This window comes from Botrytis sinoallii, assembly GCF_014898435.1.
Source record: "Botrytis sinoallii strain Bc 23 chromosome Unknown BSIN_001, whole genome shotgun sequence".
NCBI lineage: Eukaryota > Fungi > Ascomycota > Leotiomycetes > Helotiales > Sclerotiniaceae > Botrytis > Botrytis sinoallii.
The window spans coordinates 1,354,565-1,415,512 of record NW_024066028.1 but is presented as its reverse complement, the minus strand read 5'-3'; the positions used below and the strand labels follow the sequence as shown (position 1 = coordinate 1,415,512).

Here is a 60,948-nt window from a genome sequence, read left to right as displayed (position 1 = left end):
CTTATGAGGGTTTATAGTACTATTCTCTATAAATTTATAGATGAGTCGATAGGGCAATAATATGAGAGAAACATAAAATCAGATCAAAGGAAGCTAGCTCTTGGAAAAAAACGATTTGCAGTCTAGCGCACTTTTCGATGGGGTAGAGTAGAGCTGTGAGAGTACACTTTATAAGAGCCATGGACGGCTAATTTTGAGCAGAGAAGTTATGAGGACGTTAGCGGAATACCTGAAGTGTTGTGATTCCACGTCATGTTTGTAGCACTTGCTAATTTGTTTGTAGGGGGCCGATGAGTGAGGATTAGCTGATAATTTTGATTCTATACAATTTAAAATATCTCATCATCGTTAAGGAGTTGGAAATTAGTATATCCTGATATAAGAAAGAAGCCGCTTCATAACTTCTAACGCCAAGCTGTAGACATCCAAGCAGAATAAACAACGGTGAACCTGTACAAATTTCTTCAACTAAACGCACGCCGGGTATCCGCTTTTGTTCCCAATTCAATTCTCCACTTCTAATTCATCCACCCCAAGCCTCCAACCCATTTCCTTTCATTTCCGTTACTCCCTGCACAACCCAAACATTTCCTTTCCACTCCCAAGTTACTCACAGCACAGGAATGACAAACTTGTTTCCCACAATTCGTACATGCATGATTTGTCTCTCCTGCTCCATACATATCAATGTCCATTATAGTATCTACATCCATTTCGTCACCCCCTTCCGTGTTCGCTAGTGATGCATCGCAATCCTCGCAGTTGGTCGGTATTAGGTGAGGATGTGTGATTGTTTTAGGAGAAACAGATGTGGATGATGTATAAGAAGAATCGCTACTCGGTGAAATTTGACGGTTTGATGGCAATTGCCAGAAAGAATGGAGTGAGGCTTGTTGTGGAGCGTTATTTGGTGGGTTAGGTATTATGGTATGAGGCGAAATTGCCGAAGGTGAGGGCGGTGGCATGCAATTTGTATTTATATTTGAAGGTTGCTGCGCTGAATAAAGGAGGGAGAGGGTATGTTCTGTAGAGTTGATTAATATTTGACGCGCAGCTGTTGGATTGTTAGAATGAGGACATACGATGGACGGTGTCCTCATTTGGTCGATTATCTCTATGACGCTTCCTGGTACGAGAGGAGAAAAGATTCGGTGATCTTATTGATGGAGAATCAATATGCATAGAATTGGAGTTGTTGGAGTGTAGAGGACTGGATAGGAGAGATGAAGTGGTTGAGATCTCAGATTCGGAACGCTTGCGCTTGAGAAACATTTTGATTATTGACGTCGTGAAATAAGCCTTAGTTGAGCTGATAACTTAATACTATTGATAACAAAAGGAATTGACAGATTGAATAAGACAAGGGGATTTGATGTTGAATTGATGAAAGAATTAGAGAAGGCTGGACACGACATTGATGGAGCCACTTTACGCGAGGAGACGCGCTAGCTTGATTCACCAATGGGTAGGTGCATGGACTGACGGGAACTTCTCAACTTCAAAATTTGTAATAATTCCATTTTTCAATTGTTTGATATCAGAATCTATATTTTCATTGTTTGACCTTTGGTAAAGCATTGTAAGAATTCCTAGATCTTACAAACCGAGATTTTGGATGATAATAATGCTCAATCATTTTTTGGCAGTGTTTCGCCAGTCCGTACACATCCACTAATGATTTACAGCACGCGGATCGCACGTGTATCGATGCTTGAGCTTTGAGTTTGACATTGACCTTCAGTTCAAACAGACACAATTATTCGACCATTTCGCTTTCCTATGCTATTGATGTTGCCTTTACTGCTTCTGTAGCTTAAGAATGCACTGTTGTTAATTGAGCTTCCTGGGGCGACCCTCTCTATTGTTACATTTGAAATCTACTGGGCTCACAAGCTCGCCGGCTCTGGATAACTGCATGCTCCGATGCACATTCAATGTATAGCAAGTTATCATCAAATAGCTCAATTGGTTGCACCAAGGTCTCCCATAATCTCTGTATTCACATCATTTCTTTAAATAAGCACAGAGTATCTGGCACCGGAACCCCATGAAGTTTCATGGACTATGAACATGATTTGTACCTTGTGGAAGATGTTGATATCTCAAACATGCGCATTCTTCAAATATCAATTCTACTCTATTAAGGACCACAGATACGACATGCCAGCATTGCCATACTTGATTCTACTATCTACTACTTCTGGAAGTACTTCTTATGTCTGCCTCTAGCTACAACTAATTGTCCAAAAAACACCACAGTATTCCATAGACGACATTGTCTGAAAGCTGAAGTGAAGCTTTCGTCGGGATGGTCCATTCTCCACCAAGCAAATTACATAGCTTCAACATCGCCACCAACAAACACTTCGTTTCATCTTCTCCATAGTTTACTCAAAGCCAATCATATACTCATCTCTCGAATTCCCGCAATAACTTGTGGTAAAATTGTAAAGATTAGTGGTGACCGAGTCCTAGGATGATTCCTGATCTCTCGACAGATACCAGAGACGTAACATTGGAGCTCTCTCTTGACCATACCGCATGAGCTCTGATCCAAATTCCTCTCGAACAATATTAAGAAACAGCTCTGGAGATCCCATCTTCATTTCATTAGTGGTCTCCCGAAGACGTTGCAGTAGATGATCAAACAATTCTGGCAGAATCTCTGTATCAATGCGACAACCCAGAATCACGATTGAGTTGACTGGTCTTATCTCTAACGCGTCAAAGCCATTCCAGTCAAGGTAATCTTTCACTTCTTTCTTCTTTGAGCTCCATGTTCCACTGTATCCGCGCCACATAGTTGGGTCATTGATTCTCAACTCTCCGGCTTGGTTTTGGCGGACAGAGTCTATTAGGCTAGTTAACCTAGCTCTGTTACCTTTAGCTGACATGACATCGAGAAGCTGAAGGTCTAGATCGAAGTGCGGATGAATATTGTAGTGGTGAGAGAGCGCCTCGAAGTCGTTTCGCACACCCACCAAACCTGTCCAAATTTCTTGGATTCAAGAATCATCCTCAATGATAAACCACTGTTGCCAACCATGTTGAACAGCTGATCTCCTAGAACTTGAACATCGAAGGTGTATGTCGTATTCAAGGACCTAATGGTCATCGTAAAGAACGTGATGGCTCCATCTCTCGATAATCCAATTCCGTTTCCTTTACAGCCACAGAAAAATTCTTGGCGCGAGCCATCCTGAATGTTTGATAGTACCGGAAGAAATCAGTTCATTGTCGCGACAGAGTCTATAAGAAAGAAGCGCTTGTCTAAGACATATTAGACTTTTGAAAATGGGCTGGGAACTGAAAGGTTTCAAACATTCTGGGCAATGAAAGTTAAAAACTACTTACCAAATTCTGTGAAGGTAGCTTCTCTAGGTGGCATATACTCCCAGGATCCATCATCCGTGGTTGGTACATTATCCCAGTCTTCGGCTTCTGTATCTGTTGAGCCAACCGCCGTTGGTTCCATATCATCTTGGGGATCATCGTTCCTGTCAGACCAATCTGCGGCTACCGCATCTGCTTGGTTCTCCATAGTTGGAGATGAAGGCCAACCGACTGTAAGAGTGGTATCGTTATCAATACTATCATCTGCTTGGATATCGCTGAGAACAAAAGGCTCGGTGTGCTCTTGTTGAGTCAAGGGAATCTACAAGTACCAAATTTTAGCATGGATAGTTCAAGTTTCACAAAGGATGCATCAGTCAATTTCTGTTGACTTACCTCTATCTCCTGCTCACTCGTATCGGATGATGTTCCAGCATGTTTATGGACAAGCTCGGAAGAATCTGCCTTTTCAGACATAGTGATGTTGGGTGTCTGTAACTTTCAGAAATTTTGTTGGTTTTACAATTCATGAGCCTTTCACAGACAATGATTGTAAAGGGTGTAAAGGATGCAAAATGAAAAGTCTCTCTAGCCACTTCTGTTTTTTGGTGGTGTGTCTGCTTGTTGTGGAGTTGTGTCTATTGACTTGTCAAGGAGGCTCGAATTGTTAACCCCTATGAATTGTTAGTTAGCACTGCCTCGTGCTAGGCTGGCAAATCTTAAGAAATTTAATAATTTCAACACACGAAAACTGATTGCCTGCACCCTGAACAAAAAGGAAATTGGATATTGTTTTACATTGCAGGTGTATATAAAATTCACTCATACAGATTATCAAGCTGGTCGTGTTTGAAGAGGCATCAACATTAAAATATTCAGGCAACCAAATTGGGTTGATATTTAAGCTCTTGACCAATGAAATAATGCCTATGGGATAATTTACTTCCTTGGTACCGAATTCTTGTCATCAGTATACATCTCTCATGCTTTGGTTAGATAAACCATTATGGCCGAGGCTGGCGCCCGCGTTTTTTTGGAAGTCGCTGTATATCAGAGTGGGAGTGCAGATGGAAAGAGGAAATACTCTGTGGTCCCGATCCTCTAGATTAAAGGGCTCATTGTCTGATATTAATACGACATTTAAATCATATTATCATATAGTACTACCACATAAACTACTATATAGCCAAAAAATTTAGACTGTTATAGTGAACTTCATCTCTGTGCTACTATGTGTGAGCTCTTGTGTTGTTTTAGAGCTCTTATACCAGAAAGTCAGAAGGGGGGTACAGACACAAAGGGGGGAAACCTCTTATGATCCCCTTCTTTCAAAGCTTTATGATTATCTCAATCTCAATTCACATCATTCAATGGTTTTCATTTTTGTAGTATTATTGTATAAATTTTCCTATCAAATTATATGATTTGATGATTGATGTAGTGTGTAGAAAAACAAATCCCCTTTATGCTGTACTTTAACTTTCCTGCGAAAATCCTGGCATGATGATACTATCGATAGGCTCTAAAACATTCACTTAGCAACCTATTCCATACCCTAGTAGTCATAAATCGGTTTCTCTAACGAATTCATAACCTCCTTCAAGAGTCTACCGCCATAGATTGTCGACTTTGGATCAATTTTCGGTGCTCCTCCCGTCTTTTCGAAATCCTATCCTGGGAATTCTCCCAAACGTCGGTTATTCGGAGAAATGCTGCAGGTGCATCCGCCTTTCCCTCACGAGACCTGGAATTAAACCCTGGAGATGTAGCATCATGAGCTCGAATCATTGATTGCTCGTCAATGAATTGCATCAAGTCGTCCATAGTTGCTGGGAGAGTGGATGGCTTCCCAATTGCATCCATTAGACCTCCGACAGTCTTTCCTTGCATAATATAGAGCCACTCTTCCAACCTATTCTGCAGTCGCTTATGCAAGCCGTAAAGACACTCAGTGTCGCCTGAAATGTAGTTTCTTGCAGTTCTGGTCAATGGTTTGGTTGTGAGCGGTCGCCAGCCATTATCCTGGAAGTATGCCCCCTTCTGTTTTCTCCTTTAACCAGACATTCCAATTATGTGAGCTCATTGTATGATGACCTTCCCATTTCATAACCTTGTATAAGCCAAAGATGTTCGACTTCGGGGCCCACCGAGATAAAGCTCCATCAACTGCACATCACGAACCTTCCCAATTTGAATCCCAAATTTGTGGAATAAGGTATCCAAATCGCTACGGACATCCCACCAGAGCTGGACTCTGTCATGGGATTCCAAGATCTTCTTGAGAGATAGGCCGTCATCATTTTGACGGTCAAAAAACAGCTCCCTTGAGCTGCCAGACATCGAAGACGTAGGTAATATCGATCGAGATTACGGTCATCGACAGGAAAGAGATGTCGCCGGTGCGACCAAAGCCACCACCTGGGATAGGTTTCCCATTTTGGTCCTCTTCCGGTGTGCCTTCGCAATCGAATGCAAGCTCAACTCCATCCTTGAGCCGAGAGAGGACGGGTAGAAACTTGTCCAGCTTCTCGAGCGTGTCGATGAATACTATTGGAGCGGGCGCATCCGGGCTTCGTTTTGCACCTGTATTGAGAGCGTTCTCGGCTTCCTCGTCTAATGCAGCCATTCGTGCTTCTTCATCAGCAATTGATACCATGGGTTGTCTCACCCATGAGTCATCTGACGGAGGCCATGAGTCGTCCGAATTAGGAGTGGTGTCGCAATCAAATTCAAAGTGTTTGAACCCCAAGTTATGATATGTCATGCGAACATTTTTTGTCCAAAATAATTTGAAATGATAATTAGAATTAGAATTAGAATTAGAATTAGAATTAGAATTAGAATTAGAATTAGAATTAGAATTAGAATTAGAATTAGAATTAGAATTAGAATTAGAATTAGAATTAGAATTAGAATTAGAATTAGAATTAGAATTAGAATTAACAATAAAAAAGAAATTTCATAAGTATTTAATCTCAAAAAATTTTAATAATTAATTTAAATATTTTTTTGGGGGAAGGATCTGAATAGAAATAAATATCCTAAAAAGATTTTTTGAATTTTTAGATTTGAATATAATTTTATAATAGTTTATTTCGTTTATAATATAAGAGCTTTTAATGAATTCTATTATTATTAAATTGAATCAAATTAAATTATATTATATTATAGATTGGATAATAGTAGAATATTATATAACGTGGTTTAACAGTGGGTCGGCCATATCAGTAGATCGGCCATTTTTATCTCGAATTGTTATTCTATATTCAATACGTGTTTTCTTTATAATTAATTATAGAAATTTATTTCAAAAAAGCATGTATAATCTTAGTTATTTAAGCTATTGAATTAGACAAAAATTAATAATTCGAAAGGCAGCTCAGCTTTATTGTATATCTCGATCTATATTGAGTAATAGAATTCGAAATAAATCTAATATAATTGAAAGCTAACCAAAAAGTTATAATTTGATTGAATTGGAAGAGAAGGTATTTATTTAATATATACTTAATATGGATGAGAGAGGATTTTTATTTAAACTTAGAATAGTGGAAGATATGGCGAATTATATTCTCGAATCGAGAGGTGCAAAGCGTATTGGGAATCTCTGGGTATATCGATTTGTAAAGTGTTGAATTGAATTAAAGATGTGTTTTAGTTGTGTTTATGATTTTCAAAAAGCTTTTTGTAAAGATTCTAAGCTTATTGAAAAATGGTTCTGGTTGGTTTCGAATATATGAGCGAAATATAGTATTCTCGATTGTGATTTCTACAACTTCGATGAAACAGGCTTTATAATAGGTATAATAACCTTGGAATGGTAATAATTAATACTAAATGAAGTAGCAGAAACAAAGCAATACAATTAGGCAATAGGGAATAGGCTACAGCGATTATATGTGGTAATAGGGAGGGCGAAACTATATTCCTATTTCTAGTAGTTTAAGGATAGGTTCATCTTTCTAATTAATATATCGAAATCGATTTCTTTGTAGATTAGGCTATTAAATCTATATCTAATAGATAAACAAACAATGAGACAGGTTTAGAATAACTGAAGCATTTTAATAAGTATATTAAGAATCAAAGAAAGAGCAAATATTGGATATTGATATTAGATAGATATGAAAGTTACGAATTATTATTATTATTATTATTATTAGTAATTTTCAACCGGGCCGTATAGGCGAACCTCCCAGGGGGCATTACGGTTGGGCTAACTGCGGGATAATCTCTAATTTACATGATCCCCCTCTCCTAAGAGTGGGGTCTCAATACCCTCAGTAGCCTCTCAAGCGATAGCTAGCGCGCTTACGCTTTTGTCTCCGATCCTCTAAGTGCCTCCGTGTACGCTTTCCGATCTTTTATATAATATTTTGATTGAAAATTGTTTTATTCTATAAGGGTAGCTTTTATATATATTCTAGTGCAGTATAATATATTGCATATATCGATTTTATTCTTTATAGTCTTATTATATCAATTACCTTTTATTCTATATTTATATTCACTCAGATCAATCAATCCATTTCTATTTCCTCTTTTTATTTTTCTAATAGCATTCTAGGGTATATGCTCCTGTAGAAGTTTATTATAACAATAAATTTAGCAAACTTGATTGATATATGTATTAGCTATTTTAGTAATCATTCTTGAGCCGCCCAATTGCGAAATGGGTATTTAGGTCTAATATCTAGAGGCCAGATTTTGTAGATTACAAGGATTTTATAATAATATACAATATGCTCAAGGGATTTGTATACACCACATAAATAATAAATCGTTACTTCCTTGTATTTAAATTATTGATAATAGCTTTCGAAATCGCTGTGTACTAAGCGGATCGCTAGCATGCGGTAGAGAGTAGCTTGTGAGAGTTCTAGTTTATTAGAATATTTATTTGTGCTCCTTGGATTCCATTTCTGATATTGTTTGGAAGCATTGGTTTCTGTTTGATCCACCATACCTGTACTGCCGATTCCATAACAGTTTTTGCTATAGAACGGATACCACTTGCTATAGATCGATTCGTATACCCTGAGGCTGATTTTCTTATCCCTTTGTTAGCGAGTGTATCCATACGCTTATTCCCTTCGATTCCTGTATAGCCTGGTAACCATTTGATCTGGATTAAGTGTGTTTATATTAGTTTGTGATATTTGAGGAAAGCCCATTACAATGTAATAAAGGCTGTACCTTTTATTCCCTATATCATTGATGTGCTATTGATGTATATACAGATTTCCATTTGTTTTATACCAATAATATTTCTGATCGCTGCTTGGAGGCCTCGGTATGCCCCGATCGCTTCCGTGTCGAATATATAAGAGTTGTAATGCAATCCATCGTTTCCTTCGCATATTATCATCTATCCTCTATATACAATATATCCATATTCTACTCGCCTACCGTCCTTATCGGTCTATTCCGATTCATTAGAGAATATAATGATCTGATTGTGTGTATACTTATTCTATTATTTCTGAAACTGCTTTGCCACTATTTCTTTTGTAAGGCTTCTAATAGGATTCATTCAATACTCTGATGTGTAGTGGGACCCTACTAAAGTTGTTTTCTTGATTTGGGGAAGATACTGGTTAATCATCTGGACCTTTATTCTGGCTGACTGTAATTAGTCTTTCTTACTATTGGAGGAGTAGATAGCTTTTATCCCTTGATAATAAAGAGAGTGTTTTGGATTAATAGTTTAAGTACAAAGGATTGCTCTTCATTTTATTTATTCTAATACTACTTTTGCTAATAGAAAAGCACTATCCCTTATTATCATTATATTCAAGGTTGTTCACCAGACTAGAAGGATTTCTCTGATTACTATTTATAGAATCTTATTGATAACTAGAATCGCTCCTTCTAATTAAATACTTATTACTACTAGTATCCTATTTCAATACTATCCAGTGGTTTTTGTTTGTTCTATATACTATATCTCTACCCCATAGAATAGGGCTGGGTATAAGCAAGTGATTATTGCTTTCTGTAAGGATACTGCTAGGGATCCATTTGTAATCCAGGCTAGCCTTTGAATATGATGAGCCAATTTCCGGTTTTTAGCTGCTTGCATTTCGATATACTATTTGAATGTGAGCTTGCGATCAAACTACATATCTAGCTATCATAAAGCCGATTCTGGTGTAATCGGAGAGATAATGTAATTGTGGTTTATTTTGTATGCCGGGTTGATGAAATGTTTGTACTGTGTTATGTGGATCATCTCTATCTTTTCGAATGCAAAGATTATTTTATTCCTAATTTCTTAGTGAAATATGCTTTTCATATCTTTTACTAATATTGCAACATTTTGTTGAACGCTTACCGATAATTGATATAAACAAATATCGTCTGTATACCCAAATCGGAGTTTAGGGTCTTACTGGAGTAGCTCTACAAGATAAAGTATATATAGGATTGGCAAGAGGGGTGAGCCTTATAAAGTATTGCATTCCATTGTATTGTAGCCAGTTATTGCTTCGTTAAGTCTAACCCTGAATTGCCTTTGGGTTAAGAAGAAGTCAATCAGAGCAATCAGATTCTATGGGAACCCCTATCCCCTCATTCGTCTCAGAAATCTGTTTTTAAATAGAGTATTGAATATTCCTTGTATATCCAGCATAATCATTATAATCTTGTGGCCTTTGTTAAACGCTACTTTTGTATTATAAACGAATAACATTACTAAGTCCATAATCAATTGTTTCGGAAGAGTACTATAGTGTTATAGATTGAGTATTTCTTGTATTAGAATTATCCATATTAGATATCTTGCTATAATTCTTTTAAGGCCTTTTTCAATACAGAAAAGGAAAGCAATAGATCACCATAATCATAAGGACATTCAGTTTATCTTCCCCACTTTTGATAGTATAACTACCTCTACTTGCTTTTATGCTGTAGGGAAGTGATTAAGCTATAAATATTTATTGAAAATGGTATATAGAACTAAGCCTATTTCCATTCAGATAGCCTTCAGTAGTCTCATTGTGATTCGGTTTGTTTCTAAGGATATATTCGAGACCCCTATAGTATTACATTTCACTTCCTTTATAAAGATAAGCTCCCCTTAAGATAATTTTTTCCCACTTTAATTATATCCAGAGTCCAGAAGATTATTAATAGTTTTGAAGTGTTATAGAATCTCTAAACATAACAGCTCAGCCTTTTCTTTATCCAATATAATAATGCATTCACCTATTATGATTAGTGGAGAGCAGTATATGGGGTTCAGATCGTGCTATCCAATTATTCTATACAAATCTCGATCTGATTTCATTTCATTAAGGAATTTCCTTCAGTACCCTTTTTTGGCCTATTGTATGTATAATAAGAATGCTCTGCATTCTGTAAAGTAATCGCTATTGGTTGTGCAGTTCCGGAGGTATACATCTCAAGCGATCGTGCAATCGGATATCCACCAGGGGGCCGATTTTTTTATTTTCCGATCTGGTTTTTTTGTTATTCTGATTATCTATTGTAATACCTTCTATATATTTTTGATAGCTCGATTTAGGGTTATATTTGTAACTGCTATCTGTACCTTCCATTTGATTCCCATTATATTAGCTGATACCATTCTTTGAAATAGAGGTAGATCTTCCTTTTTGATGTGATATGTGTATTGGGATCTTGATGTTGAACTCGCTCTTTGTATAATAATAAAGAGAGTATTATAATTGAATCCGTAATGCATATCAGCCCTTACTTCTATATATATTCCTAAGATATTGGAAAAAACTAAATCGATCATATATCCTACTCTGTATATCGCTTGACCCAGGATGTTTGTAAACTTGAAACCTCTATTGCTAAACCATTTTGCAAGCCGATTGCTATCATACACTGTATTCACACCTAACTCGAATAATATATAATGAGCATTAAAGTTTTTCCCAATAATTATATCCCCAATTAGTATTAGGTTAAAGATTATCTCCAGGACTTTTAAGGTATTTGATTTTCTGTATAGATTTAATAGTTTAATTCTGTTTATAGAAAGCTATATATAATCTTTATATTCCTTTCCTATTAATTGTAGTACTTGTAATCTAATTTCAGTTCTGATATATATCATTACTCGTAGGCATCCCTGCCTTTCCTCGCTCATCCCGTTTACCCTTCAGGAGGTCATTAGGGACAGGTATTGGTATCCGTTATATGTTTGAGTATATGTATTAAATACCCAGGGTTCTTGTATATATATTATATCGATCTTTTCCTCAAACACTCGCTATAATATTGCTGCATGCAGTACAAGGCTTTTCTGTATATTTATTCAGATAATAGATAGCAGATTCGATCTATTCATATAGATCTTCCATTATTGTATTATATTCCCTAGTCATAGCCTGATTATTCAAAGCTTTAAGATTGAGATTCTTATTGATCTTTACTACCCTATTACAAGTAATACATTAACCTTACACATTCCGCTTTTTATTTATTAAGCTCCCCGAGATATTGTTTACTTACTCTTTTCCAATATCGCTTTCCGAGTTGCTATTATCTTTGTATTGGGAGACTGTATTCATTCTAGATTTCCTTTTCCTTCCTTACACTATCACCAGTATTTGAACTGTTATTGTTAATGCTGAGGCGATAATAATACTAATCTTCCCTGCTTGTTGGATAATCTGGATCTGTTTTCGATTTGGGTATATTGTCTTGCTGTTTACTTGCTAAGGCTTGGTGGGATAGTTGTTATAATCCGCTGGGAAGGGTCTGTGGCATTCTGTGTATTGTGTTGGATGATTATAATCCCTAATTGGTTTATGAGTAGATAATGGGTATACATACTTTCTATATATTGCTTCTCTTTTGTATTTCCAGCTTTTATAATATTGTTGATATTCTAGGTCATGTCTTCCCAAGGCTTGTCTTCTACTTGCTGAGAACATTCGAATCTCGTTGAATAGATTATAATGAGGTGACTACTTTTGGAAGGATAATATTCAGGTGATCCAATTCTGTTTATCTGCTTCAAGCTTGAATCTCACTATCCGTATTGAATATAATTCTATTTGATATCAGATTTCTTCCCTTATTTATTTTTCCCTAATTTTTGTAGGCATTTCCAGAAGATCGGTAATGATTATCGGGATCCCTGATGCTATATATATACTATAACTCATTGATTACAAGATCTATAGCTTTAGTAGCTGCTATAGTCTATTGCTTGTTTGTAAGAAGGATTATATAAGCTTCTAAGAAAACTATAACTGCCTACCCAGTTCGAATAGATATTATTGCCACAATAGCTCTAGCCCCTAGAGTAGCAATTTTTGGAATTGTTTTTATTAGTGTCTGTCTGATTCCTTATAAGGATAACTCCATTTTGATTTGTTTATCGAATCGAAGGAAGAGTCTTTCATCTGTACATTCTAATCTCGATGCTTTATTGCTCACCCACTTAAATCTATTTACAGCCCCTGCTTTTACAGTTGAGCCAGAGGAAATAGCGATTACAGTTTTGGGAGTTCAAAGTATCCCCGTATACATTTGTATAATTAGCTTTACGCTTTTTATTGCTAACTTCAAGTTGAAGGTCCCTTTTGTATTATCTGTAATAACTGTTAATGCTTTATATACCAATTCTTCTATCAATCAGTTCAGATTCTATTCCGCAAATTGCGCTACGAACTATATAAGGATCGTCTCGAAGCTGATAAATACTAAAGTTTTGTTTGTAGTGCGCTTTCATTGTGTATCGATCTTTTTTTGAATAGCTATCTTCACAGCTGTTTCAATAGTATTCTGATTGCTCTCAAACAAACTTAAAAGAGAATCAGTGCTTTTGTTACTAATTCGCACTCTCTTCGAAGCAGTAATTGAGGAGTGGTTATCGAGATTGATTAAAGAGCCTGCTATCCCTGTAGGTGATAGCTGGCTCGCCAGCCCTCTTTGATTCTGCTGCGACAGTATTCTCGAGCCAAGCAGCTCGGAGCGCTACAGCGATTGCGCTGGTATGTATTGTATAATATGATTTCGGGATATCCGTAGATATGGTTGTTATGAGCTCGTGTTCGACTTGACTTATATTGCTGAAAGGTGAAAGTTACGAATCAAGAGCTTTTCAAGTATATTGCAAAGAGAATGATATTATATACTTGGGTTTATTATTGTATTCAAGTTATTTAATTTAACTATTTGATATGGATTGTTTTAGCAATCTGAAATATTCATATGGTAATCAAATTGATAGATTTATTAAGGTATATATCAATTATATTTTGAAAGTTGAATTCTTTATAGCTTTCAAAGCTGTGTACTAAAAATCAATCATAATTCAGAATATAAAATCAGGGTTTCGAGGAGCAGGTTTAATATCTTTTGATTCTGAAGCTATACTTTCGAAACTGGATATTCGAATTCGTATACCTACTCCCCCCTTTTTCGATCTAGATTAATGGATTTCTCAAATCCTTCATAATTCAATAGAAACTCTTTTTCAATTAATATTAATTAAATCTTAAATAACTTGTTATCAAGCAAGCTCCTCTATATTTATATTTGAAACTATATTAACTTTAGCTAAAGGTATAAAAAGATTAGCTTATAAGAATACACTTTTGAATGTTGAGATTTGTATATTTCGGAAGGCAAATGAGGTATTAAGTAAGTATTGATATACAAAAAAAACTTAAATATGTTAAGAAGGAGTATTTACCGGATAAGAAGCTTTTGATATATTATTTCAGTAAAAGGTTGATATTCAGATTTAATGCGATGAGCATTAAAAAGAGAGGAATTCTAATAGAGAAGCATTTTTCAGTTAATATTGTAATAAGTATGGAAAGACAGGATATAATATAAGAACTTATCAGAATAATATAATAAATCCTAGATTATTAGAATCTTTATAGTTTTAATCGATTGATTTAATTGTTGTTGAATAATATAACTTTGGAATAACAATTCGAGGTAAAAATGACCGATCCACTGATATGGCCGACCCACTGTTAAACCACGTTAATCATTTTAAATATCAGATAATAGCTTTTAAGATTGAATTATAGTATATCAGATGAATAAATTGTTTTGGACAAAAATGTCCGTATGACACGCCATACCAAGTCCTCACTGGAATCTCCATTTTCTAATGCAAGATCACACTCTTTTTCGGCTAAGATCTCTTCGATGTAGTCCGACCATGAAAGCGCCCACTCAAGGTAGGGACTGCGTTCTATGTCCCCCTAAGGATAATAAGTTAGTATAAAAGCAAGTAAGAATAGGAGCTGTGGACATACTGATGGCGAGTGCGAATCAGAGACGTTCTCAAGGGTATTTTTATTCTCATAGAATTTCTCAACCGAATTTTGCAAGTCTTCGACAGATCCTGCTTGGAAATTTTGTTCGATATTGGAAGACATGTTCGTGTGATACTTTGTCCACTCTGCGGGGATATATCGTTGGTATGAAGGACTGTTGGTATAATGAATAGGTGTTTGTATGCGGATCGTGCTGATGGTTCTTCAAGTAGAGTGCAAGATTTTGCTTGACGAAAGCTATCAAAGTAAGATTTGTTGTGAGAATGGAAAGGATGTTGACTTGTAGAAGAATTGAACGAGGTCCTTATAATTACTTTGGACTAACAAGTGATACAGCGATCCATGTACCAAATATGGCTAGCTGTATTCAAGCAAGCAGTTAACCACTGTACTTGATAAGCGAGCCGTATATGTAGTTGCGTGAATCAAGCGATATTGATGATATAAGATCCACTGCATCGTCGGATTCTGAGATAATCTTGGATGATTTGCAGGTGTACGGTATCAATTGATTGTATATATGAGTAGTACAGTAACGGCGATGAAATCTACTAGTTACAAGATGTCTTTATGATACTATCAATGAGTGAAGCCGCACCGGCGCCACTAGTTAGCCAGTATTGTACGTTGCAGGTATATATGAAATTCAGCCATACATATTATAAAAACAGTGATGATTGAGTATCTTGAATTCCTATTTCTTCGAGAGAATTAATCATTACGCTATATTATTATAATTTTTCAACGCATTATTATCTGGTGTATATTTTGTATCCTATCAATATCCAATTCAAACATTTATCTTTCTGGCTCTCTCACATAAGACTCATATAACCGCTGCCTAGCTCTTCCAAATTGTACCTCTTAAAACATTGAGCGCTCAATTTCCTTGGCACGCCTTGCAGCAGCTCTTTCAGGATCATTTTGTTGTCGTGAGATCTCTAGAAATGCTTCTGGTGCGCTATACTTCCTATCTTGATCATTGGGGTCATATTCAGGGGCCATTGCGAGCTCGGCCCTAAGCATTGATTGCTCCTCGACGAAAGTCAACCAATCCCTTCTGTGACGTGGCTCAACTGGAGCAGCAGGCTCAGTGGGTTCTTGCAACTCATTTGTCGACAATCCCGACTCTATTCCCACGGCAGTCTCGATATGTTGTTTGGCATTCGCAATCCCTGTGGTCTTTTCTGCAGATTCGGTAGCCTTCTCGGGTATACTTATCTGCATTTCCTGATCCCAATATCTCAACTGTAGCGAGAGATGGAAGTATAGATGGAACATACAATCCGTATCGCCTGCAATATACCTCTTGGTGGTCTCGCTGATAGGCCCCTCCTCTTCCAGAACGCCATAACCTAGTTCATGGCCGCTGAAATAGTTTCGACCTTCATCCTTCTCATCTAACCAATCTTCAAGCTCTTTATTTCTCATGAAAGCCTTGCCATGCTCCCTCATGACTCTGAATAATCCCAGAATACTGTCTTTTGAACCTCTGCGTGACAAAAGCTCAAGTAATTGGAGGTCAAGAATTCTCCCTGGTGTAACTCCAAACAAGTGATACAGGGTGTCCCAGTCCTGTCGAACATCGAACCAAAGTTGCAGATATTTCTTTGATCCCAAAACTTTCTTTAACGACAGCCCTTCTACATTCTCTTGTTCGAAGACTTGTATTCCGAGTTTTATGAGCGCCAAGACATCTATAATGTATGTCTCTCTCCAAGAAAGAATTGTCATTGAGAAAAACGTTAGGACTCCATTACGACCAAAACTCTTTCCACCCTCGCAGTCACATCCGAGCTCTGGGATGTCTTCCACTAGCTGTGACAAAACTGGCAAGAACTCGTCAAAGGTTTCGGGAGTATCGATCATGATGGTCTTGAATAATGGCTCTTGTTCTACGGGTTCTGAAATAATTAGCATGATTTTCAATAAGATTGGACAATGTTAACATACCAATGGAATTTTCAAAGTCCCAGTCTATGGGAGAATCACTTTCCTGACCAATTTGGTCTCTTTCATCTTGGGAGACAGCCCAAAAGTCGAATTCGATACCCGATTTGCTCTCAATCTCATCGTTGTAGTCAGATGTGTAGCAATCTGACCTTTCGTCGCTAACAGAAACGAGGCTTAGCATGCTGTCCGATGAAGAGCTTTCGGTGTCTTCGTTATCATCATCTGAAAGATTTTGGCTCAAGCCATGAAGTTCGGCGAGATTCGATATATTATACTGTAATGACTATATTAGGGTGTCATCCAAGTAATGAAGGGGTAATTTCATACCAATTTTAAGTATTTCTTGCACTCATCGTCTAGGCCCATTCCAAAGTTCTCATCGAATTCGTCAGTGAACACAACGTCCCAGGAATCAGACATCCTCTCGATTATCTGAGTATATGAATAGATCAAGTGTTGTGGTTCCTTGAAATGGTGTTGCGAAGCTTTAGGGTCTTGCTTGTCGATATGAAGGCTCAAGTTTTGATATGAAAGCCAATGCTGCTGACGAAGTTATCAATTTGAAGATGTTGTGGTAGTAAGGACAGATTTGAGGTGCTGGAATCCGATAATCACAAAGACTTGGGATAGAAGAATGGCACGAGCATACACTGAATCCAGCTGCTGTATTCAATTCTTAATAATCACAGTGAGCGAGCGACTGTATAGTTGTGTGAATTAAGCGATATTAATGATATTAGAACCCCTGAAACATCAAATTGTAAGAGAACCGTGAATGATTTGTGCGTATAGAAAAATCTGACATGAGTACGGTTTTATATTATAAGAAAACCCCTAGATAACTACTGAACTAAGTACTGATTGGTGAGTTAGGTATTGTACGTCACCAACTGAAGTTATTTCACTAGTGGTACGCTAATAGCGCTAGGTTTTATAAGTTACTCATCATTCTACTGCCGCCAGTGTTGAGGAAATCGAACTTTAATAACTTTCAGAGATTCTATAGGAAAGAGAATTGGACACAGGGGTAGTACTGATACTCGAGAGATAGAGTAAGGATTGGCATTCTAATCGCTACAATGGCTGTGTCTTATTCGCTGAATTTCTTTTGCTATGGCATTGCTACAATAAATCCAATCTCCAATGCAAAAGCCAACCTAGCTTGGGACTAATTCTATTACTAACATCTTCAAGTTGGACTTATCTACATATATTGGAATGGATGTGCGAATATACATTATTGACTATAGGAAAGCTTTATGGTATAGCTCACAGAGATGGACACATTAGCTTGTGTACTAGTACTGACGCAGCACTTGTTCAACACCAAGTTACAAAATTTCTGCATCTAACAAGTCGTCTTAGAAGGCCACCTTACTAGAGAGTCTAGCGTGCACATGCGGCTCTTATGGTTGCTAAATTTTATCAACTTAAAAAACGAAAAGTCCCGAAGTGGGTCTACAGGAAACGTCGACTACTCACTAGATTTTATAGCGGGAGTCTTCTTCTATGATTGGTAAAGATAGTAGGAATAAGATTGAGTTAGACTTCTTGAGCGAATGAAATTATGTTTCCCTTAGACCATGGGTTGTCAACGCTGGTCTTCTGCATAAGCCATAACCTCTACAAAGATTATTAGTAGTAGGAAATTGATCGATTGGAAAAGCGGAAGGTTAGTTGTTCGCAGAAGTTAAATGAGTTTGGGAGATTTAGCGAAGGTGCGAATAACGTAGCTGTGGAAGGAATGGAAGATTGTGATCTTGATGAATCACTCCATAGCTACTACTATACTTGAGTAATCAGCAAAGGAAATTTCCAAGCTCTTCAAGTAGGTATGTAAAAAATGTAGACAGCAACTTTTGATTACTAAACTATATCAAATCTGAGAAGACATAGGTAGGTAATCGAATCATAAAGGTGTATACATCACAAAACAGTTATTGACTCGACATGAGACATAAACCATCTAAAGCATTCTTCAAATTTAGCTCATACCTCATTATTTCTTCACTCACATGTAGCTGGCATTACTTCCTGCTGTCTCATGGCGATAGCCCCTTCCTCCCATATCTTTTCTAGGCCCTAAAAAAGAGGAAAGAAGCACTGCATCATCAACATGTATAATGAGTCCGTAATCTCCCTCCTTCGTTGTTTTTCTCAACTACCACGACCACAGCGGTGGCCCAGTGTATCTGATACCCCGAAATACCGCCCAACAATATAAGATTTTGAATGTCTCAAAGCCGTTAAAAATGTGAACGTATTTCAATGTTCCAATCAACCTCAATATCTCCATTTATTTGAATATTCTAATTCGTTTGGGGATTTGGTAATTTTATTGTTGAGCCTGGCTGACCATCTGGCTAACAGGAACTTTTCACATCGAATCGCCCTCTTCGCTGCACGTCGTTCTTTCGCTCGTGCCCGTACCAATAATATTGCCGTCTCCCGCGCTGTCCTCAAAGCGCAACTGCCCGTCGCAGGTGGCACTGAGGCAACTGGCTCAAAACCGTAGCAGAAGCTACCGTTGTCACTATCTAGCGTGGCTTAACAACTATAGTTTTCAACCACTATAGCCATTAGCACCCGCAGTATATCCAAGTCCCACACGAAGGCTTTCGGTGGAAAAGAACTGATTCATGACACTTTCACGAAGTTTCCAAACGTGGAGGTCTCCACGACAGTGCATCGACGTTATGAGGACAAGTATCGTAGCGATCCCCACTCCCTGGATGGTAAAGATCACACGATACCTTTCTGGGAGCGAAAAGTAATCACCACCTCTGTAATAACGACGCGAGTCACAAGAGCCGTGACGAAACACGAGCGTTGGCAAGCCCCGAGCTTACGAGCAGAGATGCAGATCCGTGAGTAAAACGTCTGCATCAATCCTACAGATAATCAATCTATAAATCTATAGCCACCACCGAATGAACCACATCTGTGATCATTTTCTGATGTTCCGGAATTGCAAAATTATCGGTGTCTGGGTTTCTACCTCCACTGGAGTGTATGAACGTAGGTAAAAGACCTTAAGTCATGATAATACTGTAGTACACTAAGCGAGAGAACTAGCCTCAAAGCATATAAGAGTTGCTTCCTCCTGTAGAACGCCAGCTCTCTAGACGACATACAATATTGACAACTAGGATCTACCATCATGAGTACTACATCATCTGTATCCTTCTCAAACCAACAGAGAGTTTTCTAAGGGTTTGATTGGTATATATTAGAATCTGAGAGTTTCCGGTTCTAATCAAATATGGATGGCAGTGAAAGGAATACGAAGATGTGGGGTCGATGGAATAGGATTGAGGATTTGGATATGATAATATATAGTAGATAGTTAAAAGAAAAAGCGAAAATGTAAAGTAGAATAAGACAAACTCTAAACTATTATCGTAGGAGAGTTGGCACCGCGTTCTTTTAAAGTCCCTGTACCCAGCAATGGGAAAGAAAAAAGAATAGACGTACAGACACAAACCGGAAACCCCTTGTGATCCCCCCTCTTCTTTCAAAGCCTATAATTATACCAATTCATATCATACAATCACTCTCACCCCCTCATGATACCACAATCTTCCCATCTAACCATATGATTTAACCTAGTATAGAAAAAGCATCCCTCTTACATCATACCGAAACTTTCCGATGATTTTGTCGTTAGGCTCTAAAACAAATTAAACATCCAAATAAAGCTATTGTACCATACCATACCATACCATATTATCCCACAACACAACACAACATCCAACATCCAACATCCAACATCCAACATCCAACATCCAACATCCAACATCCAACATCCAACATCCAACATCCAACATCCAACATCCAACATCCAACATCCAACATCCAACATCCAACATCCAACATCCATCATCCATCATCCATCATCCATCATCCATCATCCATCATCCATCATCCATCATCCATCATCCATCATCCATCATCCCTATTCCCTATTCCCCATGAAACACCCCCAATAACAAAATATCTCACACCCACCTTCCACCACCCACCTTCCCATCCTCAAACTCCAACACAAACTCCACATCAGCACTTCTGACGCACGCACGCAGTGTACTGAATAGTATACCGAGTAATGTACACGATAGATCATAGAAGCGGCATACTACCATTACATCACACTACACTACCTAGAACAGGAGATAGGAGATAGGAAATCGGCGAAGAGATGAGGGGATGAGGGGATAGAGATAAATAAGGAGACAAGTAAAAACCAGACGCGAGAAAAATTCCAAGATTTTACAGAAATGCAAGTACCTAGGTACCGTACCTACTCATACCTACCTCTCTAGGCCTCTCTAGGGAGGGAGGGAGGGAGGGAGGAAGGAAGCATTCAAACAATGAGACTATTCCCATACTCGTCCAACCCATTTGAATTTGTGTTAGAATAATAAGAATCACAGAACACACACAGATATAACAAACAAACCAGCGATACAGAGAGATGCATCACCCAGCCATCAATCAAGAACAAAATTATGTATTAAAAAGACCACTAAAAGGTAATAATATAATCCGTAAATCAATTAATCACATCCCGATTCCATTCCCAAGACATGAAGGTAACTTCCACTTCATAACTCGATATTTCTTATCCTTTCTCCCCATCTCGCAGCACTTATCACATCATATCATATGACATAACAAGATCTCCGAGTGTTTCAGAAAAGTCGAAAAGATCCTCAAAGTTTCCCTCCCAACCCATCATTCATACATATACGCATGCATGCGTGCGTACATATATGCCCGTCCTGTTCATCCGCACTGGTATCGTAAACTATCCATCATTTGAATCCGATATCCGATATCCGTATCCCAGTAACCAAACATGCAAACTCATGAAAACCGCTTTCTCCATCTTCAAAGTAGATCGTAAAATGTTTATTTATTCATTTAGTAATGTGTATGTGAAAAGAAAGTTCTCGTCCTCGTAGGGATTTAGACTGTTTCGCGCTCAGTCTTGCCACGACGTTCGCGGCCCTTGACAGACCATGGGAAATGAGCGACTGGAATGACGAAGAAGGAGTTGCTAGAAGAGAAATAAAATGTTAGTTGTTGGATATATGTTGAGATGGGGATGTGGAACATACCTATCATCTGCAAGACCAGCCAAAGCATTATACCAGGCCATAAAAGCCGCGAACAATCCGAAATATCCACCCGCCTTGATCGCACCGGAGAGAGCCACTCCGGCAGCGTTCGCTCGCAAGTGACCGATTCCAAGACATAGGAAAGCCAAGTCGAGGAAGAAGAAGAGCAGGAAAAAGGCAACGGTAGAACGTAATGTGCAAATCAAGAGAATGGTTGTGAAAATGAACCATCCCATGAGGAAGAATCCGAATGCATTGTTGAAATCGTTGACGCCGGATCCGGCGCCTTCGTATGAGGATACAATCTGGAATCCACCGGGTGTGAGAACAATTGCGAGGGAGATCCAGAATCCTCCGAATGATGAGAGAGCGGTGGCACCGAAAGTGTTTCCTACGGCCATTTCCCTAGATGGATGTTAGTATTTGTCATTTCGATATATATATTTGAGCTCAACGGGTATTAACTACATACCACATGCCAGCAAGCAATTGAACGAGACCACCATAACCGAAAGCAAGCGCAATAACGATACTAGGTTTGGTAACACCAGCCGTTCCGATATTGATGAGAGACAGGACGAAAGTAGTCAGAGCGAAAGCACTGAGACCCAAAGGCGCCGGATTGGCGAATTTTCTTTCCGTCGTAGGCTTATAGAGACCGGGTTGAAATTCTCCACCAAATGCTGGGAATCGGGCGGACTCTCCCGTATTCATATGTGCCAATGGGTTTCCTCCATAATCATATCCTCTTGAGACGTGGGCATTGGGGTTACTGTTAACACCTCCTCCATTGATAGGGGCATGGTCCTGAGTATTACTCAGACCAGATTCACTGGTGTATTCCTTGTTGTATCCATTATTGTCAGTGGTGGCGGTGGTAGCCATGATGAATTTAATGGTCGACTTTTATATGTTGTGTTGTGAGCAAATCGAACTTATTATCAATATGATATGGTGTGGTAAGAGAAGAGCCAAACTTTGGAGCTCGATCTTCGTGCTGAATAATAAGTGGCAATACAATTGGTGAATACACAAAGAGTAAGAGAGAAAAAAAGAATCGGATTTCTGACAAATGGATCAGAGGGGAAAAGGATATCGGGATATATACGTGAATTACCTAGCAAGCTACTAGGTAGGGGACCTAGGCACTAGTTAAGTAGCATGTACATCGTCTGAAATGGGGAATGAGAGGGGGAGATTGATTTTTGGGGTAAGGAAGCTTTGCTTATTTGCTCCATACAATCCGGGGCGAAGCTTGTACGTACCGCGGTCGGTCATGTTGCCTATGTTTATTACATTCTTTCAAGAAAGAAAGAAAAGAAAGAAATTGGAGTCATCCAAGTCGTTAAATTGGTGTAGCATTGACCAATCCCATCTTCTCGTCTTTGTTGGGTCTCCAATAGAAAATCAGAACTTCGTAATGATTATCCCATCGACACACGACATGCCGAATGGAGTATCGTTTTAATCCTTGACCTCGTCATCCACAAGAAATCTCTTTGCATGTTGGTCCCCTGTCGATTATCCTAGCTCGAGTCGGATTTTACGATGAATCCTAAATTGAAAATGTCCATTTGTGGGGAAATGAAATGGGATTTGGGATTTTTGTTGGTTGTTGGTCTGGTTAGATTTGTCTCGCCATTGTGTACGGAGTATGGGGGATGTTTTAGTCTCCAGATTCTCCTCATCCGGTTGTCCTTGATACCGAAGAGGTGGTCGTGATTGACATATTCTGTCTTGTGTCGTTTTGTCGGAATCCTTGGGTGAAACTACTGACCGTGATATCTGTCCTTCCCAAAGCTAAGTAGGCAAAGGGGAGTAGGCAAAGGGAAGTAGGCAAAGGGAAGTAGGCAAAGGGGAGTAGGCAAAGGGGAGTAGGCAAAGGGGAGTAGGCAAAGGGGAGTAGGCAAAGGGGAGTAGGCAAAGGGGAGTAGGCAAAGGGGAGTAGGCAAAGGGGAGTAGGCAAAGGGGAGTAGGCAAAGGGAAGTAGGCAAAGGGAAGTAGGCAAAGGGAAGTAGGCAAAGGGAAGTAGGCAAAGGGAAGTAGGCAAAGGGAAGTAGGCAAAGGGAAGTAGGCAAAGGGAAGTAGGCAAAGGGAAGTAGGCAAAAGGGTATCGTTTGCAATCTCCGATCTACAAACTACAACCTGCAACCTGCAATCTACTCATTCACCTCTCAGATCAGCCTGTTTACTTTACACATATAGTTATACTAGTAACCTGCAATGATATTGCAATGGCAGCCACCAGAGAAATCACCATAGTTTCTTGTTTGAAGATTTGTAATTGGCTTGACAAAGACCATGCATTATAAATTCTACATCGTATGGTTGAGAAGTGTGGTTACTACGGAGGTATCCATAGTATCCATAGTTTCGATATTTCGAGGGGACATTTCCATTCTGGTTCCAAAAGTCATGGTATGACGATCAAAGTTCATTCGGGAGAGAAGCTAAACTTAAAGGGGTATCGAGCTACACCCAGAATCACACGCCCCTTCTCTAACCAGTTTATCCGAAAACCTTGTGATATCAGATATCGTTTGTACTAGGATTGATAGAGTTTCAATTTTCATATTTCCAATCATCAAAAATTGGTCTGTGTTGATCGAGTGGGTATGGTGTGAATGAGGAGAAGAAACTGGGGGAATCGAATGGCAAATGAATATGAATGGCAAGATGGCAATTGTTACGGGATGTACGGAGTCAACGACTCCAACACAATTTACATTACAATCCATCCAACTCGGGAGAAGCTCAACATTTTGATGGTAGCTGACTCGCTTGCAAGTATTGATTTGGAGTCCATACCCCGGATGCTGCCCTGGATACCTACCGTATTGCGGTCAAACGTTTCTCATTTTGCTGAAAGCTAGGATGGTTTGTCGCCGAGCTGACGGGTGCTTTTACCTCCAGGTTGACTGTGTACGGGGTAGGGTTTATACCAACCCCTGATTATGCCAGGCCGGATGTTTGCCTTTATGAGGAATGATAAGCGCCAATCATAGAAGCCTTATGGAACGGACAGAAAAGTCTCATCAAATGCTAATTCTCAAGCCTAGAACCACCATAAGCTTAGTACAATATTACTTACACGAAGACTGTACATTAGGCTTTCCTTTTGCTTTTCTCTACTTACTTGCATCGGTTGAACGTGATAGTATCCAATCTATTCAACAAAACTAGTGGGTGGATTCCCGGAAAGGTACACCCATTCGTGCGTAGGATCACCAAAGAACAGAGAGAGAGAAAAAAACACGGGAGTTGCACAGCGAAAAGAATAGAAAGGTGACTGACTCACATCTAAAACATGCATATAATCGCGATTTCAACCTCATCCCAACCAACTCGTGTGGAGGATTCCCGACCCTTCTAATACTTTTAATTGTAAAAGGGTCGAATGGACCAACGCGAGTGCACCGGAGGCTCGTCTTCCAGTATGCACCCCATTCCATCGAATAGCGAATCTCAACGTATGCTTACACCCCATGGAAGAAATGCAAATACCCTGGTAACAAGCATCGAATGGGGGACAAGGGGATACACAGCTAGTACTGTAGCATGTACGGAGTGCAGAGTGCAGACTAGCTTACCTTTACCGCGCCAATACGAGGAGAAAAGCTTATACCTAGGTACACCAAGCATTTACAGCATCGAAAGTTAGTTGGACCAGTTCACGCGATGAACATTTCTTTTCAAGACATAAAAACGTTACCGGTACACAAATACCTTTTGTTCTTGCCAAAGTTTAAAGTAAGCCACCACTCTCATGCCCAGGTATAGGTTTCTATGTTTTTGAACGCTTTGACGTACATACCATATCTACCTCCGTAGTATCCATTTGTGAAGAATAGAACGTTTGCGGATCAATGGAAAAATGGTTTCAAGAAGTATGAAGATATGATGGCATTTTGGGGTTTGAAACAAAGAATCTTCAAGTACCGAATTCTTGACGTGGGATACTTGAAGTGCCATACGATACGATATCATGATTTTCTGGAATGAAGAAGAGAAGAATGAGAAAGAACAAAGACAACATACATACTCCGTACTACTAATCATGAAGAATGTGCATAGCATGAAGTGACAATTAGAATCACGGAAATCTCGGTATCAAAAGAGGAATAGTTTGAATGCTCGGAATCCTTTTCCGCGTTTTTCGTTTTGCTTTGGGCTTTTCATCCGGACATATCTCCAGATTTTCTACGATAGGGGCTCGGGGGGTGGTGACATTCCAAATTTTCAATCTGATAGGATGGATGTACTGTCTAGGTACCTTGGTGTGTCCAGGTGTTTATAGCAACAAGTTACTAACACGTGAATTATCATGTGATATCTCATGAATATTCATCTACGAGTACCTACCTACAAAGAGATTTCGTAGAATTCCAAGAATTCAAAAGCCATCAAACCCTTACTATCTTCCCAGCCCAAGAATCTCTAGAGTCTATACCACCCACCCCCAAGGACCTACCTCTCCTTGGCTCTGGAGAAAGCCTGTACAATCCCCCATCGCATCTCAGCTCTCGAGTCTCGGCAGCCGAATACCACTCGACTCCACAATAATATCGATAACAACACCTGTCGGTGTCTCTGCATCCGGAAGTTGATATGCCTAGGTATGTAGAGTACCTTTGCAGATATTATGTGACTTGCTGGATGAAGAGCCCGCCAGTCTGGTCGGATCTAAACATGGGAGGGGATATGCATACACGGAGTACTACGTGGCCATTTCATAAGGTTTGAGGGTTGGATTTGGGCGTTTTGCTGAGGTTGTGGTTGTGGTTGTAGTTGTGGTGTTGGGGAAAGGAAGAGAGGAGAGGAGAGTTTGTTTACTTTTTTATGTTTGATATAGGAAGGTAGATAGATAGGTATATTTATAATAGGTACCTATCTATATAGGGAATTATTTTCCATCATCAATTTTCACTCTTCCATGAAATAAAATATGGATTGAAATCAATCAATACTCCATACCGTAGCTATGTATTCTTCCCTACAAAATTAAAATCCAAAAACTAAACCAACCCTTCTTCCACCTCACTCCCCAAATGAATCGCGTACAATTTCGGTCTTGAAATCTTAGCTAAGATCTACACACCACCTACCTATCTGCACACAGTACATATCCAAGCTTCGGTACATACATACAAACATACACAACTCTCAAACTCTTCAATATCAAACTAATCAATCGCATTACCATACCTATCTTATAATCCCACACATGAAAATAAATAATAATAAATCATATAGTTAACTTACTCCATTCAACATCTACCTACTATAATATACTAACCCCTCACATCCATCCAGGAGCAACGGCAATGGTAATGGTAATCTCCACCGTCCCCTCAAAAAAGAGACTAATCACGAAGCTAGGAGATAGGATAGGATCATGGCGTTCTCTTCGTTTCATAGATATCCTCGGGCTGTGGATTCGGGCGGAAGGCGCGGGCGATGGAGTGGAGAGGTGAATGGGAGATGAATGGGAGATGAATGGGAAGTGAGGAGGTGAGGAGTGAAGAAATGTGCTAGGACACCGAAGGCAGATTTGGAATGGTTTTTATGGTACGCATGGCTGGGATGATGCGGGTGTATCTATATTGTTTCTTTTGGTAGGTAGGTAGGTATTGGTGGGAAGGCGCAAAAATAATGATGGATGGATAGGTAATCTATCTTTCTCTCCTCTTGATCATTGGTATTTGCGAGAAGGGAAGGAGGGTGCCTACTGGAATTTAAATGTAAGGTGTCTTTTTTCTCGTTACAACTTGATATAGTACGGTGATTTGGTTCATTCTTGAGAGGTCTGTTGATATGTCTGTATGTGTATGTATATATGTATATATATATATATATTCAAGAACGACCAAGCATGACAATACAAATGCGATTCATTCAATGATCAACCAGTATACGAAATTCTATTTCTAGTGATTAGAATTTCGCATTCGTAGTAAAATTATATCTTCTCAAAAGAGGCTCTATCAAATTTTCAATAATAATACAGTGGTGCAGTGGACTGATGTTGTGAAGATACATATAGTAAGATAAGTCATTTTCCGATTCCTACATCCCATACTTTTGAGAGAAGTTTCTTGCTGTTTATATATTAGTTACTATGTCATTTAAATCGTATAGGGATACTGGTATTATCTTAGTTCTCCATTCAAATACGTATACGTATACACACATGTACATATACAAATACATACATATACACATACACACACCCCCCAATCCCATTCGACGTGAATGCCAATTCATCTCCTTTAAAATTTTCCAAAAACACCATATAACACACAACTTTTGCTCACACAAAAAAGAAGGTCCCAGAATGTCAAGTCGAAGACGTAGTTATGTGCGCGCATATATACCTATATAATCCTCAGATTCAGGAGAATCATATAAACAATACATCCCTAAGAATCAAATTGAATTAATTAATCATCCCCGAACAACTCTTTCTAGCCTCGTCTCAGCTTTCGCATTCCGAGATCTGTATACCTACCTACTCTATTGGAGTTCTTTTCTTTTGCTCTCTCTCTCTCCATCTTCCTCTTTATTCCTCTCGACTATTCTCCTCTGTGATATCCTCTCATCTTCTAAGAAGAAGAAGAAGAAGAAGAAGAAGAAGAAGAAGAAGAAGAAGAAGAAGAAGAAGAAGAAGAAGAAGAAGAAGAAGAAGAAAAACAATTCTAAACTCCAATCCACTCCACTCCACTCCAATCCTCTATCCATTTCATAGGATACTCGGAATGAGAATATAGATTATTTCAGGATGTGAGATTTTTCTTTTCATTAGACATGAGTTTATTTACACGTCAAATTGCATTACATAACATATTTGCATATAGGATAGATTCATATCATATAAAGCGGATACACACACACACAAACACATACACACAAACACATACACATGTAGATGTAAATATCGATATCGTATAACAAACACCTAAGCATATTTCCCATCGTAACCAAGTAGTATATATACAAGAATATAAACATAAATTTCCACCTTAGCCCTTCCTTTCTTCCTTCCCTCGCTTCATCTTAACTTCATCTTTACTTCAACTATATCTCCCCATTCCTTATCCAACCATCATCCATCCTCAACCCCCCTCCAATCTAATACTCCTCCTCCTCCTCCCCCTCACACTCATCCGCATCCACCGAAACAACACCACTCACCTCCCCCGCAGACTCTCCACTCGCCGTAGAAGTCGACGCCGCAGACGCACCCACCGACGAAGTAGCTACTTTCGTATGCGCAGATTTCGTGTGCTTGCTTCTCGTTTTGGTAGCGAGAGTGGTGCTCGCAGGAACGGGGGTAGCAATCGCTGCTGCCGAGGAAACTGGTGCGACGAGGGACGCAGACGCTGAAGCGGGAGCGGAGCTAGAGATTTCGAGACCGGCGGCTGAGGAGACGGAGAGCCCGATGGATGGCGATGCCGAGGAGGAGGAGGCGGGGGAGGAAACGATAGCGATGTTTGCGGAGGAAGTAGATGCTACGACTGCAGCGGCTGGGCTAGAGCTAGAGCTAGCGGCGATGGTAGCAGCAGCGGAGCTAGCAACGACCGAACCAGAAGAAGAAGCAGTGGTAGTCGAGTTACCGCTCAAAGTAGCACAAGCGAAAGACATTTTCGAGACTGGAGTTCCGCTGCTCTTTTCCGTGCTCAAATCCCATGTCATATCGACATACGGCCAGCAAACCTTATCGGTACCGATAGTGACGATATCACCACTGACAAAGGCTTCGGTGGAGACGACGGCAGATCCAACCTTTGCGCCCGTGTTGTCGATGACTTGGAAAGAGGTACCGGCGTATGTACCTGAGCAACCCATGGGGACTGGTTGACAGTCTGGGGAAGTGAGGGTTTCGTAGGTGACGATGGAGTATTGGGAGTTGACGGCGGCGATGTGGACGTTTTGGTGATCGTCGGTGGAGGAATAGGTGATCCAGGTGACTTGGGTGTCGCCTTCTGCGGCGCCCACGGTGGAAGAGGCTTCGGCGGCGGCGAGGGTTTTCTTATCTGTCATGACGGAGATGGCGACGTTGTGGTTGAGCCACCTGGGTGAGCATTGCGTATACCCGGTTCCCATCCAATCATTCAGGGTAAGATCGAGAGCGCCGCGTGATTGCCATGCGAAGATATATCCATCGGAGCCTGGGATCGAGGCCAAGTTAGAGTAGGATCCGGACATACCGCCCATGGGTTCACCACTGACACCATTGGTGGTGTTCTCGTTGGCAATCTTTTGACCAGACATATATTGCGTTTCGGTGTTCAACCAGATATCGCCTTGATCTTCGGCACAGACACTGGCAAAGGGAGCGGCATCTGCAGCTTCGATACCAATACCGGTGTTGTGGGAGCAACCGAAACTGCTGCTTGCACCGGAGATAGTTTGGAGAACACCATCGTCATTGACGTATTGGATGGAATCACCGAAATGACCAGCATAATCGGTAGTATAGGCTACAAATATCTGTCAAACTTGCAGCTCATCACAAGGAGGAAGAATAATATACATACCCTCCACGACGAAGTATCCAGCATAAAGACCAGCAGTAGCGGAATAAACGAGATCACCATTAGCATCCGGAGTCGAAGTCAACATTTCCAAAGGATGAACTCCTGGACCATTCAACGCCGTCTCCCACGTCTTTGTACCATTGGTATATCTAATGATCGACACGATAGGTGATCCATCTGTAGGAAGATCAGTAGTCCCCGTCGCATTGACTGTTGCCATCAAGGCAAACCCATCATTTTGCGCCACCAATCCGGTAGCTTCATAAGCGGTAATCGCAACGGCCTCGCCGACGGCGCTGAAATCGGTGAGGGAAACTTGTTGCACGTATACCTTCGCATAGGTACTATCGAGGTAGGCAAGATAGGCCGAGTTTCCATCTGGCGAAACGGAAAAGGGAGTTCGACGATGGTGAGGAAGACCTGTCCAGTAGGCCGACTTGATGGGATCAAAGTTCGCAGCTAAAGCGAGAGAGTTTGGGAAAGTGGAGATGCTCGCATCTCCAAGAGCAGAAGTGATGCCACTGGCAAGCACGGAATAAAAGAGTGTGGAACGCATAATTGCATGGATATCTATATTTTTGTAGTAAAGACCGACGATGAAGAACTTTGTTCTCCAGGAAAAAAAGATCTAGAATAGACAAGACGAGAAAAGAAGGTGGGTTGATGGAGAAAGGAAAGTATTCACATCACGAATGAGAGCGATTATATTTCATCTTTATTTGAAGATTGAACGAACACCTCCAAGCCAATTACCGCTGGGCCCCATCCAACCCATCAATGCCTGCCGTGATCTACTAAGATTATCACACCATACAAGCAAGCAAGCAAACAAGCAAGCAAGTGGACAAAAGTTCCGTGATGTTTCCAAACGAATTAATTCATTAATATATTTTGATTTCCCGAGCGGATAAGGCGAACAGCCCCTTGAAAAGGAACGAAGAACTAGACCACAGTGGTGAGTGTGGGGAAATTTGATGCATTTCAGATGAAACGGACACGAAGGTTAAAAACCAACAAGCTCGTATTGTGTTTATGGTAGGTAGGTAGGTACTCTATAATAAAAAGGACATTTCTTCGTGAAAGAGATTATTATGAGCATGGATAAAAGCAACGACTTTGGGTTGTAGAATTTGAACATTCGATTATTCGATTATTAATAGGAGAAGACCTCATTTTATATGAGGACGCAACAAAACAAATAGGTAAGAGATTGAATCAGACACAACATCTCCAATATCTATCCCATTACCTAAGAAAATAACCATACAATTCCAAACCATAAAATAAGCTTAATTCAATTGAATTCATTTTGGAAAGAGGAATAAGAAAAGATCTTCATCTTCTATGCCCTACCTAATACCTACCTAGACACCTACCTAGACACCTAACCACCTCCCACTTTAGATACCTACCTACTCCACGACGAACCAAATCACCCTCTTCATCCATCCAATATCCAACATCCATCCCCAGATCCTCAAATCCTCAAATCCTCAAATCCTCTACCTACCTAGGTAACCACACTTCTCACACCATCCAACTCAACCAACTCAACCAACTCAACCAACTCATCCAACTCATCCAACTCATCCAACTCATCCAACTTAACCAACTCAACCAAACGCATAAACAAATCTAACCTAAAACAAATCCCCGCTTGCCTTGCCTTCCCTTCCCTTCTCTAGATACCTCCCCGTGCTCCCCTCCATCCCTCCCTATCAACCTCCCTCCCTACCTAAAAACAACCACAACAGTGACATCCTCCCGAAACATTCCCCGCCGCTTTTGCTTTTCCACCTCCCTCTCTACCTCCCTCTCTACCTCCCTCTCTACCTCCCTCTCTACCTCCCTCTCATATTCATCTCACATTCATTTTCATCACATGTTTCGGACATTTAATCTAAAAGCAGCACAAATATCCGAAGATCCACTATGGAAACATCACGTTTCATGTTTAAGTACCTAGGTAGGTATCGATGGATCTAGATTTACAAGTTAATGAGATGAAGCATTCGAGTCTACACAGGTAAATTGTGTTGGACGAATACGTGTAGAGATGGATGTGTGGTGTTTTGAACACTATTATTTACTTTGATCCGAAAGAATATCTGGGCAGATTTTGATTCAACACAAAGATCATCAATTATACGGCATCCAAGATTGACATTCAAGGGTATATAAAGCATTGATACAGAATAACTTCATCATGAACCATCATAACCATCATCCAATCTTCTCCAAAAGCCACATCCGTATCGACATCCACGAATGCATCCATATGCTCTCGTGACCAACATTCTTCTTCTTCAAGGGAAGATGTCGAATAGTTTCTATTGGTCGTTGGTTCTCAATTTCCTTCTCACTGAACCAAGCTCCATGTAATCCGTACGGAACTCGTTGTGGAAGGTGTATTTTACATACAACGGTTTTCATATTCCTCGCATCGATAACCCAGAGTTCACTTTTTGCTTGAGGGCCTGCAACATTATGCTCATCAAGTTGAGCTTCATCAAAGACATAAGAAAGTAACCAGCCGTCATCTTCTGTCCTGCCGTTTTCTCGTGGTACAAACCTTGACTCTTGGGCGTAGAAACCTGGTGGCAGTTTAAAGATTTTTATAGGATCATTTGGATCGTTCGAAGCAAGAATTTCAGTGACCGTTCGCATATCAACACAGCCTGTGATGGGGGTTTGATTTGTCTCTTTTCCACGAGCGATTAACGCGAGGACATCCACTTTGACGAGTGAATCGATTTTGACAGCACGGCCAAGAGCAGCTCCAAATGTGCCATCCGATACCGAGCAGCCGTAAACATACTGTGCTTCAGTCATGGATAAAGATTCGCGTATTGAAGGAAATTCGAACGGTATCGATGAGAGAGCAAATTGATGGCTTATACCATTCTCCGTATCGATGAGTGGAAAACGATAATAGTATAATCGACATTGTTCTTCTTCGATTGGAGCAGTCATTGGGTTGTCTTTCGGGATAGGAGCTGCAACATCACCTGCGCTAAAGACTAGTGAAGCACTTGTCAAGCGGCAGGCTAGCATATTAACTGATATTGTTTCCTCGCTTTTGGTAGATGTATTGGTGGTAGTTTCGTCCCAGCTATTAGCAGTATGAAAGATGCAGCAGGCATTCGTTTCAAACCATCGAATATGTTCAGGTTTCCATCTTGGAAAAACACCAAACCTGGAAATTCCGGATGGGTCATATGAGACCACAGGTTCGTTACGGGCAAGATTCATGGGATCAAGTGAAAGAGGGAGATCCATGATTATGGTATGACTAAGGGAGACACCAAAATCATGCATCATCTTTGCGGATTTGACTCCAGGAACAGTAGCGTTGACGAGTCGTGGGAGCTTATTAGGAGAATTATTATGATGTGTACTGGGTATAATAGAATAATGTACAAAAGGTGCAATAAATGTAGAATGAAAAAGTATAAGTTCGTTCGTGATAGGATCGATTCTAGGATGTGCTGTTGTCCACTCCTTCATGAAACCAATGAGCCCACTTCCACCAAAGACTTCGCCAGATTTTGAGTCTGTGATCGGCTCTCCTTCTGCTCGAATACCATCGTACCAGCCGACAGTCTCTAAGCCTGGTAAGGAAATGCGCATCGGCGGTCCACTCTCGCATGTTGCTAAGGCTCTACCATCATGGTATAGTACACTGGTATTTGCTACGCTGATCTTTTTGATTGCCTTTGCAGATCCAGGTAGGTTGGAGAGGATGACAAGGAAAATGGTTCGGAATATTCGCAGAATGATTGTGAGAAGGGTTGAGGCGGGATTGACGAGCGTAGCTATGCTCGGAAGAATAGGTAAGCGGAGGGATGGCGTTGAGATGCTCGAGAGGTATGCATCGGTAAGGATGTATTGATTGACGAAATACGGGTGTGCACTACCATCTTCCGCTCTTTGAAATGCTACACCACTGAGCATTCCATCACCATCGAACCAATGTGCATCCCTACCCAATTCTTCATTTGTCACTGGATTTCCTCCATTGCGCACATATTCCCCGCCTGCCAGCTCCTTTGGTATAACGCCAGTGTAGATACAGGGTGTCAAAGGTTGTGTGCGATGTATAGGTGCAAAGTTTCCATGGAGATATGGATGTTGTTTCCTAGCCGCGTTCTTTTTCTCATTGACGAACGTCATGAACAGAAGAGTCAAGGAAATGCTGCAATTGAGATTTCCTTAACATGAACATATGGATAAAGAAGTGATTTGGTAACGGCGATGATTAGTTGGCATGAGTGTGATCTTGATAGGTAATGCGTAGTAGACAAGGTGAAATTTGTGAATTATTTCCCCAAGACAGGTGTGGTATTATGTTGGCGATTAGTGGAGATTTAGAAAATACCTACATATGGTTCTCTCATGGAAGTTCTTTGTGCCCTTGCCTTCTTGAGGGAAAGTATTTAGGAGGGAGCTTCAGTGCGAGTAGGAATATTGTATGAAAAGCATTGTTCCTTGGTCTTGATGCGCCTCGCCCCTTGACAAATGAAAAGCAGAGAATGGAGCGGTACTTGATCAAGGACACTACCAAGGAAGAGTGTAGAGTGGTGAGGAGAAGGAAAATGCGAGGTATGACGACAACCTGTGACTAGCATGCGGTGGAACGACCAACCTTGGAACTAGGGAATCGGGATCGGGATTTAGCTTACCTGAGCTTACTAAGATCTCACATGCCTCGGGAAGGAATGATGGGAATTGTTGATGGGAAACTCGGATGAATGATGAATGATGAGATGGAGAAGTGAAGTAAGAGATGGACCTTGCAGACCAGATGGGCACAATCAATCGGAGATTACATAATACGCGTCGGAAAAAAAGTAATGACGACATGGAGCATTGTAATTGACAACCTTGGAGGGATCGGATTCTGGTACGCGCCACCACTTTCTCGACACTGTTTTGGTATCTACTAGGTATCTAGTACTCATCAGGTGTCTTTTGAGATTCGAAATTCCCATCAATTCATTCTTTCAAGGCTGTCTACTATCTACCGAGTAGACACCTACCTACCTCGTATGGTTTTGATGATAGGTGCAAATGAATCATGATAGATGTGCCAGGAGAAAATCTGACATTCGAAACAATTAGCGTGGGGATGATTCAGCCAACATTATGACTAGACTCGTAACAGACTAATAACAACAACACTGATGTTATTATTAGTCTACCTCGAGTCTACTTTGTTGAGAGTAGTATAGTATAGTATTGTATAGTATCAATAAACCGGAACGTACCGCAATACTACTTACTTGGTAGGTCACTAAGCTCCTCGCCATTGAACCATTATGAGCCGCTTCCCGTAACCGCAAATACCACACACACATACCTACATACTGTGAGCGGGAATGCCCAAGCCTTAAATCTAGGTTTCTACTACCTACCTGCCTACCTACCTGCCTACCTAATAATCTTCTTCCGTTTTACCAGCTTTGCCTGCTTTACTGGGATGCCACTTCCGTTCCAACTTCTCCTCATTCAATCCCAATTAGTGAGAAATTTCTTCTCATCCCATATTACCTCTTAGTCTCCCTGCACCACTTCATCGGTTTTCCATCTCTAGAGTCTAGATAGAGTCTCTAGTCTTGGGTTTTGTATAGAGATGTCTATATTCTGCAGATCTGGGTACCATCAATTTTAACTTTTCCCCGCGTCAAAATGGGCTTCGAATATGCCTTAGTGTTAGTACATTAATAACCCCTATATTTCGATTGGAAAACTGACTATGATCAAGCCATCTCAAATATAATATCCCGCCAGCCATCGTCTTGACATTCATTTATCGACCTTTCATCCAGCGTATAGATATCTACAAGATTCTATTCCTCATAGCTATTGCTGTCGTTTCAACCATTCCTTGGGATTCATATCTCATCGAGCGGAAAATATGGACATATCCACCTAATGTGATCATTGGTCCTAAATTATTCTTGATCCCCGCCGAAGAACTATTTTTCTTTGTAATACAGACATACAATACTAGTCTTCTTTATTTGCTCTTGAGCAAACCAGTCTTTCATTCGACCTATCTTGGGGGCTGGGAACGTCCGGGTGAAAAGAAACGGAAACCTTGGGATCCGCTGGCTCTGCCGATTTCTTTGAAATCTGCGCGAAATTCGGGCCAACTCATCATTGGATCTCTGATCTTAACAGGAGGCTTCCTCATTGTGCAAAATGCCAGAGGAACGTATTTAGGATTGATTCTGGCTTGGGCAGGGCCATTTGCCCTACTACTATGGAGTCTATCTCACGCATTCTTGATCAGACTTCCCTACACAACTACTCTATTGCCAATTACTCTATCCACTTTATATTTATGGATAGTTGATACATTGGCATTGAAAAGGGGCACGTGGAGCATCGAAACAGGGACAAAATTAGGTTTGCACTTATGGGATGGACTTGACATAGAAGAAGCTGTGTTTTTTCTCGCAACCAACATACTCATTGTATTTGGTCTTGTCGCTTTTGATCATGCATTGGCTATTTTGTTTACGTTTCCTACATTGTTTCCGACTGTTCCCGAATGTCCTTCCCCCAAAATGCTGGTGTGTGCACTTTTAACAGGCACATGCAAGTACGATAACCTTCGAATTGCAGGTATTCAAGAGGCTGCGGAGCTATTGAGACGAAAGAGCAGAAGTTTCTATATGGCAAGCTCCGTCTTTCACGGCCGCCTTCGAATTGACTTGATCCTATTGTATGTATCGCTTTCTTACAGTACTTTATTGACTTTTGCTTTAGAATTTTGCTAACTTAGATTAGATACTCTTTTTGTAGAGTTGCTGATGATCTTGTTGATGATCCAAACAACACTGATTCTGAGGCTCGGGAATGGATCGCCAAACTTACTCACTACCTTGACCTGGTGTATGCATCAAAAGAAATGGCCAATGTGGCTGCTTTGTGCCGTTCTGACATTGATAAATACATTCAAGATAGCTTTCCACCATCTTTATATCGGACACTTCGCCTTCTACCAACTCACATTCTATCTTCCAAGCCTTTGTACGAGTTACTGGAAGGATTCAAGACGGATTTAATATTTCATCAAACAAATTGTTACAGAAATACCGGTGAATCTCCTATCAGAGATGAGCATAATCTTACGATATATAGCAGACGAGTTGCTGGGACAGTAGCTGAGATGTGCTTGGAACTAGTTTTCTATCATACTTCTGCTGTTGTCTTATCACACAGACGTGACGAGCTAATTCATGCCGGGGCCCGCATGGGAATCGCTCTACAGTATATCAACATTTGTAGAGATGTAGCAACAGATGCTGAGATTGGAAGAGTCTACCTTCCAACTTCCTGGCTCGAGGAAGAAGGGATAAAACATCAGGACGTTGTGGAGAATCCTAGCGGGCCAATCATTGACAAACTGAGAGGAAGACTGTTAAAAAAGGGGTTTGCCATTTATCAGGAGGCTCGCCCTGCTATCGAACAAATCCCAGAAGATGCCAGAATGTCAATGAGAGTTGCTGTTGAAAGCTATGTTGAGATAGGAAGAGTCCTAGAAGAGAATGAGTACATAGTCACTAAAGGTCGGGCAACAGTACCGAAACTGCGGCGCATAGGAGTTGCTTGGAAGGCATTGAGGCAAGGTTGATAAGTTTTGAGATACCATTAATCTTATATAATTGTACTCCGGACACACCGGCGTGGCAATTTCAGCAATATAAACATGACTATTTTATGTCTTTTTTGTGTGCTGTAGTTTTGTTATGTAATATATCAAGTTGATGTTTTGTTCCATGCTACGAATACATATCGAGTAATTTGGCTTGGCACCTGTATCCGAGGAGTTTGAGCTCGGACTATTTCGAATGGAAATATGGCAATTGACGATGCACACTCAAAAATTGGATGACTCTTCGATCTTGCACTAAAACTATCGGAATGTACGAAGTAAAACCAAGCATTATCTCTTATCGACCCATTTCAGGTACTAGGTACGTACTACGAACCTGGATAGGTAATCACGACCTATTCATTCAACATGTGAATAATCTCGTGTTATACTGGTCTTCGTACCATATACATATTTCAATTCCGTCACCAGAAAATCGTAATGGCGATCGCAGAAACGAAGAAAACTGCCATTGTAGTTGGTGAGTTCTAATCCAATTTACCTCTGCGTTTTACCCCCCTCCCCCCTTCCCATGCACGTTATCTCAAACTCTGGTAGGTAGTTCGTGGACTAATGCTTTTGGACAATAGGTGCCGGAGTCGGTGGCATTGCAACGGCAGCACGATTGGCAAAAGCAGGCTTCTCTGTCACAGTACTCGAAAAGAATAACTTTACGGGCGGTCGATGCAGTTTAATTCATCATGATGGATATCGATTCGATCAAGGGCCTTCCCTTTTACTTCTACCAAAGATGTTCAAAGAAACATTTCATGATCTCGACACTTCACTCGAAGATGAAGGGGTAGAACTACTAAAATGCGACCCTAATTACAATTTGTGGTTTGGAGATGGAGAGAAGTTTGAACTGAGTACAGATGCGAGTGTAATGAAGCGAGAGATTGAGAAATGGGAAGGAAAGGATGGGTTTGAAAGATATCTGCAATGGCTTGGAGAAGCTCATCGACATTATGAATTGAGCGTGCGGGAGGTTTTACACAAGAACTTTACATCGATATTCAACATGCTGCAGCCTAGCTTCCTTCTCAACGTCTTTGCTCTTCATCCTTTCGAAAGTATATATTCTCGAGCTTCAAAGTACTTTTGGACGGAGAGGCTACGACGAGTTTTTACTTTCGGGAGTATGTATATGGGAATGTCTCCATTCGATGCTCCTGGCACATATTCCCTTCTTCAATATACGGAACTTGCTGAAGGCATCTGGTACCCGGTAGGTGGGTTTCATGCTGTCGTTGAGGCTCTCGTCCGCATATGCGAGAGATTAGGTGTCGATATACAACTCAATTCACCAGTTGATTCGGTATTAACGTCTCATGACGGCAAAACTACAACAGGAGTTCTTCTATCTTCCGGCAAAAAGCTTAATGCAGATCTCGTCGTTATTAATGCTGACCTCGTCTATGCCTACAATAATCTATTCCCGACCTCCAAATCCACGTCCTACGCCAAATCTTTACAAAAACGAACGGGCTCTTGTAGCTCCATTTCTTTCTACTGGGCTCTCTCCAAGCAAGTCCCTCAACTTGATACCCACAATATATTTCTCGCAGATGAATATCGTGAATCATTCGACTCTATCTTTGATAGGCAGTCCATTCCCGACGAGCCTTCGTTCTATGTGAACGTACCCTCGAGAATTGATCCAACTGCTGCCCCGACAGGTAAAGATTCCATTGTAGTGCTCGTTCCCGTTGGCCACCTTCTCAATTCGGCCACGTCCAATCGTCCTCAAGGCGATGGCTCTGCCACATCTGGTGCTGGTATTCCAAAAGAACAAGACTGGGAGTCTATCGTAAAGTCTACTCGCCGAAGAATATTACAAACGATAGAATCACGAACGAAATGCGAGCCGATTGAGTCATTGATTGTTCATGAAGAACTGAACACGCCTACATCATGGGAATCGCGTTTTAATTTGGATAAAGGATCAATCCTCGGGCTTTCTCATTCTTTCTTTAATGTCCTCGCATTTCGCCCCAAAACTAAACATCCCGAGATTAACGGTGTATATTTTGTAGGTGCATCAACGCATCCAGGAACCGGTGTACCTATAGTTCTGGGTGGGGCAAAGATTACAAGTACACAAATCTTGGATGACTTGAGGATGGAGTGTCCATGGAAAGATAAAAGCAACGTGGTTTCTGATGAGGGGGTTGTGCAAGGGAAAGGGACGAGAAACCTGGATAGAATTGTTAGACAAGGAACGATTTCAAGTAATTTTGGGATCTTCATATTGGCGTTGATGGCGCTGATATTTACGATGGGGTGCATTAATGGTAATTTGAGAGTTCAGTGGGATGGAGAGATGAAGAGAGCATGGGGAACCGAGAAAGCGTTGTAATTGCTGTCACAATTTCAGATATCCATCTTTTTGTTGTCGGATCCATTTTCAAGATCATCAAAATTGATTAATCAGTAAGTCAAGATAAGATTATGACCTGTGTAGCTTCTACTCTGTAGCGGACCGCGAAGACTAGTGTCGGTATCTAACCTGCCTCTTCCGGATGCAGAATTGTCTACTTTGTCTATAGGTCGTTGTATCACCTCGTCATCAGTTCGAATGCGAGTCAGCCCACTCAACTGCCATTCGGATTATCATTGCTTTCAGTATTTGAAAATCTGACGTCCAATTGCCTTTTGATCAGATGTTCAACCCCTCAGTTGCCAGAGAGCCCTCGGAATGCCCTTTTTCAAGGTTCATGTCAAGACATCGATCGAGTGGTTGGAGTTACACATCCGATGATACCCTTTGAAAATGATTGATTTGTTCATGTGGTGTACTGACTTTTTAATTTCGGAACCTCGGAAGGGACGGGAGCGACTTCTATTTGTTGATGTGACTTTTTTATTTTCGAACTATGAAGGTCGCATTACGATCTTGAGGAGATTGAACGATTTGTAGAAAGATATACCTACCTAGGTACCTAGGTAATAGGTATGCATGCTCTTCGATGTTTTCATAGGTCTAGAACGTTTCAGTCACAGATCAAAAACAAGCTTTGTTTTAGTGGATCTATTTTTGCGGGATGGAAAAGGAAACGATTGAGATTTACGATTTTTCCATGATGGGATTGAGTATCGAAGTCTGTGCACATGTTACGTCAAAGTCTATGACATCTCTATCCTAATCCAATCCCGACTGTCAACCGAGAATATCACTCATTCGCTAGGTAGGTAATAGGTATGTAGGAATTTTAATGGTACTCGGACCCCTGGGAAAATTTCCCTCATCTTGTCATCGTTGTTGCATTTTCAAGTCATCGAATCAATTCAAAATGGATGACACATTTGCTGCTATCATTTCCTCAAAGGGCTGTAGGTCTAGCCACTAGAAATTTCTCTAGCCGAAATAGGTGCAATTTAGTATGCATGGTTGACGACAAATTCTCGGTTCTCCCCTCGTTTTCGTGTGGGAAATATGCAGTAGAGCTATATGGCAAAGCTTTATTGTTTTCCAATCAAGCTTTTATGTGCCGATTCTTGTTTTATTGCGCGCGTCTTGTCATCTAGATTTTGAAGTCCCGATGAAATATCGATGGCAGCGTCGGCAGTTGTATGATGTCGATGTCGCTGATCATAGTATGATCGAAGATTTGACAGTTAGCTGAGTCTTGAAGTTCTTTATAAGCCGCTTCATCCAATTCGCGACTTATACATATGTATACTTCCACTCTTATATCATACTGAAAATTCTGCTTGATTCTCATATATACTTCTCTTCATATTGTTTGTTGTTGAAATAATTTCTTATTGATACCCATACATTCGATCAATATGATTGAAAAACGAGCCAATGGTGCATTGCACGCAAATCCAGATGTTTTTCACTACCCAGCAAATTCCGATATTAACATCACAACCCGTGGAAGTGATGTGTATTGGGCTATTACTGCTGCAATGGCCTTTGCAACTATAATTTTCATGGCTATGAGCTTCCGAGTCCCACGAAGCAAGCGTGTTTTCCATTACATTACTGCGGCCATTACTATGACGGCCTCGATTGCATACTTTACCATGGCATCAAATTTGGGCTACGCTTCCATCATTCAGGAATTCCAACGTAGCGATCCTAAAGTCAGTGGTGTATATCGGGAAATCTTCTACGTGAGATATATTGATTGGGTTATCACAACTCCTGTAAGATTGCCTGCTGTTGCCTTCCTATATGGTCAAGTGCTAATAATCCTTCTTTCAGCTATTACTCTTGGATATCCTCTTGACTGCAGGTCTTCCATGGCCAACGATATTGTTCACAATCTTTTTGGACGAGGTCATGATTATCACTGGCCTCGTTGGTGCTCTCGTTGCATCTTCTTATAAATGGGGATATTTCGTCTTCGCAATGGCAGCTCTCTTTGGCATTGCATGGAACATTCTCGTCGTCGGAGCCCAACACGCCAAAGCTTTAGGCACCGAAGTGAACAAAGTATACTGGACTTGTGGAGGCATCACCATGTTCCTCTGGTTCATCTACCCTATCGCCTGGGGTCTTTCCGAGGGTGGTAACGTCATTGCACCCGATTCGGAAGCAGTTTTCTACGGCGTTCTCGATGTCCTTGCCAAGATTGGCTTTGGTGCTATCTTGCTGTTTGGCCATCGTAATATCGATCCTGCGCATCTGGGTCTGCATATTAGGGATTACGATGAGCAGCCAAGTACATTCCATGATAAGGATGGTGGTCATCATAATGGTGCCCATCATGATGGTGCACGTGTGCCGGTGACGAACAATGCTGGCCATCGTGAAGGACAGAATACCCCAGCAGCCACTGCAGTTAACTCAAACCATGCGGTGAATGATCCGGCATTCAATAGCACGGGTACTGTTCCCGTTAACTCTTCTGTTGTCTAAACTACGAGCTTTTGCTTGCCTGGATAATTTAATGGTTGAGAAATCTTGGATCGGGAAATCTGGAACGGAAATTCTAGCTGTATATGCTTTGAATATCTATTCGATATCGTGGCAATTATACTCACCAGAATAAAAGGGTTGAGAATATAAAGTCTGGGAAGTCGCTCGCTGGAGAGAAATCCTGGTTCGGTAGGAATGAGAATGGGAACTTGTTTTTTTTTTTTTATGTTTAATGATAATGAAGTTGAGGGAGAGGGAGGATATACATGCTTGAGGTTGAGTGTGTGAGGTGGATGGATGGATTAGTTGACGGTTGAGGATTTTTTGCTCCTTGTAATTACTTTTACTCTTGGAGAATAATAGGATGAGTATGTATGATTTATTATTTATTTGATTGTAGAGTATGACTGGAATGTAGGAATTTTTATTTGTGTAATGTAGAGTATATGTACATGTATATGTGAGATGGAGATGGAGATGGATATGGATGTAGAGAGGTATTATGTTACTGTGTTGTCAGTGTTGTGTTGTGGAATGTAGAATGAGCGTTGCTAGTGTAACGAATGTCAACAAATGTAACGAATGTACTGGTGATTGGTACAAAGTTGTTACCTCGTCCATCTAGCTAGGTACTCTCTCTCGTCATGTTTTTGGAGAGTGGCTGGCTGTATGATAGATAGTACTAGTAGGTGGAATCTGGAATTTGAAGCTTGGAAGTATGGAAGCATGGCATTGTTCTATATGGGTACTTATTTTTCTGAAGGGATTTCTTTCATTGGGGTTTAAAGCTTGGGGGGTAGGTATGTGTTGTTTTATGGTGTTTATGTGGATATGTTTTTATTATTTTATTGTTTTATTTTATTAGAGTTGGGTTTTATTTGGGTATATTTGGTTTATTTGCTTTGCTTTGAGAAATATGTATTCCTTTCGGTTGTGAAAGAGTTTCTGGGGATGCTTTTGCGGAAGGGATGGGTTGGTTGTGTTGTGTTTGTTGTGTTGTGTTTTCAGTCTTTTTGTTTTTTATTGTATATGTATATGTACATCCCTCATTCAGCACCCTTTTGAACTACATAATCAAGCTTTGATATAATACAAACCCATGAAAAGCATTGAGATGAATTTGATTTCCATTTCAAACTCCATCAGCCATCTAATACCCACACACTATAAACACCAGCCCTAAATAGTTCCACCACCATCTATATATACCTGGGATGAGGAGTTCTATTCTGGTGTGATGCGTCAGGAAGTTGAACATGAAAGAGTTCAAACGTAGAAGTTTTTATTGTTTGTACTGGAGATGGTTATCGTAATGAGGGAGTTCAATCGGAAATTGGTGACAGTAGGATCAGTAGAGGGGGGCAGTGGAGTATATCCTCTCGGTCCCGAAGGACTCTCTCCTATAGGGTTGTATGCCGGTCAGATTTACCCTGGATAACTCATATACCGTACTCATAGCCGAACCCAAGACGTTGGTAAGAGTTCTGTTTTGATGGGTTTGGGTGTAAGGATGGTGCTCGGTATGCTGACTCGAAGTTGTCGTATTTGGATTTTGGAGACGATTCGATGGATTGTGATGGTGCTGTATGCATGGCCAGGATGATTGATGAGTGAGGTAGGTCTATTTAGTACTCTTTATGCCAGTAGTGTTCTGGAGGATTAACTCGATTCTTTATATCACAATAATGCCGTATGCACGGCTCGGCTGGGTGACAAGTGAGGTCTATTTAATTCTCTCTACACCAGTGATATTTTTGGGGATAAACTCGACGGTTATTCCAATGATGACGATACGTTGCATGGTGCATGATGCTTGACGAATGTAGAAGGTGGGATGGATATCCTACTTGTCTCGGAAGATCCTGTGCACTTTCATTCGTTGGTGGTGATTACGTCGGCGAGATCTTACTCCGATTAAAAGCTACCCCAGTTTGTTGTCAAAGGGCCCGAATATTGTGGTTCTAGTCTTGTGTATAAATCATGAATGATTCATATCAATATTCCCAACTCGAATATTTGGAATTTCAAACTTCACAATGGCAAATTCCCTCGCCATATTTCTCCTTCTGATCTTTGGCTTCGTAGCTGTTGTCAGAAGCACAACATTATACCGCTATCACGAGGATCCAGCACCAGGTGATCTGGCATTCAAATACCCTTACCCCGTGCATTTCTACCATTTCATCTCGCAACAGCAAAATCTAACCATGGCCTACATGGATGTTTCTCCCTCCAACACCACATCCCGCGCCGGAACCATCGTTCTCCTCCACGGCAAAATGTTCTGCGGCGCAACCTGGAACACGACCGCTCACGCTCTCTCCTCCATCGGCTACCGCGTCGTCATCCCTGATCAAATCGGCTTCTGCAAATCCTCAAAAACAATGCACTATCAATTTTCCCTGCACCAACTCGCCACCAACACGAATTTTCTCCTCCAATCCCTCAACATCACCTCCGCAATCATCATGGGTCATTCCATGGGCGGCATGATATCCGCTCGCTACGCCCTCACCTTCCCCTCGCAAACCCAGCGTCTCATCCTCGTTGACCCTCTCGGTCTCGAAGACTGGCAGGCCCTAGGAGTCCCCTACCAGCGTCCCGACCTCACCTTCACCACCGAGCTCGCCACTACCTACACCAGCATCATGACGTATCAGAAATCCACCTACTATGGCGGGACCTGGGATCCCGCTTACGACGAATGGGTCAATATGCTTCTGGACGTGTATGCGGGACCGCAGGGACGCACCTTCGCGTGGGATATGGCATTAGTAACGGATGCAGTTTTTGTGGAGCCGATCGTGTATCAGCTGCCAAATTTGACGATGAGGAGTTTGCTCGTGGTGGGGGATTTGGATAATACGGCGATAGGGAAGGCGTGGGCGCCGGCGAGTGTGCAGGCGCTAGTCGGGCATTATGAGGTGCTGGGGAAGGAGGTTGCGGCGAGAGTTCCAGGGATGGATTTGGTGGAGTTTGAGGGGTTGGGACATAGTCCACAGATTCAGGATTTTGATACGTTTTGGGAGGCGGTGGAGGGGTGGTTGAGGAAGGTGTAGGGGCGGGGGAAGATTGGGTTGTTTTATGTTCTAGTCCTATTTTCTTTGATGTGCACTGCAAGCGAGTGATCTGATCAGGTGAGTGATTTCCACTAAGATCTATGATTCAAATTATCAAAAATATTATCGGCAGCATGTGCTCTCGTGATTTGATAAATGAATTATTGAGATGTGCATTTGACACATTGGATTAGAACCCGTATGTTCCTTTTCCTTTCAAATAACTGTCTTTTAGAATTCATCAGCTTCGAATTCTTCAATAAAAAAAAAAGGAGAAACAGAATGAAGTACTCTCTCCTACACTAGTACCTATTCAAGGGCTTTAGAAGAAGTTTTCATATCATATCATATTGATACGATCAGATTTGCACATTGTATGATTATACCATATGACATACTAGTATGATATAGATCTTTACAGTCAGTACCTACACAACCCCTTGACCAAAGACTTGACACTAGGATTTTTTCTGCGGGGTTCGATTCGAAATGTTGTTTGATTTGAGTAATTTATATTCATCTTCTGATATTATGAGTACCTAGGTAGATAGGTAATTGGAATTTATTTTCCATATTTTAATCTAATTTATTGCGATTTTTGTCTTGATTGGAAGGGGGGCGCGGGGGTTAGCTTGCTCTGTTCACTTTGCTGTGTTTTGTGATGAATTACTCTTATACTCTAGGAAATCCAAAATGTTACTCTCATGCCTTATAAATTTTCGAAAATTGTAGTCCAGAATCTATAATAGGGCATAAGAATAAAACAGCTTCAATTTCTTTAGTGCTTGAGTGTGATTATTCGTGATATTCTATTGTGCTATTCTATTTCCCACGGAGAGTAGAGTGTTAATTGATCAATTTGTATGTAGTGACTTACGTCTTTTTACTGTTTTCTCTGATGATAGACTTACTGCTTCCTGCAAATGTAAATTGAGAGAACAATTGCTTTGTTTGAGAAATCGACTAGTAATTATTTAGCATAATTCTAACAAAGAACTCGACAACGCAAAACGTCTAATAGCCGAATTTCTTTTCGCTTCCAAAGACGCGATTTACACTACAAAGAACATCTTCTTCCGGTGGAGTTTCCCATAGCTGTAGCTTCTCTTTGAGATCCCAAACGTTAACTACTTTTACTTCGCTTTAAGTATCGTCAGTACTAGGGAAATCATCCTATCAGAAATAAACGCCAAAATTTCAAATAGACATCATGAGTACCCTAGGGAGACGATCACAAAAAGGAGAAAGTTCCAAGTCTGCTTACACTTCCGCCTACCACGGCTTTGGAGAAGGGAAAGAAGCATGGCAAGACAATCTTCGAGAGCGGAGTGCGTGGGGAAAACGGCAGGACAAGATGTATCTGAAGATGCAACTTCCAGAAAAAAGAAGGAAGAAGAAGAAGAGCTTGGGAAAAATCAAGATGTTCCTGCGCAAGAGGAGGTCTCCACAGAGGAGGGTTCACCCGTCGCAACTCCCGATCCCCTTACGGAAGTCTCTGAAACTTCCGAATCTGATGGCAGAATTAAGGATGCCCGAGCTGAGGAAAGCAGGCGCGAACGAGAGGACATTGCCCGAGCAAAAAGAGGAAAAGGCAGGGAAAGTGAGTGAAAGAATCGATTAAAGGAGTCTGAATGTTTTTAAAAAAAATTGGAGGGTATTAGAGCTAATTCAACAGCAAAGTTACAGACGAAATGAAAGCGCGAGAAATAGAAGAGAAACTCAACCGGAATGCTGCGCAGAAAGCTCGTTTCGATGTGAGAGGTCTCGGTGCGCCATCTGGCGCCGCGGATATCCCCGATCCGAGAGCCCCCGATCCCAGACCGCCGCCTGGAGCACGGCCAGGAACAGCAGAAAAGAAATTCTACGTCTATAAAGCACCGCACAAAGTAAGCTACATCAAGCCGTGGACCTGGCGATTTCGCCGCGCGAAATCCGCAGACGAAAAGGAAATGTAGCTGGAGAAGGGCACTACTATGTCCACAAAAGACGTCCCAAACCCGCCCCCTCCTGGCTTTTTTGGAAGTGGAATTGGCAAGGTCCGAAGCCCATTTCGTGGATTCCCATCTACCCGTCCCACCATCCCGAGAACGACGATCCGGAGCTGAAAATCTTCATTGCGTATAGTTGTGGACATCGTTTTCCTACACGCGTGATTTCCGCTCCTACCTGGACGGCCTCGTCGCCTTCATTTCTCTTCTCCCCCTCTTCTCCATTCACTCCAACACGCCCACCTACCCCAGAAGTGAAAGCACAAGCGGACACCCGCACATCCATCCGCTGCCCTCCTTAAGAGTCGAGACTCTGCGCATTGCGGCTCGGAACGAAGGAATCAAGAATATCATTTCCCCCGAAAACTATGAGTGTCCCAATTGTCACATATGGCGGCATTGGTTTTGGTGGGCTCTGCTTGTTGGAATAGTTTGGGCTATCTTCACGTGGTACTTTGCGTTTGTATGGCCTTATACATGGTGGGCTACGATGCAGAATGGGGACCAATCCCGAGATATACAATGATTGCGAAATTTGATATTCATCGTGAAAGAGATGAATTTCATGTACGTCAGGCCATAGGAGGGTTGGTGATTGCGATGTTTTTGTTTTTGTCAGGACTTTTTTGTTTTTTGTCAGAACCTTATGGATTCCTGTGGCATTAATTTGCTTGCTTCATTTTTGCTCTATCGATTGAAAAAGGCGAGGCCTATCGATGATGTCAGTCCGGATGAATGAGGAAAGAGGGAGGAGGTGAATTGCATGATAACCAGTTCTATACAATCGAAACTTTTACGTTCTCTATAAACCCCGCAATTATTTATCTTTTCTGCATTACCTATTTCAGAGCAAGATCTAATCCGAAATAATGAAACGATTGAATATTAAAAGGTTATGATGGATTTACTTTCTTAGTATCATATAACTACTTAGTAAAGCCACTCCCACTGACAAAACTACTATCATCACCAATCAAATCACCTATTCTACAACTTAGAATTTGAACTTCCTATTCAATGGAATAAACAGAACATAACATAAGGTTAATTGATAGTCTCATCAAAGGAATCGGCTTTATATTTCTTCTCTACCATGAACTAATCAAAAAAGCGAAAAAAGCAATTGCAATAAAAGCCATTCACATGCACTTCCATGTTGATTGCTTCATTTCTATTTTGAAGGAGAGAGAGGATTTTGAGAATTGGAATTGGTCAGGGAATCTTGATTGCTGGAGAAAAGGGAGATATATCGAATTTTGACTTTTACTTTATTTTATTTTCTCGATCCACGCCTTCGTGTCTCGAAGTGACGTACAACATGATATGTACAGACGAATAGAAATATGCTTACAAGATAACCTTACAATTCCCACTTATCCATATCCTCTTGGAAGCAATACTTCCTGTGGTCCCTCACTATCTACAATATATCCCAATTCACATTTATCATAACTACTACTCTTCTGCCATGTCTTCTGCATAAAATGTGCTCGAAGCGAGGGAGATAGAGCGTCGTCAAGTGTTCTCACGTTTCTGGCTGGATGTAACACCGACCAAGGTTGTACGCACGTGTTACCCTTGCAGGAATGTTGTTACCATGAGAAGAGCATCGAGGCGGGGAATGAGCTTGGGAAGATTGAGGTTGCCATGTGTGGAAGCGCTTGCAATAGATGAGGAAGGATAGATGTTGTTTGTTTGATGCGGATCGGTGGTTAAATCGTAGAGCTCGTGTTCGTTGGTACACCAAACTGAGTAGTAGAGAGTATGGCTATCGCTAATTATACGCAGAGCTTTGTAGGTGTTGTTGAGACCATAATAGACGACCTTCCCATCGTCGAGAGAAAATCGATGGATACCTTCAGGAAGTGCTTTTTCCCCAGAATTCGACATTCACGTGTCCTGTCTGGGTATTCTCGGCATCTTTGAGTCCTTGTGAATCGAGGGGGAATTACCGCTCCCGTCTAAATCTTTTCTTTTCCAATCCCCATTTGCAATCTTGAGAATCGTAGGAGCAAGATCTGTGTGCGCAGTCACAACACTTGTTTCCTCTCCCTGTGGAACTCCAGGGCCACGGATGACGAGAGGAATGTTGATATCTCCTCAAACCCCACATTCTTTTTCCTGGGGCTAGACGATGTTGAGAGATATGGTAGCCATTATCGGTAGAGAAGATGAAATAGGTATTGTCAAGGATACCATAATCAGTCAATCGATAACAAGACCTTCGATAAGTTTCATCTACCGCTTGGAGGTTTGAAGACGAGCTCGGTGGAATTCATTCATTATATGCGATAACCTCGTCAGTTAGTTGATCTAGATGTTTTACCCATGAGGCTCCGCTAGGCTATATGAAAGGTTTAGCTTGAGATCTTTTCAACAATACATAACTTACCTTGTCTGGATTGAAATTAGCATTCCTTGGAACCTTTGCACCAGGAAACAAGTGCTTGTGTCTCTCAGCAGGAATAGGAGCCGTCATCAGGATTCCCTCTCCAGGCTTAAATGCAGCCGGGTCAACATTCGCGTGAGGGGCGATTTGCGCTGCGACCAAAAAGAATGGCTTTCTGGATTGTACTCCTTCATCAAGTAATCCGTATGCCTTCTGCGCAAGGACATCGGTTGAGTATTCGCCCTCGTGACTCACAGGCGGATGTTCATTCCTTTGAAATGTAGAATTATAATATTGATATGTGAACGGATCCAAAAGAAAATCGGACGAAGTCCATCCAGCTGGATGGGGTTTATTCCAATTGCTCACAGTGTGATGATTGAAAAGTTTACCCGTGTAGAAAGTGCTGTATCCAGCATATTCAAGCCAGACTGGGAGATATGCATCATTGAAGCCCTGCTCAACGAATTTCTGATATCCACCTGTTCTGATACATCAGCTACCGGGCTACCCGAGGGGCTGAGGTGAACACTGACCATAAGGAGGTGCTACATCCGTCACATTTGTGTTATGAGCATTCTTGCCCGTCCATAATGTGACTCTTGAAGGACAGCATATTGCAGTAGTACAGTAATGACGCTTGAATGAAAAGGTTCCTTGATCATTACATGCTTCTTATAGTAAGGGCATATAATCAATTGACTGGCTGTGTAGGGTCCTGTCATCTGTCAAAACAACGCACTATGTTCGCCTTACATCATTCTTTTGTCCAATTGGAAGTTGCGCGGCAGCAGAAACTGTAGCAAGTCCTAGGACAAACAGTGGTGAGGCTCTTCATGCTGAATTTGTTCTGTTCTAGGTATTGTCTTTATGATCCCTTCTCGTTATTTAAGTGAGAAGAATCGATACAGCTCCAACTGAAGGTTTGGAGATGAAGTCAGCCATGACAAGATGCGGTCGAGGCTATCATTGACCCACCCACATTCCACATTTCGCTGTGGAGTAGATAGTACTCTTCACATCGGAAGTGGAACTCAAGTCTCATGCCGTCCAAGAGTCCGCAACAACGGGTAACTGCATATGCTTCTGGGTTGGGGATTTCCTAGCTATACGATTGTGAATTAGGGAGGATACCCCGCTGCGTTAAAGCTTCGAAATCATTTTTGCCGTACAAATAGGAAAAGGCTTTGTAAAGTTGGAGACATGACGTTGTGTGATTGCTAAAGCAAGCCTCAACTCCAATGTATGGCGTGAGATCCGTGCCTATTTTCATCATCAAATTGCGGGGCTTCAGGGTTTCATTCAACAGGGGGGTTTCCGCTCATTCAAAGCCTATCGTGTGATAGAGGCTTCATGTACACTTACTCGTACATCTCTCTCATTGGGAGTTTGGAGTTTCTTGTTGATTCCCGCAGCCATATGTGAGATCAAATTTCGGATATTTGATAAGGTGAGGATTTTAGAAAGAATGATGAGCTTTCAACTTTTCATTTCAACCGGGACCGAGTTATTGGCCCTGTTGCTGACGGCTCAGTGGCTTGGCTTAGACTGACAGCGGATTGAGTCAATGCCCTAGAAAACAAAACCTTAGTCGGTTCTAAGGCAGTTTGAAAAAGCATTTATTAAACTTTTGACGTCCGCCATAGCTTGAATCATAAGAAAAAAGATTATTGTTGGAGGTGGTATTGGATATTGACCTATGGCATTGCATGAGAGAGATACCGTTCCAAGAGATGATTCGAGTCAAGCTTCATCCAAAGATGCGGATTCGATAAAATCGTACTCGGAAACAGATTCATTACTTTCACCAGTAACCGCTGCTTCAACTCCAAATTACAAGTCAACCGCAACTTTTCCAGACGTGGAATCTGCACAAAATGACCAAGTCCAAGACGAAACCACGGAAAAGTCACGAGAGAGCGCTGCTATCATAAATAAGTCTTCTGCTGATTGGTACATATTCAAAACTCCTTCATCGACTTTCTTCGTGCTTATTTTCCAGTGTTTTTATATCATATGCAGATGGTACACTTGTTCTTGCAACATATGGTACCATTGCTTCCGAATTTCGGGCACTGGGTGATGCCAGTTGGTTGACTACTAGCTATTCTTTAGCGATGTGTGCGTCCCAACCTCTTACCGGCAAGATCAGTGATATATACGGAAGGAAACCAGTTCTCTTGATATCATACGGGTTCTTCGTGATCGGATGTGTTTTGACGTAGGTGACTTTCGGAGTTTGAAGGTGTTGTACTGATGTTTTGAAAGGGGGCTTTCACAAACAATGTGGCAAACTGTGATGGGTAGAGTAGTAGCTGGCATTGGAGGTGCGGGTCTGAGTGTTATGGTCTCTGTTTGATTGTGGGTAGTGATGAAAGTCATATTTGAGCCTTCTCAACCCCTGCACTAACTCGCCCAGATCTTGTACCTCTCATTCATGTTGCCGCGTGGAGAAGTTATGTCAATGTCGTTGGGACGATTGGAAGGAGTATCGGTGGACCCCTAGGCGGGCTGCTAGCAGACACAATAGGATGGCGTTGGTAAATTCGTCATTCCAGTTAAAACCTGATTGTATCTTTTCTCTAACAATCCGTGGCAGGTCGTTCATCGGACAAGGACCTCTGATGCTTTTCGCTATTGCTTTAGTAGCATATAAACTTCCAACGAGATCATCATCTGATGAGCCCATCCAAGGCAAAGATGGGCCTTCAAAACTTCGACGAATTGATTTTGTTGGAGCATTCTTGCTAACTGGAACCATCGCTGCTTTTCTCGGCTCCCTCAGTCTTGGAGGACAAGCACTACCTTGGTCGCACCCTACAGTTCTTGGGTTGTTGTTGGGATCTGTTGTGCTTGGCGCTATATTTGTGACGTATGAGGTCAAAGTCGCTGCGGAGCCTATATTCCCGCCAGCACTTGCTGCCCAACGAGATGTAGCAGCATCTTATGCTATTCATGCGTTGCAACTCAGTGCACAAGTTGGCGAAAGCCATTCTATGCCTTCTATTTGCGATGCACTAATCACTAACCTCGCATAGATGATGTACTCTGTTCCACTCTATTTTCGTGTTACAAAAGGCAGCTCCAATACTACTGCTGGGCTTCATCTCTTTCCGTCTGTGTTTGGTAATACGACGGGAGGTCTTCTTGCAGGCTGGCTAATTACTCGGTTCGTTCTTTGCCCATTGAATCAGTATTAACATTTCATATATCAAGCATACTAACAATCATCAGCACTGGCATTACAAATACCTCCTGATCTTCTCTACTATCTCATCTATTTTCTCCTACACTATGCTTCTCGCAACATGGCATAGCAATCACCTTTCTCTCGCGGCGTCTCTCTCTATATTTCCAGGTGGTTTTGGTCTCGGAATAACGGCTGCTTGCGCATTTATTGCCCTCACCGTTTCTGTTCAAAAGAGGGAGATGGGTATGGCAACCGCAGGTATGTATTTGATGTCTAGTATCGGTATGGTTGTTGGAGTTGCCTTGTGTGCTGGAGTTCAAAACAGTTCTTTGGGAGAAGCGCTTGCAGGGTTAGAATTGGATGGAACCATAGTGAGACAAGTGATGGAAGATGTGGGAAGCGTGAAAGACCTGCCGGGAGATATTAAGATCCAGGTAATAGATGCATATGTGAAAAGTTTGGGAGCGAGTCATGCAGTGAGTGTGGGACTCTCAAGTTTGGCGTTTTTGTTAAGTTTGGCGGTTAGAGAGAGAAAGATCAGATAGACGGAAATCCAGAGATGGTGACTTGGAGACCAACTCGACGCCTCCATGCTCACCTGAGTATATATCCATTCATGTATTTGCTTCGCCTGTTGTACATAATGTGTCCTCTTGACCAGCTACAGTCATCTTTCCAGCTATTCTGGAAATGCGGAATCCTTATAAAATCGAATTGTTATTACTATTCACATTATAACTGAAACCAAAAAAATTCGGACCCTGCGATGAACCTTCGGGATACTCCTGCCTCGAGATCAAGGCCAAAAAGCCTCAATTATGTAATCGCCGTGTGGTCTGCCTTTATACGAGAAAAAAGAAACCGTGTGGTCGACAATGTGCTGTATAGATTTTCAAAATTGTCGTTGATCTTCAACAAATAACAATCCCTCGTGGCGCAATTGGCTAGCGCGTTCGACTGTTACTTGTATCATCTCACGTGATCGAGAGGTTGGTGGTTCGAGCCCACCCGAGGGAGTGAAATGTTGATGCTTTTGGAATTTTGTTCGGTTTCTTTTTGCGGTGGTGGAGGGTTGTCTTGGTGAGGGTGGTTCAAATGGTGTGTTGGTTTTCGTTTTGAGGTGTGGTGTGTTGGAGGGAGGAGTTGTGAAATGTGGGGTAATTGAGAATCTTATAATTTTACATCCATGGATGATATCCTGTATTCGGGTGGGCTCGAACCACCAATCTGGCGCTTTGGAATTCGTTCTTGAGCTTTTCTTCTATCCGTGTTTCTTCTACAATATGCTTCTATGATATTCTGCTCTCTCCTTTCTTTTTCTGATTTTCGCTTTGGTTGGGATGTTGGGTAATAGAACTTTTTCTCTTGAAGAAAAGATCGTTGTGTTGGGACAATACTACCCGTGGACGCTGTACAAATGTGGCTATGCTACGTGTGGCTTGAATTTGGAGGGGATGCCTAGGTGGCTTGTATCGGCTCTCACCATTGACAGTGAATTGAAAGCATGTGATACGTTGATGGAGAAGAAATATCAAACCATCGCTTGGGCGCGAAGCAGGGTTTCAAACATATCCATCCAATCCCTGTTGAATATGACGTGTGGCTGGGGCCGAATTTCTGGAGCTGGATTGAAGTTTGGTATGGCGAGTCGCAAATGAAGATGAGTGGTGAATAAAGAAAACATGTGTTGCACAAGGGAGATATGACCTTGGATGTGACCATGTTTTGAGTTTATATTTGATATCTTGTCTTCCTGTCTTTTTGCAAAGCTTTTATTCATACACTCATATATTCATATCTTTGAATCAAAGAAGATAAAAGAAGATCCATACCTAAGACATCGAGAAAACGAGACAAGAATATTTGAATCGCAATCATGCTCGAATATTTCACCTACAAAAAAGTCAAGAAGCATAATGCCGACAAGAAAGATCGAGCTTCCAATTCCAACACTCCTCTAGCATCACCAACCCCAGCTTCCCCGACAACTTCTTCAAAACCACGCCATTTAAATACAGTTAAAAGTCCATCTGCGGATTTGGGAAGAGGAGGCGCAAGTCCGATTCTTAACGATGAGGATGAATATTTCTTGCATAGATTTATAAGTGCAGAGGGAACTCCACCTCCACTCCCACAGAGAAAACCTACGTTACCAGCTAGACCTAGTGAGAGGGGAAATGAGGGAATAACAATGGGTGATGAAGCAGGAGAGTGGAGGAATAATGAGTTGCAGATGATTTTGAGGGAGGATGAGGATGAAGAGGGGGTTGAAAGGGAGAATGAAACTCAAGCGCAAGGAAAAGGAAAGGAAAAGATAGGTGAGAGAGGTGAGAAAGTTGATGATAATACCGAGAAAGTGGCAAAGAAGTGGAAGAGATTGAGTTTCTTGCATAGAGGCAAAAAGGTATGTCAATCCAACGATCTAATTCTCCTTTATTCCATCAATCAACAACTAACTTTTTCTTTCCAGGAAAAGGACGCCAAAGCTACAGGTCTTCAACCAGATCCCAACATCTCCGACACAGAAGCTCAACGAGAACAAGACGATCTATCCCGAGTCCTCGACGACCTTTCTCTAACCGCCTCCAACAATCGCGCATTTTCTCTTTCTCCCGATTCAACAGTCCTCGTTCAAAAATTTACCTTTATTCTCAAAGACCTCATAAACGGTGTTCCAACCGCCTACGATGACCTCGTTCATCTACTCGAAGATTCCCAAGGAACCCTCTCCAAATCCTACGATTCTCTCCCCTCCTTCCTCCAAAAACTTATCACGCAACTCCCGCAAAAAGTCACCACCACTCTCGCTCCCGAACTCCTAGCCGTCGCTACAGAAGCCCAAGCACACAGTGTTGCGAATGCCGCGAGCGCGGCGCAAGCGGGCGGGATGAGTGCTGCGGCGAAATCTTTCCTGACGCCCTCTTCGCTCAAAGATCTGGTTACGAAACCGGGCGCGGTAGTGGGTATGCTAAAGGCGATTGTCAATGCGTTGAAATTGCGCTGGCCGGCTTTTATGGGAACGAATGTGCTGCTTAGTTTGGCGCTTTTTGTGCTGTTGTTTGTGTTTTGGTATTGTTATAAGAGGGGGAAGGAAGTTCGGTTGGCGAGGGATGGGAGGGTTCTTGCGGAGGGGGAGGTGCTTACGCCGGGTGAGGGAGGGAGTAGGGAGTTGAGTCGGGAGGGTTCGAGGAGGGAGGGTGGTGGGAGGAGTGGGAGTAGTGATGGAGATGGGTATAAAGCGAGGAGGGATGCCAGACAGAGGGAGAAGGAGATTAGGAAGGAAGAGGAGAGTAGCAGGAGTCGAAAGAGTGAGAAGGAGAGGAAGTAATGGAGATTGAAATTTTGTGGGATGAGCTGAGGGACTGATGCTGATGATAATATGATATGATATGATATGATGGATACGATGGATACCCTTAACACGAAACATGAAATCAGGCTTTTTTTTTCACACGGCTAGTATTCTGATTTGAGAAACTCAGTTTCTTCAGCAAAGATATACGTGAATGATAGTTAGTTTAGTACAATGAAAATGAATTTATTTATCATGCACCTTTCTCCTATAGGCTGAATTTAAATATCACTATCATACAAATTGGTTATTGTAGAGGAATCAGCGTAGAATGGACGAATATCGCGCATTTTGTATTGGGTTAATGATAGCGGATTGGTGGTTATTGTTGTTGTTTTTAAAAGTGATCGATTGATCATTTTCTGTTTATTCTTTTCAGTAAATACATTCCTTGCGTTATCTGGAGTAATATGATAATAAAGCTCTGACTGAGAGTTTTCTTTTCGTCTCTACTTGAGAAGGTAGTGAGTGAATATTAGGATAGGACTCTGAGGGGGAGGGGGAGGGGGAGATTCCTAACCGAGAACGAAAACGGGAACGTTAACCAATAGATTTACAACTACTGGGTTATGGAATGGTGTTGATTACCTAGTATTCATTGGATATCAAAGACTTCTGACATCGGAACTGATGATCTAACGATTTCATCTAGATACCTACCTAGTGACAGTCTATCCTAGTGTAATTAATCACAGGAACTGTAAGATCTTACTTCTGGAGAGAGAAAAAATGATAGAAAGCCCTCCCTATTCATGGTCATCGCATTACATTACATATATTGTTTAATACAAGAGATATAGACCATATAAAATGCTATGGAAAGAAAGACTTCGTTCATTTCATTCTCTATAATCAAAATGAAGATCGAGATTGCGTTATTATGATAGAGTAGTGAATATGTTTCTCTACTTCTCTAAAAATTCATGTGCTACTCGCATTCCCACAATTACTCATTGCCTCGCTCCCTGTCTGACAAAAAGGAATCTTTAAACCTGATATTGGAATTAGTATACGTATGTTTGCCCTTCTGCCTGGACTCCAGGAAATTCATTACGAGCCTTGGAGGGAATGGCCCAATGTTCATCAGATGTGGACGAACCAATGTGAGTGCTACTGTGTTAATTCATTGTTCTCCGTCACTTCTATATTCAGGTCAAACTCTTGACCTGCTAATACTCTTTTTCTTTGTAGCTTTACAACATCTTTTTAAATCGCTTTTTGCTCTCAATTACAGAGACTCGTAATCTTCGAGAATTTCGACCAAACTTACCCAGCTAGCTACAAGGGTAGGGCGCTTGCTAACGCCAGTCTCACACTTGAACACCTCTCAATGTCGTTCATGGGAGAAGCTAGCCATTTTCTCAAAGCTCGAGAACTTTCCTGAAAGTAATTGGCCTAACTTGACTTGGCTTGCGCTGACTTCACGACTGCTCGTGCCACGGGAGCGCTCGGCGGAGTTGGATGATATGCTTCAGGCAGCGGCGGCGGCGACTATGGATATGCCAAATCTTGGAAAAAAAAAAAAAAAAAAAGGAAATATGGAACGGAGAGAAGGGGTTAGCGATGCTCTTTAGATACCAGCTTAATAAGCGAGGGCAACCTGCTGTGATAATCTATAGAGGAACATGAGAGTTGACCTTGCGACCCCTTGTAATTCAGGCTTGGGACTCTGTATCATTGAAGCATTGCGGCCAAGGAAATGTTATCATCAAGGAGTTACTGGATATTAGTGATAGTAGCAAGTCTCATGGTAACGCCATACGCCATTTGCAATTGTCAAAGCCTGTCGTTCGCCCTGCCTCACTGCGCCAGATTCAGATGATGCACACAGTTTGAGAAGTAATGTAAAGTTGATAGCTGTTCTTAAAAGGCAACTTTCTATCACAGACTATTATCGAGCCTACTGGCTCGAAGTTGCTGCAGAAATTGACTGCGCTTATGAATGCAGACAATGAGACAGCCTCGGCTTGTGAACGTTATCAGCATCTTCATAGGAGAAAAAACAGACTGCAATTGACCACTGACAAAGCCCTTTAATGATCCAATTGTTCCATTCCATTTCAGAGAATTCAATCTTTAAATTATTTCATGAAATGAAGATTATTCATGGATTTATTTGATGTTATAATTAATATTCATTAAAGATTAAATATCAAATTTACAATAAATCTTAGGTAAGTTCCCAATATCTTTAATAATAATTAATATAATATTTTGAAAAAACTTCCCAAGGGGGATTTTTTTTGTGATTTTAAAAGAGTTAATGTAAGATAATTATAATTTGATTGATTTGTTATAATATTATAAAAGTAATAAAAGATTATCAAGTTTTATAATTTTTTCTAGATTAAATTAATATTAATATATTTTATTGATTTTAATTAGATATCTTATTATAATAGAAATTTTGTATATTACATTTGGTTTTATTTAGAATTTGAAGAATCTAATTATATTGAATGTGATTTTCAAAATTCTGAGTTGTAGAGTTTAAATAATATAAATAGTATTTTAATTAACGTGGTTTATCATCGAGTGGCCTATATCATCGAGTAGCTGTGACGACAATAGGTTCAAGGCATGATAGTGAATTGAATTAATTATCGATACTAGAGAATAACAAACTACTGTACGAAGAGTGAACCTGTAAGAGGTTTTTATAGGCCAGGAGGGAACCAGGAGGGGACCAGGAGGGGATTAAAAGCGAAGCGAGATTAGATCTGCTGGATAAAGCAAATGTATAACTAATCTAGGCCTGAGGCTAGATCGTTATATTATTCCCTTTTTGAGAAACGGCTTGTCCTTAAGTCTGTTTTTATCCTTTCCTTTGTCTCTTTGTTTTTGGAAATCTAGATTTCTTTTTTATTATTATTATTTCCTCTACCTTTCTTATCAATTTTCGCTTTCTTGTAGGTATAGCAAATGGCTTATTCTCCTCTTCCTTATTGTCGTCGTTATTATCAGAAATATCGATTGGGATATCGTATGCTTGTCGCAAGGGGCTTATTATAATTACGCGAGTTGTACGATTATGATGTGGGATATCGTTTATTATCTTCAAGGTATACTATCTATCCTCCTTTTCTTCTTCTTTGTTAAATCAAAAGCTAGTTATTCGGTGTGGTTCGCTATTTTGCTATTTGTTACAAATACCTTCGAGCAGTATATGTATATTATATTTTTGTAGTAAGGAGAGTTTACAAAAGAAGCGGAAAGAAATTCGATAAGGAATATCTTTTAAAAGGACTTGTGTTTTCTTGATATTAGCGGTGGTGGGTTCTGAGAATCGAATACCACCTTATTAGTGGTCTTCGATTTTCTCAAATCGTTCGATGATTATTGTGTTTAATATATAATAAGTGGTAAGATTATTTGGGGCGGCTTTTAGAAACCAGGTGAAGGCTGTAGTTCCAGTCATATTATTCTTTCATCTAGTATTATTTCGAACAAGCTGATCCAGATATCAGTTTCTCTCGTTTATAAGGCTATCTAATTGTTTGATGGCGAGTTCAATATCTTTCTATAAATGTTTGCTATGGATGGTTATAATTGTGAAAACCGTATACTTGGCCTCCAAGTCCTTTTTTATTATATTCAAATATTTATAAAGTTTTTTCTTTATCTTGTAGGTTTATAGTCTGACAACGAAATTGTTCAAATTAATATTGAGCTTTGCAAATTGTCTTTTGCCGAATTTGATTATTTTGATTTACTAAAGTTTTGGAAGGTTTGGATGTGAGTCGATGTATGAGAGGATGTTGGTAAAATGAATAGACTCGCTGAAAACAAAAGTAAGGGTAGATGAGTCTATAGACAGTGGAGTAGAGGTTGTAGTTTTTAGTTGTTAATTTAGTAGCTTTTATTCTTTATCATTTAGTATTAAATATAATCAGGAAAGTAAGAGGGATTGTGGTAGTATTGCCTGAACTCGCTGCTTGGTAGAGTACATTGGGGAGCTAAAGATATTATACAAAGCTTAAAATATTACTAATAATTTTTCTTTCCGAGTTGAATTAAAGAATTGATTTATTTTAAATAAAGTTGATTTACGAAAGTAAAATATAAAGTAAAAGAAAATATAGAAAATTCAAATAAAAATAAATATAAAGTAAACAAATTCTTGTAGTAATGGAAAAAGGTTTGTATATTAGATTACTTTTCTTGAGGTAAACAGGTTAGATAAGATTGTTTTTTATCTATATCCATAGGTTTTTT

General features: G+C 40.8%; 17 protein-coding genes across 17 annotated transcripts; 8 read left to right on the top strand and 9 right to left on the bottom strand.

Annotated features, from left to right (window-relative positions):
- Positions 1-295: 295 nt before the first annotated feature.
- EAF02_000269 (uncharacterized protein) lies at positions 296-1,364 on the bottom strand. Its single transcript, XM_038896317.1, has 2 exons — positions 1,083-1,364; positions 296-1,024 (listed from the first exon to the last, which is right to left on the bottom strand). Exons 1-2 carry the CDS (start codon positions 1,270-1,272, stop codon positions 519-521), a joined length of 696 nt encoding a protein of 231 aa, XP_038763176.1. The 5' UTR covers positions 1,273-1,364; the 3' UTR covers positions 296-518.
- A 1,107-nt stretch (positions 1,365-2,471) lies between these two features.
- Positions 2,472-3,810, bottom strand: EAF02_000268 (uncharacterized protein; the record flags this gene model as incomplete). Its single annotated transcript, XM_038896316.1, has 3 exons — positions 2,472-2,851; positions 3,355-3,655; positions 3,730-3,810. The coding sequence occupies 3 exons, from the start codon at positions 3,808-3,810 to the stop codon at positions 2,472-2,474; spliced, it is 762 nt and encodes a 253-aa protein (XP_038763175.1).
- Positions 3,811-4,932: 1,122 nt separating this feature from the next.
- On the bottom strand, positions 4,933-6,097 carry EAF02_000267 (uncharacterized protein; the record flags this gene model as incomplete). Its single annotated transcript, XM_038896315.1, has 3 exons — positions 4,933-5,383; positions 5,444-5,580; positions 5,651-6,097. The coding sequence occupies 3 exons, from the start codon at positions 6,095-6,097 to the stop codon at positions 4,933-4,935; spliced, it is 1,035 nt and encodes a 344-aa protein (XP_038763174.1).
- Positions 6,098-15,476: 9,379 nt separating this feature from the next.
- On the bottom strand, positions 15,477-16,985 carry EAF02_000266 (uncharacterized protein; the record flags this gene model as incomplete). The annotated part of the gene is made up of 3 exons (XM_038896314.1): positions 15,477-16,516; positions 16,566-16,839; positions 16,893-16,985. The coding sequence occupies 3 exons, from the start codon at positions 16,983-16,985 to the stop codon at positions 15,477-15,479; spliced, it is 1,407 nt and encodes a 468-aa protein (XP_038763173.1).
- A 4,072-nt stretch (positions 16,986-21,057) lies between these two features.
- EAF02_000265 (uncharacterized protein) lies at positions 21,058-23,623 on the bottom strand. Its single transcript, XM_038896313.1, has 3 exons — positions 22,158-23,623; positions 21,686-22,090; positions 21,058-21,624 (listed from the first exon to the last, which is right to left on the bottom strand). Exons 1-3 carry the CDS (start codon positions 22,568-22,570, stop codon positions 21,534-21,536), a joined length of 909 nt encoding a protein of 302 aa, XP_038763172.1. The 5' UTR covers positions 22,571-23,623; the 3' UTR covers positions 21,058-21,533.
- A 4,995-nt stretch (positions 23,624-28,618) lies between these two features.
- On the bottom strand, positions 28,619-30,878 carry EAF02_000264 (uncharacterized protein). Its single transcript, XM_038896312.1, has 2 exons — positions 30,223-30,878; positions 28,619-30,165 (listed from the first exon to the last, which is right to left on the bottom strand). The coding sequence occupies exons 1-2, from the start codon at positions 30,776-30,778 to the stop codon at positions 28,814-28,816; spliced, it is 1,908 nt and encodes a 635-aa protein (XP_038763171.1). The 5' UTR covers positions 30,779-30,878; the 3' UTR covers positions 28,619-28,813.
- Positions 30,879-32,445: 1,567 nt separating this feature from the next.
- EAF02_000263 (uncharacterized protein) lies at positions 32,446-34,395 on the bottom strand (the record flags this gene model as incomplete). The annotated part of the gene is made up of 1 exon (XM_038896311.1): positions 32,446-34,395. The coding sequence occupies one exon, from the start codon at positions 34,393-34,395 to the stop codon at positions 32,446-32,448; it is 1,950 nt and encodes a 649-aa protein (XP_038763170.1).
- Positions 34,396-35,910: 1,515 nt separating this feature from the next.
- On the top strand, positions 35,911-37,864 carry EAF02_000262 (uncharacterized protein; the record flags this gene model as incomplete). Its single annotated transcript, XM_038896310.1, has 3 exons — positions 35,911-35,933; positions 35,987-36,952; positions 37,018-37,864. The coding sequence occupies 3 exons, from the start codon at positions 35,911-35,913 to the stop codon at positions 37,862-37,864; spliced, it is 1,836 nt and encodes a 611-aa protein (XP_038763169.1).
- Positions 37,865-38,326: 462 nt separating this feature from the next.
- Positions 38,327-40,244, top strand: EAF02_000261 (uncharacterized protein; the record flags this gene model as incomplete). The annotated part of the gene is made up of 2 exons (XM_038896309.1): positions 38,327-38,366; positions 38,476-40,244. The coding sequence occupies 2 exons, from the start codon at positions 38,327-38,329 to the stop codon at positions 40,242-40,244; spliced, it is 1,809 nt and encodes a 602-aa protein (XP_038763168.1).
- A 1,433-nt stretch (positions 40,245-41,677) lies between these two features.
- Positions 41,678-42,755, top strand: EAF02_000260 (uncharacterized protein; the record flags this gene model as incomplete). The annotated part of the gene is made up of 2 exons (XM_038896308.1): positions 41,678-42,040; positions 42,099-42,755. The coding sequence occupies 2 exons, from the start codon at positions 41,678-41,680 to the stop codon at positions 42,753-42,755; spliced, it is 1,020 nt and encodes a 339-aa protein (XP_038763167.1).
- A 2,036-nt stretch (positions 42,756-44,791) lies between these two features.
- EAF02_000259 (uncharacterized protein) lies at positions 44,792-45,814 on the top strand (the record flags this gene model as incomplete). Its single annotated transcript, XM_038896307.1, has 1 exon — positions 44,792-45,814. The coding sequence occupies one exon, from the start codon at positions 44,792-44,794 to the stop codon at positions 45,812-45,814; it is 1,023 nt and encodes a 340-aa protein (XP_038763166.1).
- Positions 45,815-47,116: 1,302 nt separating this feature from the next.
- On the top strand, positions 47,117-47,769 carry EAF02_000258 (uncharacterized protein; the record flags this gene model as incomplete). Its single annotated transcript, XM_038896306.1, has 2 exons — positions 47,117-47,414; positions 47,495-47,769. 2 exons carry the CDS (start codon positions 47,117-47,119, stop codon positions 47,767-47,769), a joined length of 573 nt encoding a protein of 190 aa, XP_038763165.1.
- A 1,605-nt stretch (positions 47,770-49,374) lies between these two features.
- On the bottom strand, positions 49,375-49,692 carry EAF02_000257 (uncharacterized protein; the record flags this gene model as incomplete). The annotated part of the gene is made up of 1 exon (XM_038896305.1): positions 49,375-49,692. One exon carries the CDS (start codon positions 49,690-49,692, stop codon positions 49,375-49,377), a length of 318 nt encoding a protein of 105 aa, XP_038763164.1.
- Positions 49,693-50,077: 385 nt separating this feature from the next.
- Positions 50,078-51,610, bottom strand: EAF02_000256 (uncharacterized protein; the record flags this gene model as incomplete). The annotated part of the gene is made up of 6 exons (XM_038896304.1): positions 50,078-50,146; positions 50,195-50,673; positions 50,728-50,830; positions 50,948-51,000; positions 51,170-51,293; positions 51,557-51,610. 6 exons carry the CDS (start codon positions 51,608-51,610, stop codon positions 50,078-50,080), a joined length of 882 nt encoding a protein of 293 aa, XP_038763163.1.
- A 280-nt stretch (positions 51,611-51,890) lies between these two features.
- On the top strand, positions 51,891-53,926 carry EAF02_000255 (uncharacterized protein; the record flags this gene model as incomplete). Its single annotated transcript, XM_038896303.1, has 7 exons — positions 51,891-52,144; positions 52,194-52,412; positions 52,460-52,518; positions 52,581-52,731; positions 52,791-53,169; positions 53,230-53,310; positions 53,408-53,926. The coding sequence occupies 7 exons, from the start codon at positions 51,891-51,893 to the stop codon at positions 53,924-53,926; spliced, it is 1,662 nt and encodes a 553-aa protein (XP_038763162.1).
- Positions 53,927-55,098: 1,172 nt separating this feature from the next.
- Positions 55,099-56,709, top strand: EAF02_000254 (uncharacterized protein; the record flags this gene model as incomplete). The annotated part of the gene is made up of 2 exons (XM_038896302.1): positions 55,099-55,785; positions 55,852-56,709. The coding sequence occupies exons 1-2, from the start codon at positions 55,258-55,260 to the stop codon at positions 56,707-56,709; spliced, it is 1,386 nt and encodes a 461-aa protein (XP_038763161.1). The 5' UTR covers positions 55,099-55,257.
- Positions 56,710-57,656: 947 nt separating this feature from the next.
- On the top strand, positions 57,657-58,569 carry EAF02_000253 (uncharacterized protein; the record flags this gene model as incomplete). Its single annotated transcript, XM_038896301.1, is given in 3 exon segments — positions 57,657-57,973; positions 57,986-58,289; positions 58,393-58,569. The coding sequence occupies 3 exon segments, from the start codon at positions 57,657-57,659 to the stop codon at positions 58,567-58,569; spliced, it is 798 nt and encodes a 265-aa protein (XP_038763160.1).
- Positions 58,570-60,948: the final 2,379 nt, after the last annotated feature.

What these genes read in the sequence shown, in the direction of transcription:
- EAF02_000269 (XM_038896317.1), bottom strand. Translation starts at nt 1,272, where the DNA reads ATGTTTCTCAAGCGCAAGCGTTCCGAATCTGAGATCTCAACCACTTCA. An exon ending in AAATGAGGACACCGTCCATC is followed by an intron (nt 1,025 to 1,082) that starts GTATGTCCTCAT and finishes TCAACTCTACAG; the next exon opens with AACATACCCTCTCCCTCCTT.
- EAF02_000265 (XM_038896313.1), bottom strand. Translation starts at nt 22,570, where the DNA reads ATGGCTACCACCGCCACCACTGACAATAATGGATACAACAAGGAATAC. An exon ending in CAATTGCTTGCTGGCATGTG is followed by an intron (nt 22,091 to 22,157) that starts GTATGTAGTTAA and finishes ACATCCATCTAG; the next exon opens with GGAAATGGCCGTAGGAAACA. An exon ending in GCTGGTCTTGCAGATGATAG is followed by an intron (nt 21,625 to 21,685) that starts GTATGTTCCACA and finishes TTTCTCTTCTAG; the next exon opens with CAACTCCTTCTTCGTCATTC.
- EAF02_000264 (XM_038896312.1), bottom strand. Translation starts at nt 30,778, where the DNA reads ATGCGTTCCACACTCTTTTATTCCGTGCTTGCCAGTGGCATCACTTCT. An exon ending in TGGATACTTCGTCGTGGAGG is followed by an intron (nt 30,166 to 30,222) that starts GTATGTATATTA and finishes AGATATTTGTAG; the next exon opens with CCTATACTACCGATTATGCT.